The following is a 67,145-nucleotide window of genomic DNA, read 5'->3' on the forward strand; positions in this document are numbered from 1 at the left end:
CCGAGGCTGACGGCCGCCGCAAAGCCTGCAGCCCCACGGGATGTGGGGCCACGCGAGCGGCTGCCAAAGAGCTTTCCAACGAGGCACGGCTTTCCCTCCTGGCTCTTCGGGCGTGGGAGCTGTGGCCAGAGACGCGGCCCTACCGGAAAATGCTTCGGGGGCTGGCGCGGCGGCGCCAGGTGGGCGCCGGTGGCGCCGAGGCTGACGGCCGCCGCAAAGCCCGCAGCCCCACGGGCTGAGGGCCACGCGAGCGGCTGCCAAAGAGCTTTCCAACGAGGCACGGCTTTCCCTCCTGGCTCTTCAGGCGTGGGAGCTGTGGCCAGAGACGCGGCCCTACCGGAAAATGCTTCGGGGGCTGGCGCAGCGGCACCAGGTGGGCGCCGGTGGCGCCGAGGCTGACAGCCACCGGAAAGCCTGCAGCCCCACGGGCTGTGGGGCCACGCGAGCGGCTGCCAAAGAGCTTTCCAACGAGGCACGGCTTTCCCTCCTGGCTCTTCGGGCGTGGGAGCTGTGGCCAGAGACGCGGCCCTACCGGAAAATGCTTCGCAGGCTGGCGCAGCGGCGCCACATAGGCGCCGGTGGCGCCGAGGCTGACGGCCGCCGCAAAGCCCGCAGCCCCACGGGCTGTGGGGCCACGCGAGCGGCTGCCAAAGAGCTTTCCAACGAGGCACGGCTTTCCCTCCTGGCTCTTCGGGCGTGGGAGCTGTGGCCAGAGCCGTGGCCCTACCGGAAAATGCTTCGGGGGCTGGCGCAGCGGCGCCAGGTGGGCGCCGGTGGCGCCGAGGCTGACGGCCGCCGCAAAGCCCGCAGCCCCACGGGCTGTGGGGCCACGCGAGCGGCTGCCAAAGAGCTTTCCAACGAGGCACGGCTTTCCCTCCTGGCTCTTCGGGCGTGGGAGCTGTGGCCAGAGACGCGGCCCTACCGGAAAATGCTTCGGGGGCTGGTGCAGCGGTGCCAGGTGGGCGCCGGTGGCGCCGAGGCTGACGGCCGCCGCAAAGCCCGCAGCCCCACGGGCTGTGGGGCCACGCGAGCGGCTGCCAAAGAGCTTTCCAACGAGGCACGGCTTTCCCTCCTGGCTCTTCTGGTGTGGGAGCTGTGGCCAGAGCCGCGGCCCTACCGGAAAATGCTTCGGGGGCTGGCTCGGCGGCGCCACGTGGGCGCCGGTGGCGCCGAGGCTGACGGCCGCCGCAAAGCCCGCAGCCCCACGGGCTGTGGGGCCACACGAGCGGCTGCCAAAGAGCTTTCCAACGAGGCACGGCTTTCCCTCCTGGCTCTTCGGGCGTGGGAGCTGTGGCCAGAGACGCGGCCCTACCGGAAAATGCTTCGGGGGCTGGCGCGGCGGCGCCAGGTGGGCGCCGGTGGCGCCGTGGCTGACGGCCGCCGCAAAGCCCGCAGCCCCACGGGCTGTGGGGCCACGCGAGCGGCTGCCAAAGAGCTTTCCAACGAGGCACGGCTTTCCCTCCTGGCTCTTCGGGCGTGGAAGCTGTGGCCAGAGACGCGGCCCTACCGGAAAATGCTTCGGGGGCTGGCACGGCGGCGCTACGTAGGCGTCGGTGGCGCCGAGGCTGACGGCCGCCGCAAAGCCCGCAGCCCCACGGGCTGTGGGGCCACGCGAGCGGCTGCCAAAGAGCTTTCCAACGAGGCACGGCTTTCCCTCCTGGCTCTTCGGGCGTGGGAGCTGTGGCCAGAGACGCGGCCCTACCGGAAAATGTTTCGGGGGCTGGCGCGGCGGCGCCAGGTGGGCGCTGGTGGCGCCGAGGCTGACGGCCGCCGGAAAGCCCGCAGCCCCACGGGCTGTGGGGCCACGCGAGCGGCTGCCAAAGAGCTTTCCAACGAGGCACGGCTTTCCCTCCTGGCTCTTCGGGCGTGGGAGCTGTGGCCAGAGCCGCGGCCCTACCGGAAAATGCTTCGGGGGCTGGCGCGGCGGCGCCAGGTGGGCGCCGGTGGCGCCGAGGCTGACGGCCGCCGCAAAGCCCGCAGCCCCACGGGCTGTGGGGCCACGCGAGCGGCTGCCAAAGAGCTTTCCAACGAGGCACGGCTTTCCCTCCTGGCTCTTCAGGCGTGGGAGCTGTGGCCAGAGACGCAGCCCTACCGGAAAATGCTTCGGGGGCTGGCGCGGCGGCGCCAGGTGGGCGCCGGTGGCGCCGAGGCTGACGGCCGCCGCAAAGCCCGCAGCCCCACGGGCTGTGGGGCCACGCGAGCGGCTGCCAAAGAGCTTTCAAACGAGGCACGGCTTTCCCTCCTGGCTCTTCGGGCGTGGGAGCTGTGGCCAGAGACGCGGCCCTACCGGAAAATGTTTCGGGGGCTGGCGCGGCGGCGCCAGGTGGGCGCTGGTGGCGCCGAGGCTGACGGCCGCCGCAAAGCCCGCAGCCCCACGGGCTGTGGGGCCACGCGAGCGGCTGCCAAAGAGCTTTCCAACGAGGCACGGCTTTCCCTCCTGGCTCTTCGGGCGTGGGAGCTGTGGCCAGAGACGCGGCCCTACCGGAAAATGCTTCGGGGGCTGGCGCGGCGGCGCCAGGTGGGCGCCGGTGGCGCCGAGGCTGACGGCCGCCGCAAAGCCCGCAGCCCCACGGGCTGTGGGGCCACGCGAGCGGCTGCCAAAGAGCTTTCCAACGAGGCACGGCTTTCCCTCCTGGCTCTTCAGGCGTGGGAGCTGTGGCCAGAGACGCGGCCCTACCGGAAAATGCTTCGGGGGCTGGCGCAGCGGCACCAGGTGGGCGCCGGTGGCGCCGAGGCTGACAGCCACCGGAAAGCCCGCAGCCCCACGGGCTGTGGGGCCACGCGAGCGGCTGCCAAAGAGCTTTCCAACGAGGCACGGCTTTCCCTCCTGGCTCTTCGGGCGTGGGAGCTGTGGCCAGAGACGCGGCCCTACCGGAAAATGCTTCGCAGGCTGGCGCAGCGGCGCCAGGTGGGCGCCGGTGGCGCCGAGGCTGACGGCCGCCGCAAAGCCCGCAGCCCCACGGGCTGTGGGGCCACGCGAGCGGCTGCCAAAGAGCTTTCCAACGAGGCACGGCTTTCCCTCCTGGCTCTTCGGGCGTGGGAGCTGTGGCCAGAGACGCGGCCCTACCGGAAAATGCTTCGGGGGCTGGCGCAGCGGCGCCAGGTGGGCGCCGGTGGCGCCGAGGCTGACGGCCACCGGAAAGCCCGCAGCCCCACGGGCTGTGGGGCCACGCGAGCGGCTGCCAAAGAGCTTTCCAACGAGGCACGGCTTTCCCTCCTGGCTCTTCGGGCGTGGGAGCTGTGGCCAGAGACGCGGCCCTACCGGAAAATGCTTCGGGGGCTGGCGCAGCGGCGCCAGGTGGGCGCCGGTGGCGCCGAGGCTGACGGCCGCCGCAAAGCCCGCAGCCCCACGGGCTGTGGGGCCACGCGAGCGGCTGCCAAAGAGCTTTCCAACGAGGCACGGCTTTCCCTCCTGGCTCTTCGGGCGTGGGAGCTGTGGCCAGAGACGCGGCCCTACCGGAAAATGATTCGGGGGCTGGCGCAGCGGCGCCAGGTGGGCGCCGGTGGCGCCGAGGCTGACGGCCGCCGCAAAGCCCGCAGCCCCACGGGCTGTGGGGCCACGCGAGCGGCTGCCAAAGAGCTTTCCAACGAGGCACGGCTTTCCCTCCTGGCTCTTCGGGCGTGGGAGCTGTGGCCAGAGACGCGGCCCTACCGGAAAATGCTTCGCAGGCTGGCGCAGCGGCGCCACATAGGCGCCGGTGGCGCCGAGGCTGACGGCCGCCGGAAAGCCCGCAGCCCCACGGGCTGTGGGGCCACGCGAGCGGCTGCCAAAGAGCTTTCCAACGAGGCACGGCTTTCCCTCCTGGCTCTTCGGGCGTGGGAGCTGTGGCCAGAGACGCGGCCCTACCGGAAAATGCTTCGGGGGCTGGCGCGGCGGCGCCACGTGGGCGCCGGTGGCGCCGTGGCTGACGGCCGCCGCAAAGCCCGCAGCCCCACGGGCTGTGGGGCCACGCGAGCGGCTGCCAAAGAGCTTTCCAACGAGGCACGGCTTTCCCTCCTGGCTCTTCGGGCGTGGAAGCTGTGGCCAGAGACGCGGCCCTACCGGAAAATGCTTCGGGGGCTGGCGCGGCGGCGCCACGTGGGCGCCGGTGGCGCCGAGGCTGACGGCCGCCGCAAAGCCCGCAGCCCCACGGGCTGTGGGGCCACGCGAGCGGCTGCCAAAGAGCTTTCCAACGAGGCACGGCTTTCCCTCCTGGCTCTTCGGGCATGGGAGCTGTGGCCAGAGACGCGGCCCTACCGCAAAATGATTCACAGGCTGGCGCGGCAGCGCTACGTAGGCGTCGGTGGCGCCGAGGCTGACGGCCGCCGCAAAGCCCGCAGCCCCACGGGCTGTGGGGCCACGCGAGCGGCTGCCAAAGAGCTTTCCAACGAGGTACGGCTTTCCCTCCTGGCTCTTCGGGCGTGGGAGCTGTGGCCAGAGCCGCGGCCCTACCGGAAAATGATTCACAGGCTGGCGCGGCAGCGCTACGTAGGCGTCGGTGGCGCCGAGGCTGATGGCCGCCGCAAAGCCCGCAGCCCCACGGGCTGTGGGGCCACGCGAGCAGCTGCCAAAGAGCTTTCCAACGAGGCACGGCTTTCCCTCCTGGCTCTTCGGGCGTGGGAGCTGTGGCCAGAGACGCGGCCCTACCGGAAAATGCTTCGGGGGCTGGCGCAGCGGCGCCACGTGGGCGCCGGTGGCGCCGAGGCTGACGGCCGCCGCAAAGCCCGCAGCCCCACGGGCTGTGGGGCCACACGAGCGGCTGCCAAAGAGCTTTCCAACGAGGCACGGCTTTCCCTCCTGGCTCTTCGGGCGTGGGAGCTGTGGCCAGAGACGCGGCCCTACCGGAAAATGCTTCGGGGGCTGGCGCGGCGGCGCCACGTGGGCGCCGGTGGCGCCGAGGCTGACGGCCGCCGCAAAGCCCGCAGCCCCACGGGCTGTGGGGCCACGCGAGCGGCTGCCAAAGAGCTTTCCAACGAGGCACGGCTTTCCCTCCTGGCTCTTCGGGCGTGGGAGCTGTGGCCAGAGACGCGGCCCTACCGGAAAATGCTTCGGGGGCTGGCGCGGCGGCGCCAGGTGGGCGCCGGTGGCGCCGAGGCTGACGGCCGCCGCAAAGCCCGCAGCCCCACGGGCTGTGGGGCCACGCGAGCGGCTGCCAAAGAGCTTTCCAACGAGGCACGGCTTTCCCTCCTGGCTCTTCGGGCGTGGGAGCTGTGGCCAGAGACGCGGCCCTACCGGAAAATGCTTCGCAGGCTGGCGCGGCTGCGCCACATAGGCGCCGGTGGCGCCGAGGCTGACGGCCGCCGGAAAGCCCGCAGCCCCACGGGCTGAGGGCCACGCGAGCGGCTGCCAAAGAGCTTTCCAACGAGGCACGGCTTTCCCTCCTGGCTCTTCAGGCGTGGGAGCTGTGGCCAGAGACGCGGCCCTACCGGAAAATGCTTCGGGGGCTGGCGCAGCGGCACCAGGTGGGCGCCGGTGGCGCCGAGGCTGACAGCCACCGGAAAGCCCGCAGCCCCACGGGCTGTGGGGCCACGCGAGCGGCTGCCAAAGAGCTTTCCAACGAGGCACGGCTTTCCCTCCTGGCTCTTCGGGCGTGGGAGCTGTGGCCAGAGACGCGGCCCTACCGGAAAATGCTTCGGGGGCTGGCGCGGCGGCGCCACGTGGGCGCCGGTGGCGCCGTGGCTGACGGCCGCCGCAAAGCCCGCAGCCCCACGGGCTGTGGGGCCACGCGAGCGGCTGCCAAAGAGCTTTCCAACGAGGCACGGCTTTCCCTCCTGGCTCTTCGGGCGTGGAAGCTGTGGCCAGAGACGCGGCCCTACCGGAAAATGCTTCGGGGGCTGGCGCGGCAGCGCTACGTAGGCGTCGGTGGCGCCGAGGCTGACGGCCGCCGCAAAGCCCGCAGCCCCACGGGCTGTGGGGCCACGCGAGCGGCTGCCAAAGAGCTTTCCAACGAGGCACGGCTTTCCCTCCTGGCTCTTCGGGCATGGGAGCTGTGGCCAGAGACGCGGCCCTACCGGAAAATGATTCACAGGCTGGCGCGGCAGCGCTACGTAGGCGTCGGTGGCGCCGAGGCTGACGGCCGCCGCAAAGCCCGCAGCCCCACGGGCTGTGGGGCCACGCGAGCGGCTGCCAAAGAGCTTTCCAACGAGGTACGGCTTTCCCTCCTGGCTCTTCGGGCGTGGGAGCTGTGGCCAGAGCCGCGGCCCTACCGGAAAATGCTTCGGGGGCTGGCGCAGCGGCGCCAGGTGGGCGCCGGTGGCGCCGAGGCTGACGGCCGCCGCAAAGCCCGCAGCCCCACGGGCTGTGGGGCCACGCGAGCGGCTGCCAAAGAGCTTTCCAACGAGGCACGGCTTTCCCTCCTGGCTCTTCGGGCGTGGGAGCTGTGGCCAGAGACGCGGCCCTACCGGAAAATGCTTCGGGAGCTGGCGCGGCGGCGCCAGGTGGGCGCCGGTGGCGCCGAGGCTGACGGCCTCCGCAAAGCCCGCAGCCCCACGGGCTGTGGGGCCACGCGAGCGGCTGCCAAAGAGCTTTCCAACGAGGCACGGCTTTCCCTCCTGGCTCTTCTGGTGTGGGAGCTGTGGCCAGAGCCGCGGCCCTACCGGAAAATGCTTCGGGGGCTGGCTCGGCGGCGCCACGTGGGCGCCGGTGGCGCCGAGGCTGACGGCCGCCGGAAAGCCCGCAGCCCCACGGGCTGTGGGGCCACACGAGCGGCTGCCAAAGAGCTTTCCAACGAGGCACGGCTTTCCCTCCTGGCTCTTCGGGCGTGGGAGCTGTGGCCAGAGACGCGGCCCTACCGGAAAATGCTTCGGGGGCTGGCGCGGCGGCGCCACGTGGGCGCCGGTGGCGCCGTGGCTGACGGCCGCCGCAAAGCCCGCAGCCCCACGGGCTGTGGGGCCACGCGAGCGGCTGCCAAAGAGCTTTCCAACGAGGCACGGCTTTCCCTCCTGGCTCTTCGGGCGTGGGAGCTGTGGCCAGAGCCGCGGCCCTACCGGAAAATGATTCACAGGCTGGCGCGGCAGCGCTACGTAGGCGTCGGTGGCGCCGAGGCTGATGGCCGCCGCAAAGCCCGCAGCCCCACGGGCTGTGGGGCCACGCGAGCGGCTGCCAAAGAGCTTTCCAACGAGGCACGGATTTCCCTCCTGGCTCTTCGGGCGTGGGAGCTGTGGCCAGAGACGCGGCCCTACCGGAAAATGCTTCGGGGGCTGGCGCGGCGGCGCCAGGTGGGCGCCGGTGGCGCCGAGGCTGACGGCCGCCGCAAAGCCCGCAGCCCCACGGGCTGTGGGGCCACGCGAGCGGCTGCCAAAGAGCTTTCCAACGAGGCACGGCTTTCCCTCCTGGCTCTTCGGGCGTGGGAGCTGTGGCCAGAGACGCGGCCCTACCGGAAAATGCTTCGCAGGCTGGCGCGGCTGCGCCACATAGGCGCCGGTGGCGCCGAGGCTGACGGCCGCCGGAAAGCCCGCAGCCCCACGGGCTGTGGGGCCACGCGAGCGGCTGCCAAAGAGCTTTCCAACGAGGCACGGCTTTCCCTCGTGGCTCTTCGGGCGTGGGAGCTGTGGCCAGAGCCGCGGCCCTACCGGAAAATGCTTCGGGGGCTGGCGCAGCGGCGCCAGGTGGGCGCCGGTGGCGCCGAGGCTGACGGCCGCTGCAAAGCCCGCAGCCCCACGGGCTGTGGGGCCACGCGAGCGGCTGCCAAAGAGCTTTCCAACGAGGCACGGCTTTCCCTCCTGGCTCTTCGGGCGTGGGAGCTGTGGCCAGAGACACGGCCCTACCGGAAAATGCTTCGGGGGCTGGCGCGGCAGAGCCAGGTGGGGGCCGGTGGCGCCGAGGCTGACGGCCGCCGCAAAGCCTGCAGCCCCACGGGATGTGGGGCCACGCGAGCGGCTGCCAAAGAGCTTTCCAACGAGGCACGGCTTTCCCTCCTGGCTCTTCGGGCGTGGGAGCTGTGGCCAGAGACGCGGCCCTACCGGAAAATGCTTCGGGGGCTGGCGCGGCGGCGCCAGGTGGGCGCCGGTGGCGCCGAGGCTGACGGCCGCCGCAAAGCCCGCAGCCCCACGGGCTGAGGGCCACGCGAGCGGCTGCCAAAGAGCTTTCCAACGAGGCACGGCTTTCCCTCCTGGCTCTTCAGGCGTGGGAGCTGTGGCCAGAGACGCGGCCCTACCGGAAAATGCTTCGGGGGCTGGCGCAGCGGCACCAGGTGGGCGCCGGTGGCGCCGAGGCTGACAGCCACCGGAAAGCCTGCAGCCCCACGGGCTGTGGGGCCACGCGAGCGGCTGCCAAAGAGCTTTCCAACGAGGCACGGCTTTCCCTCCTGGCTCTTCGGGCGTGGGAGCTGTGGCCAGAGACGCGGCCCTACCGGAAAATGCTTCGCAGGCTGGCGCAGCGGCGCCACATAGGCGCCGGTGGCGCCGAGGCTGATGGCCGCCGGAAATCCCGCAGCCCCACGGGCTGTGGGGCCACGCGAGCGGCTGCCAAAGAGCTTTCCAACGAGGCACGGCTTTCCCTCCTGGCTCTTCGGGCGTGGGAGCTGTGGCCAGAGCCGTGGCCCTACCGGAAAATGCTTCGGGGGCTGGCGCAGCGGCGCCAGGTGGGCGCCGGTGGCGCCGAGGCTGACGGCCGCCGCAAAGCCCGCAGCCTCACGGGCTGTGGGGCCACGCGAGCGGCTTCCTAAGAGCTTTCCAACGAGGCACGGCTTTCCCCCCTGGCTCTTCGGGCGTGGGAGCTGTGGCCAGAGACGCGGCCCTACCGGAAAATGCTTCGGGGGCTGGCGCGGCAGCGCTACGTAGGCGTCGGTGGCACCGAGGCTGACGGCCGCCGCAAAGCCCGCAGCCCCATGGGCTGTGGGGCCACGCGAGCGGCTGCCAAAGAGCTTTCCAACGAGGCACGGCTTTCCCTCCTGGCTCTTCGGGCGTGGGAGCTGTGGCCAGAGACGCGGCCCTACCGGAAAATGCTTCGGGGGCTGGTGCAGCGGTGCCAGGTGGGCGCCGGTGGCGCCGAGGCTGACGGCCGCCGCAAAGCCCGCAGCCCCACGGGCTGTGGGGCCACGCGAGCGGCTGCCAAAGAGCTTTCCAACGAGGCACGGCTTTCCCTCCTGGCTCTTCTGGTGTGGGAGCTGTGGCCAGAGCCGCGGCCCTACCGGAAAATGCTTCGGGGGCTGGCTCGGCGGCGCCACGTGGGCGCCGGTGGCGCCGAGGCTGACGGCCGCCGGAAAGCCCGCAGCCCCACGGGCTGTGGGGCCACGCGAGCGGCTGCCAAAGAGCTTTCCAACGAGGCACGGCTTTCCCTCCTGGCTCTTCGGGCGTGGGAGCTGTGGCCAGAGACGCGGCCCTACCGGAAAATGCATCGGGGGCTGGCGCGGCGGCGCCAGGTGGGCGCCGGTGGCGCCGTGGCTGACGGCCGCCGCAAAGCCCGCAGCCCCACGGGCTGTGGGGCCACGCGAGCGGCTGCCAAAGAGCTTTCCAACGAGGCACGGCTTTCCCTCCTGGCTCTTCGGGCGTGGAAGCTGTGGCCAGAGACGCGGCCCTACCGGAAAATGCTTCGGGGGCTGGCACGGCGGCGCTACGTAGGCGTCGGTGGCGCCGAGGCTGACGGCCGCCGCAAAGCCCGCAGCCCCACGGGCTGTGGGGCCACGCGAGCGGCTGCCAAAGAGCTTTCCAACGAGGTACGGCTTTCCCTCCTGGCTCTTCGGGCGTGGGAGCTGTGGCCAGAGCCGCGGCCCTACCGGAAAATGATTCACAGGCTGGCGCGGCAGCGCTACGTAGGCGTCGGTGGCGCCGAGGCTGATGGCCGCCGCAAAGCCCGCAGCCCCACGGGCTGTGGGGCCACGCGAGCGGCTGCCAAAGAGCTTTCCAACGAGGCACGGCTTTCCCTCCTGGCTCTTCGGGCGTGGGAGCTGTGGCCAGAGACGCGGCCCTACCGGAAAATGCTTCGGGGGCTGGCGCAGCGGCGCCAGGTGGGCGCCGGTGGCGCCGAGGCTGACGGCCGCCGCAAAGCCCGCAGCCCCACGGGCTGTGGGGCCACGCGAGCGGCTGCCAAAGAGCTTTCCAACGAGGCACGGCTTTCCCTCCTGGCTCTTCGGGCGTGGGAGCTGTGGCCAGAGACGCGGCCCTACCGGAAAATGCTTCGGGGGCTGGCGCGGCGGCGCCACGTGGGCGCCGGTGGCGCCGAGGCTGACGGCCGCCGCAAAGCCCGCAGCCCCACGGGCTGTGGGGCCACGCGAGCGGCTGCCAAAGAGCTTTCCAACGAGGCACGGCTTTCCCTCCTGGCTCTTCGGGCGTGGGAGCTGTGGCCAGAGACGCGGCCCTACCGGAAAATGATTCGGGGGCTGGCGCGGCGGCGCCAGGTGGGCGCCGGTGGCGCCGAGGCTGACGGCCGCCGCAAAGCCCGCAGCCCCACGGGCTGTGGGGCCACGCGAGCGGCTGCCAAAGAGCTTTCCAACGAGGCACGGCTTTCCCTCCTGGCTCTTCGGGCGTGGGAGCTGTGGCCAGAGACGCGGCCCTACCGGAAAATGCTTCGGGGGCTGGCGCGGCGGCGCCAGGTGGGCGCCGGTGGCGCCGAGGCTGACGGCCGCCGCAAAGCCCGCAGCCCCACGGGCTGTGGGGCCACGCGAGCGGCTGCCAAAGAGCTTTCCAACGAGGCACGGCTTTCCCTCCTGGCTCTTCGGGCGTGGGAGCTGTGGCCAGAGACGCGGCCCTACCGGAAAATGTTTCGGGGGCTGGCGCGGCGGCGCCAGGTGGGCGCTGGTGGCGCCGAGGCTGACGGCCGCCGCAAAGCCCGCAGCCCCACGGGCTGTGGGGCCACGCGAGCGGCTGCCAAAGAGCTTTCCAACGAGGCACGGCTTTCCCTCCTGGCTCTTCGGGCGTGGGAGCTGTGGCCAGAGACGCGGCCCTACCGGAAAATGCTTCGGGGGCTGGCGCAGCGGCGCCAGGTGGGCGCCGGTGGCGACGAGGCTAACGGCCGCCGCAAAGCCCGCAGCCCCACGGGCTGTGGGGCCACGCGAGCGGCTGCCAAAGAGCTTTCCAACGAGGCACGGCTTTCCCTCCTGGCTCTTCGGGCGTGGGAGCTGTGGCCAGAGACGCGGCCCTACCGGAAAATGCTTCGGGGGCTGGCGCGGCGGCGCCAGGTGGGCGCCGGTGGCGCCGAGGCTGACGGCCGCCGCAAAGCCCGCAGCCCCACGGGCTGTGGGGCCACGCGAGCGGCTGCCAAAGAGCTTTCCAACGAGGCACGGCTTTCCCTCCTGGCTCTTCGGGCGTGGGAGCTGTGGCCAGAGACGCGGCCCTACCGGAAAATGTTTCGGGGGCTGGCGCGGCGGCGCCAGGTGGGCGCCGGTGGCGCCGAGGCTGACGGCCGCCGCAAAGCCCGCAGCCCCACGGGCTGTGGGGCCACGCGAGCGGCTGCCAAAGAGCTTTCCAACGAGGCACGGCTTTCCCTCCTGGCTCTTCGGGCGTGGGAGCTGTGGCCAGAGACGCGGCCCTACCGGAAAATGTTTCGGGTGCTGGCGCGGCGGCGCCAGGTGGGCGCTGGTGGCACCGAGGCTGACGGCCGCCGGAAAGCCCGCAGCCCCACGGGCTGTGGGGCCACGCGAGCGGCTGCCAAAGAGCTTTCCAACGAGGCACGGCTTTCCCTCCTGGCTCTTCGGGCGTGGGAGCTGTGGCCAGAGACGCGGCCCTACCGGAAAATGCTTCGGGGGCTGGCGCAGCGGCGCCAGGTGGGCGCCGGTGGTGCCGAGGCTGACGGCCGCCGCAAAGCCCGCAGCCCCACGGGCTGTGGGGCCACGCGAGCGGCTGCCAAAGAGCTTTCCAACGAGGCACGGCTTTCCCTCCTGGCTCTTCGGGCGTGGGAGCTGTGGCCAGAGACGCGGCCCTACCGGAAAATGCTTCGGGGGCTGGCGCGGCGGCGCCAGGTGGGCGCCGGTGGCGCCGAGGCTGACGGCCGCCGCAAAGCCCGCAGCCCCACGGGCTGAGGGCCACGCGAGCGGCTGCCAAAGAGCTTTCCAACGAGGCACGGCTTTCCCTCCTGGCTGTTCAGGCGTGGGAGCTGTGGCCAGAGACGCGGCCCTACCGGAAAATGCTTCGGGGGCTGGCGCAGCGGCACCAGGTGGGCGCCGGTGGCGCCGAGGCTGACAGCCACCGGAAAGCCCGCAGCCCCACGGGCTGTGGGGCCACGCGAGCGGCTGCCAAAGAGCTTTCCAACGAGGCACGGCTTTCCCTCCTGGCTCTTCGGGCGTGGGAGCTGTGGCCAGAGCCGCGGCACTACCGGAAAATGATTCACAGGCTGGCGCGGCAGCGCTACGTAGGCGTCGGTGGCGCCGAGGCTGATGGCCGCCGCAAAGCCCGCAGCCCCACGGGCTGTGGGGCCACGCGAGCGGCTGCCAAAGAGCTTTCCAACGAGGCACGGCTTTCCCTCCTGGCTCTTCGGGCGTGGGAGCTGTGGCCAGAGACGCGGCCCTACCGGAAAATGCTTTGGGGGCTGGCGCGGCGGCGCCACGTGGGCGCCGGTGGCGCCGAGGCTGACGGCCGCCGCAAAGCCCGCAGCCCCACGGGCTGTGGGGCCACGCGAGCGGCTGCCAAAGAGCTTTCCAACGAGGCACGGCTTTCCCTCCTGGCTCTTCGGGCGTGGGAGCTGTGGCCAGAGACGCGGCCCTACCGGAAAATGCTTCGGGGGCTGGCGCGGCGGCGCCAGGTGGGCGCCGGTGGCGCCGAGGCTGACGGCCGCCGCAAAGTCCGCAGCCCCACGGGCTGTGGGGCCACGCGAGCGGCTGCCAAAGAGCTTTCCAACGAGGCACGGCTTTCCCTCCTGGCTCTTCGGGCGTGGGAGCTGTGGCCAGAGACGCGGCCCTACCGGAAAATGCTTCGGGGGCTGGCGCAGCGGCGCCAGGTGGGCGCCGGTGGCGCCGAGGCTGACGGCCGCCGCAAAGCCCGCAGCCCCACGGGCTGTGGGGCCACGCGAGCGGCTGCCAAAGAGCTTTCCAACGAGGCACGGCTTTCCCTCCTGGCTCTTCGGGCGTGGGAGCTGTGGCCAGAGACGCGGCCCTACCGGAAAATGTTTCGGGGGCTGGCGCGGCGGCGCAAGGTGGGCGCTGGTGGCGCCGAGGCTGACGGCTGCCGCAAAGCCCGCAGCCCCACGGGCTGTGGGGCCACGCGAGCGGCTGCCAAAGAGCTTTCCAACGAGGCACGGCTTTCCCTCCTGGCTCTTCGGGCGTGGGAGCTGTGGCCAGAGACGCGGCCCTACCGGAAAATGCTTCGGGGGCTGGCGCAGCGGCGCCAGGTGGGCTCCGGTGGTGCCGAGGCTGACGGCCACCGGAAAGCCCGCAGCCCCACGGGCTGTGGAGCCACGCGAGCGGCTGCCAAAGAGCTTTCCAACGAGGCACGGCTTTCCCTCCTGGCTCTTCGGGCGTGGGAGCTGTGGCCAGAGACGCGGCCCTACCGGAAAATGCTTCGGGGGCTGGCGCGGCGGCGCCAGGTGGGCGCCGGTGGCGCCGAGGCTGACGGCCGCCGCAAAGCCCGCAGCCCCACGGGCTGAGGGCCACGCGAGCGGCTGCCAAAGAGCTTTCCAACGAGGCACGGCTTTCCCTCCTGGCTCTTCAGGCGTGGGAGATGTGGCCAGAGACGCGGCCCTACCGGAAAATGCTTCGCAGGCTGGCGCAGCGGCACCAGGTGGGTGCCGGTGGCGCCGAGGCTGACAGCCACCGGAAAGCCCGCAGCCCCACGGGCTGTGGGGCCACGCGAGCGGCTGCCAAAGAGCTTTCCAACGAGGCACGGCTTTCCCTCCTGGCTCTTCGGGCGTGGGAGCTGTGGCCAGAGACGCAGCCCTACCGGAAAATGCTTCGGGGGCTGGCGCAGCGGCGCCAGGTGGGCGCCGGTGGCGCCGAGGCTGACGGCCGCCGCAAAGCCCGCAGCCCCACGGGCTGTGGGGCCACGCGAGCAGCTGCCAAAGAGCTTTCCAACGAGGCACGGCTTTCCCTCCTGGCTCTTCGGGCGTGGGAGCTGTGGCCAGAGACGCGGCCCTACCGGAAAATGCTTCGGGGGCTGGCGCGGCAGTGCTACGTAGGCGTCGGTGGCGCCGAGGCTGACGGCCGCCGCAAAGCCCGCAGCCCCATGGGCTGTGGGGCCACGCGAGCGGCTGCCAAAGAGCTTTCCAACGAGGCACGGCTTTCCCTCCTGGCTCTTCGGGCGTGGGAGCTGTGGCCAGAGACGCGGCCCTACCGGAAAATGCTTCGGGGGCTGGTGCAGCGGCGCCAGGTGGGCGCCGGTGGCGCCGAGGCTGACGGCCGCCGCAAAGCCCGCAGCCCCACGGGCTGTGGGGCCACACGAGCGGCTGCCAAAGAGATTTCCAACGAGGCACGGCTTTCCCTCCTGGCTCTTCTGGTGTGGGAGCTGTGGCCAGAGCCGCGGCCCTACCGGAAAATGCTTCGGGGGCTGGCTCGGCGGCGCCACGTGGGCGCCGGTGGCGCCGAGGCTGACGGCCGCCGCAAAGCCCGCAGCCCCACGGGCTGTGGGGCCACGCGAGCGGCTGCCAAAGAGCTTTCCAACGAGGCACGGCTTTCCCTCCTGGCTCTTCGGGCGTGGGAGCTGTGGCCAGAGACGCGGCCCTACCGGAAAATGCTTCGGGGGCTGGCGCAGCGGCGCCAGGTGGGCGCCGGTGGCGCCGTGGCTGACGGCCGCCGCAAAGCCCGCAGCCCCACGGGCTGTGGGGCCACGCGAGCGGCTGCCAAAGAGCTTTCCAACGAGGCACGGCTTTCCCTCCTGGCTCTTCGGGCGTGGAGCTGTGGCCAGAGACGCGGCCCTACCGGAAAATGCTTCGGGGGCTGGCGCGGCGGCGCCAGGTGGGCGCCGGTGGCGCCGAGGCTGACGGCCGCCGCAAAGCCCGCAGCCCCACGGGGTGTGGGGCCACGCGAGCGGCTGCCAAAGAGCTTTCCAACGAGGCACGGCTTTCCCTCCTGGCTCTTCGGGCGTGGGAGCTGTGGCCAGAGACGCGGCCCTACCGGAAAATGCTTCGGGGGCTGGCGCAGCGGCGCCAGGTGGGCGCCGGTGGCGCCGAGGCTGACGGCCGCCGCAAAGCCCGCAGCCCCACGGGCTGTGGGGCCACGCGAGCGGCTGCCAAAGAGCTTTCCAACGAGGCACGGCTTTCCCTCCTGGCTCTTCGGGCGTGGGAGCTGTGGCCAGAGACGCGGCCCTACCGGAAAATGATTCACAGGCTGGCGCGGCAGCGCTACGTAGGCGTCGGTGGCGCCGAGGCTGACGGCCGCCGCAAAGCCCGCAGCCCCACGGGCTGTGGGGCCACGCGAGCGGCTGCCAAAGAGCTTTCCAACGAGGTACGGCTTTCCCTCCTGGCTCTTCGGGCGTGGGAGCTGTGGCCAGAGACGCGGCCCTACCGGAAAATGATTCACAGGCTGGCGCGGCAGCGCTACGTAGGCGTCGGTGGCGCCGAGGCTGATGGCCGCCGCAAAGCCCGCAGCCCCACGGGCTGTGGGGCCACGCGAGCGGCTGCCAAAGAGCTTTCCAACGAGGCACGGCTTTCCCTCCTGGCTCTTCGGGCGTGGGAGCTGTGGCCAGAGACGCGGCCCTACCGGAAAATGCTTTGGGGGCTGGCGCGGCGGCGCCACGTGGGCGCCGGTGGCGCCGAGGCTGACGGCCGCCGCAAAGCCCGCAGCCCCACGGGCTCTGGGGCCACGCGAGCGGCTGCCAAAGAGCTTTCCAACGAGGCACGGCTTTCCCTCCTGGCTCTTCGGGCGTGGGAGCTGTGGCCAGAGACGCGGCCCTACCGGAAAATGCTTCGGGGGCTGGCGCGGCGGCGCCACGTGGGCGCCGGTGGCGCCGAGGCTGACGGCCGCCGCAAAGCCCGCAGCCCCACGGGCTGTGGGGCCACGCGAGCGGCTGCCAAAGAGCTTTCCAACGAGGCACGGCTTTCCCTCCTGGCTCTTCGGGCGTGGGAGCTGTGGCCAGAGACGCGGCCCTACCGGAAAATGCTTCGGGGGCTGGCGCGGCGGCGCCAGGTGGGCGCCGGTGGCGCCGAGGCTGACGGCCGCCGCAAAGTCCGCAGCCCCACGGGCTGTGGGGCCACGCGAGCGGCTGCCAAAGAGCTTTCCAACGAGGCACGGCTTTCCCTCCTGGCTCTTCGGGCGTGGGAGCTGTGGCCAGAGACGCGGCCCTACCGGAAAATGCTTCGGGGGCTGGCGCAGCGGCGCCAGGTGGGCGCCGGTGGCGCCGAGGCTGACGGCCGCCGCAAAGCCCGCAGCCCCACGGGCTGTGGGGCCACGCGAGCGGCTGCCAAAGAGCTTTCCAACGAGGCACGGCTTTCCCTCCTGGCTCTTCGGGCGTGGGAGCTGTGGCCAGAGACGCGGCCCTACCGGAAAATGTTTCGGGGGCTGGCGCGGCGGCGCAAGGTGGGCGCTGGTGGCGCCGAGGCTGACGGCCGCCGCAAAGCCCGCAGCCCCACGGGCTGTGGGGCCACGCGAGCGGCTGCCAAAGAGCTTTCCAACGAGGCACGGCTTTCCCTCCTGGCTCTTCGGGCGTGGGAGCTGTGGCCAGAGACGCGGCCCTACCGGAAAATGCTTCGGGGGCTGGCGCAGCGGCGCCAGGTGGGCTCCGGTGGCGCCGAGGCTGACGGCCACCGGAAAGCCCGCAGCCCCACGGGCTGTGGAGCCACGCGAGCGGCTGCCAAAGAGCTTTCCAACGAGGCACGGCTTTCCCTCCTGGCTCTTCGGGCGTGGGAGCTGTGGCCAGAGACGCGGCCCTACCGGAAAATGCTTCGGGGGCTGGCGCAGCGGCGCCAGGTGGGCGCCGGTGGCGACGAGGCTGACGGCCGCCGCAAAGCCCGCAGCCCCACGGGCTGTGGGGCCACGCGAGCGGCTGCCAAAGAGCTTTCCAACGAGGCACGGCTTTCCCTCCTGGCTCTTCGGGCGTGGGAGCTGTGGCCAGAGACGCGGCCCTACCGGAAAATGCTTCGGGGGCTGGCGCGGCGGCGCCAGGTGGGCGCCGGTGGCGCCGAGGCTGACGGCCGCCGCAAAGCCCGCAGCCCCACGGGCTGAGGGCCACGCGAGCGGCTGCCAAAGAGCTTTCCAACGAGGCACGGCTTTCCCTCCTGGCTCTTCAGGCGTGGGAGCTGTGGCCAGAGACGCGGCCCTACCGGAATATGCTTCGCAGGCTGGCGCAGCGGCACCAGGTGGGTGCCGGTGGCGCCGAGGCTGACAGCCACCGGAAAGCCCGCAGCCCCACGGGCTGTGGGGCCACGCGAGCGGCTGCCAAAGAGCTTTCCAACGAGGCACGGCTTTCCCTCCTGGCTCTTCGGGCGTGGGAGCTGTGGCCAGAGACGCGGCCCTACCGGAAAATGCTTCGGGGGCTGGCGCAGCGGCGCCAGGTGGGCGTCGGTGGCGCCGAGGCTGACGGCCGCCGCAAAGCCCGCAGCCCCACGGGCTGTGGGGCCACGCGAGCAGCTGCCAAAGAGCTTTCCAACGAGGCACGGCTTTCCCTCCTGGCTCTTCGGGCGTGGGAGCTGTGGCCAGAGCCGCGGCCCTACCGGAAAATGCTTCGGGGGCTGGCGCAGCGGCGCCACGTGGGCGCCGGTGGCGCCGAGGCTGACGGCCGCCGCAAAGCCCGCAGCCCCACGGGCTGTGGGGCCACGCGAGCGGCTGCCAAAGAGCTTTCCAACGAGGCACGGCTTTCCCTCCTGGCTCTTCGGGCGTGGGAGCTGTGGCCAGAGACGCGGCCCTACCGGAAAATGCTTCGGGGGCTGGCGCAGCGGCGCCAGGTGGGCGCCGGTGGCGCCGAGGCTGACGGCCGCCGCAAAGCCCGCAGCCCCACGGGCTGTGGGGCCACGCGAGCGGCTTCCAAAGAGCTTTGCAACGAGGCACGGCTTTCCCTCCTGGCTCTTCGGGCATGGGAGCTGTGGCCAGAGACGCGGCCCTACTGGAAAATGCTTCTCAGGCTGGCGCGGCGGCGCCACATAGGCGCCGGTGGGGCCGAGGCTGATGGCCGCCGGAAAGCCCGCAGCCCCACGGGCTGTGGGGCCACGCGAGCGGCTGCCAAGGAGCTTTCCAACGAGGCACGGCTTTCCCTCCTTGCTCTTCGGGCGTGGGAGCTGTGGCCAGAGCCGCGGCCCTACCGGAAAATGCTTCAGGGGCTGGCGCGGCGGCGCCACGTGGGCGCCCGTGGCGCCGAGGCTGACGGCCGCCGCAAAGCCCGCAGCCCCACGGGCTGTCGGGCCACGCGAGCGGCTGCCAAAGAGCTTTCCAACGAGGCACGGCTTTCCCTCCTGGCTCCTCGGGTGTGGGAGCTGTGGCCAGAGAGGCGGCCCTACCGGAAAATGATTCACAGGCTGGCGCGGCAGCGCTACGTAGGCATCGGTGGCGCCGAGGCTGACGGCCGCCGCAAAGCCCGCAGCCCCACGGGCTGTGGGGCCACGCGAGCGGCTGCCAAAGAGCTTTCCAACGAGGCACGGCTTTCCCTCCTGGCTCTTCGGGTGTGGGAGCTGTGGCCACAGACGCGGCCCTACCGGAAAATGATTCACAGGCTGGCGCGGCAGCGCTACGTAGGCATCAGTGGCGCCGAGGCTGACGGCCGCCGCAAAGCCCGCAGCCCCACGGGGTGTGCGGCCACGCGAGCGGCTGCCAAAGACCTTTCCAACGAGGCACGGCTTTCCCTCCTGGCTCTTCGGGCGTGGGAGCTGTGGCCAGAGCCGCGGCCCTACCGGAAAATGCTTCGGGGGCTGGCGCAGCGGCGCCAGGTGGGCGCCGGTGGCGCCGAGGCTGACGGCCGCCGCAAAGCCCGCAGCCCCACGGGCTGTGGGGCCACGCGAGCGGCTGCCAAAGAGCTTTCCAACGAGGCACGGCTTTCCCTCCTGGCTCTTCGGGCATGGGAGCTGTGGCCAGAGACGCGGCCCTACCGGAAAATGCTTCGCAGGCTGGCGCGGCGGCGCCACGTAGGCGCCGGTGGCGCCGAGGCTGACGGCCGCCGGAAAGCCCGCAGCCCCACGGGCTGTGGGGCCACGCGAGCGGCTGCCAAAGAGCTTTCCAACGAGGCACGGCTTTCCCTCCTGGCTCTTCGGGCGTGGGAGCTGTGGCCAGAGACGCGGCCCTACCGGAAAATGCTTCGGGGGCTGGCGCAGCGGCGCCAGGTGGGCGCCGGTGGCGACGAGGCTGACGGCCGCCGCAAAGCCCGCAGCCCCACGGGCTGTGGGGCCACGCGAGCGGCTGCCAAAGAGCTTTCCAACGAGGCACGGCTTTCCCTCCTGGCTCTTCGGGCGTGGGAGCTGTGGCCAGAGACGCGGCCCTACTGGAAAATGCTTCGGGGGCTGGCGCGGCGGCGCCAGGTGGGCGCCGGTGGCACCGAGGCTGACGGTCGCCGCAAAGCCCGCAGCCCCACGGGCTGTGGGGCCACGCGAGCGGCTGCCAAAGAGCTTTCCAACGAGGCACGGCTTTCCCTCCTGGCTCTTCGGGCGTGGGAGCTGTCGCCAGAGACGCGGCCCTACCGGAAAATGCTTCGGGGGCTGGCGCGGCGGCGCCACGTGGGCGCCGGTGGCGCCGAGGCTGACGGCCGCCGCAAAGCCCGCAGCCCCACGGGCTGTGGGGCCACGTGAGCGGCTGCCAAAGAGCTTTCCAACGAGGCACGGCTTTCCCTCCTGGCTCTTCGGGCGTGGGAGCTGTGGCCAGAGACGCGGCCCTACCGGAAAATGCTTTGGGGGCTGGCGCGGCGGCGCCACGTGGGCGCCGGTGGCGCCGAGGCTGACGGCCGCCGCAAAGTCCGCAGCCCCACGGGCTGTGGGGCCACGTGAGCGGCTGCCAAAGAGCTTTCCAACGAGGCACGGCTTTCCCTCCTGGCTCTTCGGGCGTGGGAGCTGTGGCCAGAGACGCGGCCCTATCGGAAAATGCTTCGGGGGCTGGCGCGGCGGCGCCAGGTGGGCGCCGGTGGCGCCGAGGCTGACGGCCGCCGCAAAGCCCGCAGCCCCACGGGCTGTGGGTCCACGTGAGCGGCTGCGAAAGAGCTTTCCAACGAGGCACGGATTTCCCTCCTGGCTCTTCGGGCGTGGGAGCTGTGGCCAGAGCCGCGGCCCTACCGGAAAATGCTTCGGGGGCTTGCGCAGCGGCGCCAGGTGGGCGCCGGTGGCGCCGAGGCTGACGGCCGCCGCAAAGCCCGCAGCCCCACGGGCTGTGGGGCCACGCGAGCGGCTGCCAAAGAGCTTTCCAACGAGGCATGGCTTTCCCTCCTGGCTCTTCGGGCATGGGAGCTGTGGCCAGAGACGCGGCCCTACCGGAAAATGCTTCGCAGGGTGGCGCGGCGGCGCCACATAGGCGCCAGTGGGGCCGAGGCTGACGGCCGCCGCAAAGCCCGCAGCCCCACGGGCTGTGGGGCCACGCGAGTGGCTGCCAAAGAGCTTTCCAACGAGGCACGGCTTTCCCTCCTGGCTCTTCGGGCGTGGGAGCTGTGGCCAGAGCCGCGGCCCTACCGGAAAATGCTTCGGGGGCTGGCGCAGCGGCGCCAGGTGGGCGCCGGTGGCGCCGAGGCTGACGGCCGCCGCAAAGCCCGCAGCCCCACGGGCTGTGGGGCCACGCGAGCGGCTGCCAAAGAGCTTTCCAACGAGGCACGGCTTTCCCTCCTGGCTCTTCGGGCGTGGGACCTGTGGCCAGAGCCGCGGCCCTACCGGAAAATGCTTCGGGGGCTGGCGCGGCGGCGCCAGGTGGGCGCCGGTGGCGCCGAGGCTGACGGCCGCCGGAAAGCCCTCAGCCCCACGGGCTGTGGGGCCACGTGAGCGGCTGCCAAAGAGCTTTCCAACAAGGCACGGCTTTCCCTCCTGGCTCTTCGGGCGTGGGAGCTGTGGCCAGAGACGCGGCCCTACCGGAAAATGCTTCGGGGGCTGGCGCGGCGGCGCCAGGTGGGCGCCGGTGGCGCCGAGGCTGACGGCCGCCGGAAAGCCCGCAGCCCCACGGGCTGTGGGGCCACGCGAGCGGCTGCCAAAGAGCTTTGCAACGAGGCACGGCTTTCCCTACTGGCTCTTCGGGCGTGGGAGCGGTTTCCAGAGCCGCGGCCCTACCGGAAAATGCTTTGCAGGCTGGCGCGGCAGTGCTACGTAGGCGCCGGTGGCGCCGAGGCTGACGGCCGCCGCAAAGCCCGCAGCCCCACGGGCTGTGGGGCCACGCGAGCGGCTGCCAAAGAGCTTTCCAACGAGGCACGGCTTTCCCTCCTGGCTCTTCGGGCATGGGAGCTGTGGCCAGAGCCGCGGCCCTACCGGAAAATGCTTCGGGGGCTGGTGCGGCGGCGCCAGGTGGGCGCCGGTGGCGCCGAGGCTGACGGGCGCCGCAAAGACCGCAGCCCCACGGGCTGTGGGGCCACGCGAGCGGCTGCCAAAGAGCTTTCCAACGAGGCACGGCTTTCCCTCCTGGCTCTTCGGGCGTGGGAGCTGTGGCCAGAGACGCGGCCCTACCGCAAAATGCTTCGCAGGTTGGCGCGGCGGCGCCAGGTGGGCGCCGGTGGCGCCGAGGCTGATGGCCGCCGCAAAGCCCGCAGCCCCACGGGCTGTGGGGCCACGCGAGCGGCTGCCAAAGAGCTTTCCAACGAGGCACGGCTTTCCCTCCTGGCTCTTCGGGCGTGGGAGCTGTGGCCAGAGACGCGGCCCTACCGGAAAATGCTTCGGGGGCTGGCGCGGCGGCGCCAGGTGGGCGCCGGTGGCGCCGAGGCTGACGGCCGCCGCAAAGCCCGCAGCCCCACGGGCTGTGGGGCCACGCGAGCGGCTGCCAAAGAGCTTTCCAACGAGGCACGGCTTTCCCTCCTGGCTCTTCGGGCGTGGGAGCTGTGGCCAGAGCCGCGGCCCTACCGGAAAATGCTTCGCAGGCTGGCGCGGCGGCGCCAGGTGGGCGCCGGTGGCGCCGAGGCTGACGGTCGCCGCAAAGCCCGCAGCCCCACGGGCTGTGGGGCCACGCGAGCGGCTGCCAAAGAGCTTTCCAACGAGGCACGGCTTTCCCTCCTGGCTCTTCGGGCGTGGGAGCTGTGGCCAGAGACGCGGCCCTACCGGAAAATGCTTCGGGGGCTGGCGCGGCGGTGCCAGGTGGGCGCCGGTGGCGCCGAGGCTGACAGCTGCCGCAAAGCCCGCAGCCCCACGGGCTGTGGGGCCACGCGAGCGGCTGCCAAAGAGCTTTCCAACGAGGCACGGCTTTCCCTCCTGGCTCTTCGGGCGTGGGAGCTGTGGCCAGAGACGCGGCCCTACCGGAAAATGCTTCGGGGGCTGGCGCGGCGGCGCCAGGTGGGCGCCGGTGGCGCCGAGGCTGACGGCCGCCGCAAAGCCCGCAGCCCCACGGGCTGTGGGGCCACGCGAGCGGCTGCCAAAGAGCTTTCCAACGAGGCACGGCTTTCCCTCCTGGCTCTTCGGGCGTGGGAGCTGTGGCCAGAGCCGCGGCCCTACCGGAAAATGCTTCGGGGGCTGGCGCGGCGGCGCCAGGTGGGCGCCGGTGGCGCCGAGGCTGACGGTCGCCGCAAAGCCCGCAGCCCCACGGGCTGTGGGGCCACGCGAGCGGCTGCCAAAGAGCTTTCCAACGAGGCACGGCTTTCCCTCCTGGCTCTTCGGGCGTGGGAGCTGTGGCCAGAGACGCGGCCCTACCAGAAAATGCTTCGCAGGTTGGCGCGCCGGCGCCAGGTGGGCGCCGGTGGCGCCGAGGCTGACAGCCGCCGCAAAGCCCGCAGCCCCACGGGCTGTGGGGCCACGCGAGCGGCTGCCAAAGAGCTTTCCAACGAGGCACGGCTTTCCCTCCTGGCTCTTCGGGCGTGGGAGCTGTGGCCAGAGACGCGGCCCTACCGGAAAATGCTTCGGGGGCTGGCGCGGCGGCGCCAGGTGGGCGCCGGTGGCGCCGAGGCTGACGGCCGCCGCAAAACCCGCAGCCCCACGGAGTGTGGGGCCACGCGAGCGGCTGCCAAAGAGCTTTCCAACGAGGCATGGCTTTCCCTCCTGGCTCTTCGGGCATGGGAGCTGTGGCCAGAGACGCGGCCCTACCGGAAAATGCTTCGCAGGGTGGCGCGGCGGCGCCACATAGGCGCCAGTGGGGCCGAGGCTGACGGCCGCCGCAAAGCCCGCAGCCCCACGGGCTGTGGGGCCACGCGAGTGGCTGCCAAAGAGCTTTCCAACGAGGCACGGCTTTCCCTCCTGGCTCTTCGGGCGTGGGAGCTGTGGCCAGAGCCGCGGCCCTACCGGAAAATGCTTCGGGGGCTGGCGCAGCGGCGCCAGGTGGGCGCCGGTGGCGCCGAGGCTGACGGCCGCCGCAAAGCCCGCAGCCCCACGGGCTGTGGGGCCACGCGAGCGGCTGCCAAAGAGCTTTCCAACGAGGCACGGCTTTCCCTCCTGGCTCTTCGGGCGTGGGACCTGTGGCCAGAGCCGCGGCCCTACCGGAAAATGCTTCGGGGGCTGGCGCGGCGGCGCCAGGTGGGCGCCGGTGGCGCCGAGGCTGACGGCCGCCGGAAAGCCCGCAGCCCCACGGGCTGTGGGGCCACGTGAGCGGCTTCCAAAGAGCTTTCCAACAAGGCACGGCTTTCCCTCCTGGCTCTTCGGGCGTGGGAGCTGTGGCCAGAGACGCGGCCCTACCGGAAAATGCTTCGGGGGCTGGCGCGGCGGCGCCAGGTGGGCGCCGGTGGCGCCGAGGCTGACGGCCGCCGGAAAGCCCGCAGCCCCACGGGCTGTGGGGCCACGCGAGCGGCTGCCAAAGAGCTTTGCAACGAGGCACGGCTTTCCCTACTGGCTCTTCGGGCGTGGGAGCGGTTTCCAGAGCCGCGGCCCTACCGGAAAATGCTTTGCAGGCTGGCGCGGCAGTGCTACGTAGGCGCCGGTGGCGCCGAGGCTGACGGCCGCCGCAAAGCCCGCAGCCCCACGGGCTGTGGGGCCACGCGAGCGGCTGCCAAAGAGCTTTCCAACGAGGCACGGCTTTCCCTCCTGGCTCTTCGGGCATGGGAGCTGTGGCCAGAGCCGCGGCCCTACCGGAAAATGCTTCGGGGGCTGGCGCGGCGGCGCCAGGTGGGCGCCGGTGGCGCCGAGGCTGATGGGCGCCGCAAAGACCGCAGCCCCACGGGCTGTGGGGCCACGCGAGCGGCTGCCAAAGAGCTTTCCAACGAGGCACGGCTTTCCCTCCTGGCTCTTCGGGCGTGGGAGCTGTGGCCAGAGACGCGGCCCTACCGCAAAATGCTTCGCAGGTTGGCGCGGCGGCGCCAGGTGGGCGCCGGTGGCGCCGAGGCTGATGGCCGCCGCAAAGCCCGCAGCCCCACGGGCTGTGGGGCCACGCGAGCGGCTGCCAAAGAGCTTTCCAACGAGGCACGGCTTTCCCTCCTGGCTCTTCGGGCGTGGGAGCTGTGGCCAGAGACGCGGCCCTACCGGAAAATGCTTCGGGGGCTGGCGCGGCGGCGCCAGGTGGGCGCCGGTGGCGCCGAGGCTGACGGCCGCCGCAAAGCCCGCAGCCCCACGGAGTGTGGGGCCACGCGAGCGGCTGCCAAAGAGCTTTCCAACGAGGCACGGCTTTCCCTCCTGGCTCTTCGGGCGTGGGAGCTGTGGCCAGAGCCGCGGCCCTACCGGAAAATGCTTCGCAGGCTGGCGCGGCGGCGCCAGGTGGGCGCCGGTGGCGCCGAGGCTGACGGCCGCCGCAAAGCCCACAGCCCCACAGGCTGTGGGGCCACGCGAGCGGCTGCCAAAGAGCTTTCCAACGAGGCACGGCTTTCCCTCCTGGCTCTTCGGGAGTGGGAGCTGTGGCCAGAGACGCGGCCCTACCGGAAAATGCTTCGGGGGCTGGCGCGGCGGCGCCACGTGGGCGCCGGTGGCGCCGAGGCTGACAGCTGCCGCAAAGCCCGCAGCCCCACGGGCTGTGGGGCCACGCGAGCGGCTGCCAAAGAGCTTTCCAACGAGGCACGGCTTTCCCTCCTGGCTCTTCGGGCGTGGGAGCTGTGGCCAGAGACGCGGCCCTACCGGAAAATGCTTCGGGGGCTGGCGCGGCGGCGCCAGGTGGGCGCCGGTGGCGCCGAGGCTGACGGCCGCCGCAAAGCCCGCAGCCCCACGGGCTGTGGGGCCACGCGAGCGGCTGCCAAAGAGCTTTCCAACGAGGCACGGCTTTCCCTCCTGGCTCTTCGGGCGTGGGAGCTGTGGCCAGAGCCGCGGCCCTACCGGAAAATGCTTCGGGGGCTGGCGTGGCGGCGCCAGGTGGGCGCCGGTGGCGCCGAGGCTGACGGTCGCCGCAAAGCCCGCAGCCCCACGGGCTGTGGGGCCACGCGAGCGGCTGCCAAAGAGCTTTCCAACGAGGCACGGCTTTCCCTCCTGGCTCTTTGGGCGTGGGAGCTGTGGCCAGAGACGCGGCCCTACCGGAAAATGCTTCGCAGGTTGGCGCGGCGGCGCCAGGTGGGCGCCGGTGGCGCCGAGGCTGACGGCCGCCGCAAAGCCCGCAGCCCCACGGGCTGTGGGGCCACGCGAGCGGCTGCCAAAGAGCTTTCCAACGAGGCACGGCTTTCCCTCCTGGCTCTTCGGGCGTGGGAGCTGTGGCCAGAGACGCGGCCCTACCGGAAAATGCTTCGGGGGCTGGCGCGGCGGCGCCAGGTGGGCGCCGGTGGCGCCGAGGCTGACGGCCGCCGGAAAGCCCGCAGCCCCACGGGCTGTGGGGCCACGCGAGCGGCTGCCAAAGAGCTTTCCAACGAGGCACGGCTTTCCCTCCTGGCTCTTCGGGCGTGGGAGCTGTGGCCAGAGCCGCGGCCCTACCGGAAAATGCTTCGCAGGCTGGCGCGGCGGCGCCAGGTGGGCGCCGGTGGCGCCGAGGCTGACGGCCGCCGCAAAGCCCGCAGCCCCACGGGCTGTGGGGCCACGCGAGCGGCTGCCAAAGAGCTTTCCAACGAGGCACGGCTTTCCCTCCTGGCTCTTCGGGAGTGGGAGCTGTGGCCAGAGACGCGGCCCTACCGGAAAATGCTTCGGGGGCTGGCGCGGCGGCGCCACGTGGGCGCCGGTGGCGCCGAGGCTGACAGCTGCCGCAAAGCCTGCAGCCCCACGGGCTGTGGGGCCACGCGAGCGGCTGCCAAAGAGCTTTCCAACGAGGCACGGCTTTCCCTCCTGGCTCTTCGGGCGTGGGAGCTGTGGCCAGAGACGCGGCCCTACCGGAAAATGCTTCGGGGGCTGGCGCGGCGGCGCCAGGTGGGCGCCGGTGGCGCCGAGGCTGACGGCCGCCGCAAAGCCCGCAGCCCCACGGGCTGTGGGGCCACGCGAGCGGCTGCCAAAGAGCTTTCCAACGAGGCACGGCTTTCCCTCCTGGCTCTTCGGGCGTGGGAGCTGTGGCCAGAGCCGCGGCCCTACCGGAAAATGCTTCGGGGGCTGGCGCGGCGGCGCCAGGTGGGCGCCGGTGGCGCCGAGGCTGACGGTCGCCGCAAAGCCCGCAGCCCCACGGGCTGTGGGGCCACGCGAGCGGCTGCCAAAGAGCTTTCCAACGAGGCACGGCTTTCCCTCCTGGCTCTTCGGGCGTGGGAGCTGTGGCCAGAGACGCGGCCCTACCGGAAAATGCTTCGGGGGCTGGCGCGGCGGTGCCAGGTGGGCGCCGGTGGCGCCGAGGCTGACGGCCGCCAGAAAGCCCGCAGCCCCACGGGCTGTGGGGCCACGCGAGCGGCTGCCAAAGAGCTTTCCAACGAGGCACGGCTTTCCCTCCTGGCTCTTCGGGCGTGGGAGCTGTGGCCAGAGCCGCGGCCCTACCAGAAAATCCTTCGGGGGCTGGCGCGGCGGCGCCAGGTGGGCGCCGGTGGCGCCGAGGCTGACGGCCGCCGCAAAGCCCGCAGCCCCACGGGCTGTGGGGCCACGCGAGCGGCTGCCAAAGAGCTTTCCAACGAGGCACGGCTTTCCCTCCTGGCTCTTCGGGCGTGGGAGCTGTGGCCAGAGACGCGGCCCTACCGGAAAATGCTTCGCAGGCTGGCGCGGCGGCGCCAGGTGGGCGCCGGTGGCGCCGAGGCTGACGGCCGCCGCAAAGCCCGCAGCCCCATGGGCTGTGGGGCCACGCGAGCGGCTGCCAAAGAGCTTTCCAACGAGGCACGGCTTTCCCTCCTGGCTCTTCGGGCGTGGGAGCTGTGGCCAGAGCCGCGGCCCTACCGGAAAATGCTTCGCAGGCTGGCGCGGCGGCGCCAGGTGGGCGCCGGTGGCGCCGAGGCTGACGGCCGCCGGAAAGCCCGCAGCCCCACGGGCTGTGGGGCCACGCGAGCGGCTGCCAAAGAGCTTTCCAACGAGGCACGGCTTTCCCTCCTGGCTCTTCGGGCGTGGGAGCTGTGGCCAGAGACGCGGCCCTACCGGAAAATGCTTCGGGGGCTGGCGCGGCGGCGCCAGGTGGGCGCCGGTGGCGCCGAGGCTGACGGCTGCCGCAAAGCCCGCAGCCCCACGGGATCTGGGGCCACGCGAGCGGCTGCCAAAGAGCTTTCCAACGAGGCACGGCTTTCCCTCCTGGCTCTTCGGGCGTGGGAGCTGTGGCCAGAGACGCGGCCCTACCGGAAAATGCTTCGGGGGCTGGCGCGGCGGCGCCAGGTGGGCGCCGGTGGCGCCGAGGCTGACGGCCGCCGGAAAGCCCGCAGCCCCACGGGCTGTGGGGCCACGCGAGCGGCTGCCAAAGAGCTTTCCAACGAGGCACGGCTTTCCCTCCTGGCTCTTCGGGCGTGGGAGCTGTGGCCAGAGCCGCGGCCCTACCGGAAAATGCTTCGGGGGCTGGCGTGGCGGCGCCAGGTGGGCGCCGGTGGCGCCAAGGCTGACGGCCGCCGCAAAGCCCGCAGCCCCACGGGCTGTGGGGCCACGCGAGCGGCTGCCAAAGAGCTTTCCAACGAGGCACGGCTTTCCCTCCTGGCTCTTCGGGCGTGGGAGCTGTGGCCAGAGACGCGGCCCTACCGGAAAATGCTTCGCAGGCTGGCGCGGCGGCGCCAGGTGGGCGCCGGTGGCGCCGAGGCTGACGGCCGCCGGAAAGCCCGCAGCCCCACGGGCTGTGGGGCCACGCGAGCGGCTGCCAAAGAGCTTTCCAACGAGGCACGGCTTTCCCTCCTGGCTCTTCGGGCGTGGGAGCTGTGGCCAGAGCCGCGGCCCTACCGGAACATGGTTCGCACGCTGGCGCAGCGGCGCCAGGTGGGCGCCGGTGGCGCCGAGGCTGACGGCCGCCGCAAAGCCCGCAGCCCCACGGGCTGTGGGGCCACGCGAGTGGCTGCCAAAGAGCTTTCCAACGAGGCACGGCTTTCCCTCCTGGCTCTTCGGGCGTGGGAGCTGTGGCCAGAGCCGCGGCCCTACCGGAAAATGCTTCGGGGGCTGGCGCAGCGGCGCCAGGTGGGCGCCGGTGGCGCCGAGGCTGACGGCCGCCGCAAAGCCCGCAGCCCCACGGGCTGTGGGGCCACGCGAGCGGCTGCCAAAGAGCTTTCCAACGAGGCACGGCTTTCCCTCCTGGCTCTTCGGGCGTGGGACCTGTGGCCAGAGCCGCGGCCCTACCGGAAAATGCTTCGGGGGCTGGCGCGGCGGCGCCAGGTGGGCGCCGGTGGCGCCGAGGCTGACGGCCGCCGGAAAGCCCGCAGCCCCACGGGCTGTGGGGCCACGTGAGCGGCTTCCAAAGAGCTTTCCAACAAGGCACGGCTTTCCCTCCTGGCTCTTCGGGCGTGGGAGCTGTGGCCAGAGACGCGGCCCTACCGGAAAATGCTTCGGGGGCTGGCGCGGCGGCGCCAGGTGGGCGCCGGTGGCGCCGAGGCTGACGGCCGCCGGAAAGCCCGCAGCCCCACGGGCTGTGGGGCCACGCGAGCGGCTGCCAAAGAGCTTTGCAACGAGGCACGGCTTTCCCTACTGGCTCTTCGGGCGTGGGAGCGGTTTCCAGAGCCGCGGCCCTACCGGAAAATGCTTTGCAGGCTGGCGCGGCAGTGCTACGTAGGCGCCGGTGGCGCCGAGGCTGACGGCCGCCGCAAAGCCCGCAGCCCCACGGGCTGTGGGGCCACGCGAGCGGCTGCCAAAGAGCTTTCCAACGAGGCACGGCTTTCCCTCCTGGCTCTTCGGGCATGGGAGCTGTGGCCAGAGCCGCGGCCCTACCGGAAAATGCTTCGGGGGCTGGCGCGGCGGCGCCAGGTGGGCGCCGGTGGCGCCGAGGCTGACGGGCGCCGCAAAGACCGCAGCCCCACGGGCTGTGGGGCCACGCGAGCGGCTGCCAAAGAGCTTTCCAACGAGGCACGGCTTTCCCTCCTGGCTCTTCGGGCGTGGGAGCTGTGGCCAGAGACGCGGCCCTACCGCAAAATGCTTCGCAGGTTGGCGCGGCGGCGCCAGGTGGGCGCCGGTGGCGCCGAGGCTGATGGCCGCCGCAAAGCCCGCAGCCCCACGGGCTGTGGGGCCACGCGAGCGGCTGCCAAAGAGCTTTCCAACGAGGCACGGCTTTCCCTCCTGGCTCTTCGGGCGTGGGAGCTGTGGCCAGAGACGCGGCCCTACCGGAAAATGCTTCGGGGGCTGGCGCGGCGGCGCCAGGTGGGCGCCGGTGGCGCCGAGGCTGACGGCTGCCGCAAAGCCCGCAGCCCCACGGAGTGTGGGGCCACGCGAGCGGCTGCCAAAGAGCTTTCCAACGAGGCACGGCTTTCCCTCCTGGCTCTTCGGGCGTGGGAGCTGTGGCCAGAGCCGCGGCCCTACCGGAAAATGCTTCGCAGGCTGGCGCGGCGGCGCCAGGTGGGCGCCGGTGGCGCCGAGGCTGACGGCCGCCGCAAAGCCCACAGCCCCACAGGCTGTGGGGCCACGCGAGCGGCTGCCAAAGAGCTTTCCAACGAGGCACGGCTTTCCCTCCTGGCTCTTCGGGAGTGGGAGCTGTGGCCAGAGACGCGGCCCTACCGGAAAATGCTTCGGGGGCTGGCGCGGCGGCGCCACGTGGGCGCCGGTGGCGCCGAGGCTGACAGCTGCCGCAAAGCCCGCAGCCCCACGGGCTGTGGGGCCACGCGAGCGGCTGCCAAAGAGCTTTCCAACGAGGCACGGCTTTCCCTCCTGGCTCTTCGGGCGTGGGAGCTGTGGCCAGAGACGCGGCCCTACCGGAAAATGCTTCGGGGGCTGGCGCGGCGGCGCCAGGTGGGCGCCGGTGGCGCCGAGGCTGACGGCCGCCGCAAAGCCCGCAGCCCCACGGGCTGTGGGGCCACGCGAGCGGCTGCCAAAGAGCTTTCCAACGAGGCACGGCTTTCCCTCCTGGCTCTTCGGGCGTGGGAGCTGTGGCCAGAGCCGCGGCCCTACCGGAAAATGCTTCGGGGGCTGGCGTGGCGGCGCCAGGTGGGCGCCGGTGGCGCCGAGGCTGACGGTCGCCGCAAAGCCCGCAGCCCCACGGGCTGTGGGGCCACGCGAGCGGCTGCCAAAGAGCTTTCCAACGAGGCACGGCTTTCCCTCCTGGCTCTTCGGGCGTGGGAGCTGTGGCCAGAGACGCGGCCCTACCGGAAAATGCTTCGCAGGTTGGCGCGGCGGCGCCAGGTGGGCGCCGGTGGCGCCGAGGCTGACGGCCGCCGCAAAGCCCGCAGCCCCACGGGCTGTGGGGCCACGCGAGCGGCTGCCAAAGAGCTTTCCAACGAGGCACGGCTTTCCCTCCTGGCTCTTCGGGCGTGGGAGCTGTGGCCAGAGACGCGGCCCTACCGGAAAATGCTTCGGGGGCTGGCGCGGCGGCGCCAGGTGGGCGCCGGTGGCGCCGAGGCTGACGGCCGCCGCAAAGCCCGCAGCCCCACGGAGTGTGGGGCCACGCGAGCGGCTGCCAAAGAGCTTTCCAACGAGGCACGGCTTTCCCTCCTGGCTCTTCGGGCGTGGGAGCTGTGGCCAGAGCCGCGGCCCTACCGGAAAATGCTTCGCAGGCTGGCGCGGCGGCGCCAGGTGGGCGCCGGTGGCGCCGAGGCTGACGGCCGCCGCAAAGCCCGCAGCCCCACGGGCTGTGGGGCCACGCGAGCGGCTGCCAAAGAGCTTTCCAACGAGGCACGGCTTTCCCTCCTGGCTCTTCGGGAGTGGGAGCTGTGGCCAGAGACGCGGCCCTACCGGAAAATGCTTCGGGGGCTGGCGCGGCGGCGCCACGTGGGCGCCGGTGGCGCCGAGGCTGACAGCTGCCGCAAAGCCTGCAGCCCCACGGGCTGTGGGGCCACGCGAGCGGCTGCCAAAGAGCTTTCCAACGAGGCACGGCTTTCCCTCCTGGCTCTTCGGGCGTGGGAGCTGTGGCCAGAGACGCGGCCCTACCGGAAAATGCTTCGGGGGCTGGCGCGGCGGCGCCAGGTGGGCGCCGGTGGCGCCGAGGCTGACGGCCGCCGCAAAGCCCGCAGCCCCACGGGCTGTGGGGCCACGCGAGCGGCTGCCAAAGAGCTTTCCAACGAGGCACGGCTTTCCCTCCTGGCTCTTCGGGCGTGGGAGCTGTGGCCAGAGCCGCGGCCCTACCGGAAAATGCTTCGGGGGCTGGCGCGGCGGCGCCAGGTGGGCGCCGGTGGCGCCGAGGCTGACGGTCGCCGCAAAGCCCGCAGCCCCACGGGCTGTGGGGCCACGCGAGCGGCTGCCAAAGAGCTTTCCAACGAGGCACGGCTTTCCCTCCTGGCTCTTCGGGCGTGGGAGCTGTGGCCAGAGACGCGGCCCTACCGGAAAATGCTTCGGGGGCTGGCGCGGCGGTGCCAGGTGGGCGCCGGTGGCGCCGAGGCTGACGGCCGCCGCAAAGCCCGCAGCCCCACGGGCTGTGGGGCCACGCGAGCGGCTGCCAAAGAGCTTTCCAACGAGGCACGGCTTTCCCTCCTGGCTCTTCGGGCGTGGGAGCTGTGGCCAGAGCCGCGGCCCTACCAGAAAATCCTTCGGGGGCTGGCGCGGCGGCGCCAGGTGGGCACCGGTGGCGCCGAGGCTGACGGCCGCCGCAAAGCCCGCAGCCCCACGGGCTGTGGGGCCACGCGAGCGGCTGCCAAAGAGCTTTCCAACGAGGCACGGCTTTCCCTCCTGGCTCTTCGGGCGTGGGAGCTGTGGCCAGAGACGCGGCCCTACCGGAAAATGCTTCGCAGGCTGGCGCGGCGGCGCCAGGTGGGCGCCGGTGGCGCCGAGGCTGACGGCCGCCGCAAAGCCCGCAGCCCCACGGGCTGTGGGGCCACGCGAGCGGCTGCCAAAGAGCTTTCCAACGAGGCACGGCTTTCCCTCCTGGCTCTTCAGGCGTGGGAGCTGTGGCCAGAGCCGCGGCCCTACCGGAAAATGCTTCGGGGGCTGGCGCGGCGGCGCCAGGTGGGCGCCGGTGGCGCCGAGGCTGACGGCTGCCGCAAAGCCCGCAGCCCCACGGGCTGTGGGGCCACGCGAGCGGCTGCCAAAGAGCTTTCCAACGAGGCACGGCTTTCCCTCCTGGCTCTTCGGGCGTGGGAGCTGTGGCCAGAGACGCGGCCCTACCGGAAAATGCTTCGGGGGCTGGCGCGGCGGCGCCAGGTGGGCGCCGGTGGCGCCGAGGCTGACGGGCGCCGGAAAGCCCGCAGCCCCACGGGCTGTGGGGCCACGCGAGCGGCTGCCAAAGAGCTTTCCAACGAGGCACGGCTTTCCCTCCTGGCTCTTCGGGCGTGGGAGCTGTGGCCAGAGCCGCGGCCCTACCGGAAAATGCTTCGGGGGCTGGCGTGGCGGCGCCAGGTGGGCGCCGGTGGCGCCAAGGCTGACGGCCGCCGCAAAGCCCGCAGCCCCACGGGCTGTGGGGCCACGCGAGCGGCTGTCAAAGAGCTTTCCAACGAGGCACGGCTTTCCCTCCTGGCTCTTCGGGCGTGGGAGCTGTGGCCAGAGACGCGGCCCTACCGGAAAATGCTTCGCAGGCTGGCGCGGCGGCGCCAGGTGGGCGCCGGTGGCGCCGAGGCTGACGGCCGCCGGAAAGCCCGCAGCCCCACGGGCTGTGGGGCCACGCGAGCGGCTGCCAAAGAGCTTTCCAACGAGGCACGGCTTTCCCTCCTGGCTCTTCGGGCGTGGGAGCTGTGGCCAGAGCCGCGGCCCTACCGGAACATGGTTCGCACGCTGGCGCAGCGGCGCCAGGTGGGCGCCGGTGGCGCCGAGGCTGACGGCCGCCGCAAAGCCCGCAGCCCCACGGGCTGTGGGGCCACGCGAGCGGCTGCCAAAGAGCTTTCCAACGAGGCACGGCTTTCCCTCCTGGCTCTTCGGTCGTGGGAGCGGTTTCCAGAGCCGCGGCCCTACCGGAAAATGATTCACAGGCTGGCGCGGCAGTGCTACGTAGGCGCCGGTGGCGCCGAGGCTGACGGCCGCCGCAAAGCCCGCAGCCCCACGGGCTGTGGGGCCACGCGAGCGGCTGCCAAAGAGCTTTCCAACGAGGCACGGCTTTCCCTCCTGGCTCTTCGGGCATGGGAGCTGTGGCCAGAGCCGCGGCCCTACCGGAAAATGCTTCGGGGGCTGGCGCGGCGGCGCCAGGTGGGCGCCGGTGGCGCCGAGGCTGACGGCCGCCGCAAAGCCCGCAGCCCCACGGGCTGTGGGGCCACGCGAGCGGCTGCCAAAGAGCTTTCCAACGAGGCACGGCTTTCCCTCCTGGCTCTTCGGGCGTGGGAGCTGTGGCCAGAGCCGCGGCCCTACCGGAAAATGCCTCGGGGGCTGGCGCGGCGGCGCCAGGTGGGCGCCGGTGGCGCCGAGGCTGACGGCCGCCGCAAAGCCCGCAGCCCCACGGGCTGTGGGGCCACGCGAGCGGCTGCCAAAGAGCTTTCCAACGAGGCACGGCTTTCCCTCCTGGCTCTTCGGGCGTGGGAGCTGTGGCCAGAGACGCGGCCCTACCGGAAAATGCTTCGCAGGCTGGCGCGGCGGCGCCAGGTGGGCGCCGGTGGCGCCGAGGCTGACGGCTGCCGCAAAGCCCGCAGCCCCACGGGATCTGGGGCCACGCGAGCGGCTGCCAAAGAGCTTTCCAACGAGGCACGGCTTTCCCTCCTGGCTCTTCGGGCGTGGGAGCTGTGGCCAGAGACGCGGCCCTACCGGAAAATGCTTCGGGGGCTGGCGCGGCGGCGCCAGGTGGGCGCCGGTGGCGCCGAGGCTGACGGCCGCCGCAAAGCCCGCAGCCCCACGGGCTGTGGGGCCATGCGAGTGGCTGCCAAAGAGCTTTCCAACGAGGCACGGCTTTCCCTCCTGGCTCTTCGGGCGTGGGAGCTGTGGCCAGAGATGCGGCCCTACCGGCAAATGCTTCGTAGGCTGGCGCGGCGGCGCCAGCTGGGCGCCGGTGGCGCCGAGGCTGACGGCCGCCGCAAAGCCCGCAGCCCCACGGGCTGTGGGGCCACGCGAGCGGCTGCCAAAGAGCTTTCCAACGAGGCACGGCTTTCCCTCCTGGCTCTTCGGGCGTGGGAGCTGTCGCCAGAGCCGCGGCCCTACCGGAAAATGCTTCGGGGGCTGGCGCGGCGGCGCCAGGTGGGCGCCGGTGGCGCCGAGGCTGACGGCCGCCGCAAAGCCCGCAGCCCCACGGGCTGTGGGGCCACGCGAGCGGCTGCCAAAGAGCTTTCCAACGAGGCACGGCTTTCCCTCCTGGCTCTTCGGGCGTGGGAGCTGTCGCCAGAGCCGCGGCCCTACCGGAAAATGCTTCGCAGGCTGGCGCGGTGGGGCCAGGTGGGCGCCGGTGGCGCCGAGGCTGACGGCTGCCGCAAAGCCCGCAGCCCCATGGCCTGTGGGGCCACGCGAGCGGCTGCCAAAGAGCTTTCCAACGAGGCACGGCTTTCCCTCCTGGCTCTTCGGGCGTGGGAGCTGTGGCCAGAGACGCGGCCCTACCGGAAAATGCTTCGGGGGCTGGCGCGGCGGCGCCAGGTGGGCGCCGGTAGCGCCGAGGCTGACGGCCGCCGGAAAGCCCGCAGCCCCATGGGCTGTGGGGCCACGCGAGCGGCTGCCAAAGAGCTTTCCAACGAGGCACGGCTTTCCCTCCTGGCTCTTCGGGCGTGGGAGCTGTGGCCAGAGACGCGGCCCTACCGGAAAATGCTTCGCAGGCTGGCGCGGCGGCGCCAGGTGGGCGCCGGTGGCGCCTAGGCTGACGGCCGCCGGAAAGCCCGCAGCCCCACGGGCTGTGGAGACACGCGAGCGGCTGCCAAAGAGCTTTCCAACGAGGCACGGCTTTCCCTCCTGGCTCTTCGGGCGTGGGAGCTGTGGCCAGAGACGCGGCCCTACCGGAAAATGCTTCGCAGGCTGGCGCGGCAGCGCCAGGTGGGCGCCGGTGGCTCCGAGGCTGACGGCCGCCGCAAAGCCCGCAGCCCCACGGGCTGTGGGGCCACGCGAGCGGCTTCCAAAGAGCTTTGCAACGAGGCACGGCTTTCCCTCCTGGCTCTTCGGGCGTGGGAGCTGTGGCCAGAGCCGCGGCCCTACCGGAACATGGTTCGCACGCTGGCGCAGCGGCGCCAGGTGGGCGCCGGTGGCGCCGAGGCTGACGGCCGCCGCAAAGCCCGCAGCCCCACGGGCTGTGGGGCCACGCGAGCGGCTGCCAAAGAGCTTTCCAACGAGGCACGGCTTTCCCTCCTGGCTCTTCGGGCGTGGGAGCTGTCGCCAGAGCCGCGGCCCTACCGGAAAATGCTTCGCAGGCTGGCGCGGTGGGGCCAGGTGGGCGCCGGTGGCGCCGAGGCTGACGGCTGCCGCAAAGCCCGCAGCCCCATGGCCTGTGGGGCCACGCGAGCGGCTGCCAAAGAGCTTTCCAACGAGGCACGGCTTTCCCTCCTGGCTCTTCGGGCGTGGGAGCTGTGGCCAGAGACGCGGCCCTACCGCAAAATGCTTCGGGGGCTGGCGCGGCGGCGCCAGGTGGGCGCCGGTGGCGCCGAGGCTGACGGCTGCCGCAAAGCCCGCAGCCCCATGGGCTGTGGGGCCACGCGAGCGGCTGCCAAAGAGCTTTCCAACGAGGCACGGCTTTCCCTCCTGGCTCTTCGGGCGTGGGAGCTGTGGCCAGAGACGCGGCCCTACCGCAAAATGCTTCCGGGGCTGTCGTGGCGGTGCCAGGTGGGCGCCGGTGGCGCCGAGGCTGACGGCCGCCCCAAAGCCCGCAGCCCCACGGGCTGTGGGGCCACGCGAGCGGCTGCCAAAGAGCTTTCCAACGAGGCACGGCTTTCCCTCCTGGCTCTTCGGGCGTGGGAGCTGTGGCCAGAGCCGCGGCCCTACCGGAAAATGCTTCGGGGGCTGGCGTGGCGGCGCCAGGTGGGCGCCGGTGGCGCCAAGGCTGACGGCCGCCGCAAAGCCCGCAGCCCCACGGGCTGTGGGGCCACGCGAGCGGCTGCCAAAGAGCTTTCCAACGAGGCACGGCTTTCCCTCCTGGCTCTTCGGGCGTGGGAGCTGTGGCCAGAGACGCGGCCCTACCGGAAAATGCTTCGCAGGCTGGCGCGGCGGCGCCAGGTGGGCGCCGGTGGCGCCGAGGCTGACGGCCGCCGGAAAGCCCGCAGCCCCACGGGCTGTGGGGCCACGCGAGCGGCTGCCAAAGAGCTTTCCAACGAGGCACGGCTTTCCCTCCTGGCTCTTCGGGCGTGGGAGCTGTGGCCAGAGCCGCGGCCCTACCGGAACATGGTTCGCACGCTGGCGCAGCGGCGCCAGGTGGGCGCCGGTGGCGCCGAGGCTGACGGCCGCCGCAAAGCCCGCAGCCCCACGGGCTGTGGGGCCACGCGAGCGGCTGCCAAAGAGCTTTCCAACGAGGCACGGCTTTCCCTCCTGGCTCTTCGGGCATGGGAGCTGTGGCCAGAGCCGCGGCCCTACCGGAAAATGCTTCGGGGGCTGGCGCGGCGGCGCCAGGTGGGCGCCGGTGGCGCCGAGGCTGACGGGCGCCGCAAAGCCCGCAGCCCCACGGGCTGTGGGGCCACGCGAGCGGCTGCCAAAGAGCTTTCCAACGAGGCACGGCTTTCCCTCCTGGCTCTTCGGGCGTGGGAGCTGTGGCCAGAGACGCGGCCCTACCGGAAAATGCTTCGCAGGCTGGCGCGGCGGCGCCAGGTGGGCGCCGGTGGCGCCGAGGCTGACGGCCGCCGCAAAGCCCGCAGCCCCACGGAGTGTGGGGCCACGCGAGCGGCTGCCAAAGAGCTTTCCAACGAGGCATGGCTTTCCCTCCTGGCTCTTCGGGCGTGGGAGCTGTGGCCAGAGCCGCGGCCCTACCGGAAAACGCTTCGCAGGCTGGCGCGGCGGCGCCAGGTGGGCGCCGGTGGCGCCGAGGCTGACGGCCGCCGCAAAGCCCGCAGCCCCACGGGCTGTGGGGCCACGCGAGCGGCTGCCAAAGAGCTTTCCAACGAGGCACGGCTTTCCCTCCTGGCTCTTCGGGCGTGGGAGCTGTGGCCAGAGACGCGGCCCTACCGGAAAATGCTTCGCAGGCTGGCGCGGCGGCGCCACGTGGGCGCCGGTGGCGCCGAGGCTGACGGCTGCCGCAAAGCCCGCAGCCCCACGGGCTGTGGGGCCACGCGAGCGGCTGCCAAAGAGCTTTCCAACGAGGCACGGCTTTCCCTCCTGGCTCTTCGGGCGTGGGAGCTGTGGCCAGAGACGCGGCCCTACCGGAAAATGCTTCGGGGGTTGGCGCAGCGGCGCCAGGTGGGCGCCGGTGGCGCCGAGGCTGACGGCCGCCGGAAAGCCCGCAGCCCCATGGGCTGTGGGGCCACGCGAGCGGCTGCCAAAGAGCTTTCCAACGAGGCACGGCTTTCCCTCCTGGCTCTTCGGGCGTGGGAGCTGTGGCCAGAGCCGTGGCCCTACCGGAAAATGCTTCGGGGGCTGGCGCGGCGGCGCCAGGTGGGCGCCGGTGGCGCCGAGGCTGACGGCCGCCGCAAAGCCCGCAGCCCCACGGGCTGTGGGGCCACGCGAGCGGCTGCCAAAGAGCTTTCCAACGAGGCACGGCTTTCCCTCCTGGCTCTTCGGGCGTGGGAGCTGTGGCCAGAGACGCGGCCCTACCGGAAAATGCTTCGCAGGCTGGCGCGGCGGCGCCAGGTGGGCGCCGGTGGCGCCGAGGCTGACGGCCGCCGCAAAGCCCGCAGCCCCACGGGCTGTGGGGCCATGCGAGTGGCTGCCAAAGAGCTTTCCAACGAGGCACGGCTTTCCCTCCTGGCTCTTCGGGCGTGGGAGCTGTGGCCAGAGATGCGGCCCTACCGGCAAATGCTTCGTAGGCTGGCGCGGCGGCGCCAGGTGGGCGCCGGTGGCGCCGAGGCTGACGGCCGCCGCAAAGCCCGCAGCCCCACGGGCTGTGGGGCCACGCGAGCGGCTGCCAAAGAGCTTTCCAACGAGGCACGGCTTTCCCTCCTGGCTCTTCGGGCGTGGGAGCTGTCGCCAGAGCCGCGGCCCTACCGGAAAATGCTTCGGGGGCTGGCGCGGCGGCGCCAGGTGGGCGCCGGTGGCGCCGAGGCTGACGGCCGCCGCAAAGCCCGCAGCCCCACGGGCTGTGGGGCCACGCGAGCGGCTGCCAAAGAGCTTTCCAACGAGGCACGGCTTTCCCTCCTGGCTCTTCGGGCGTGGGAGCTGTCGCCAGAGCCGCGGCCCTACCGGAAAATGCTTCGCAGGTTGGCGCGGTGGGGCCAGGTGGGCGCCGGTGGCGCCGAGGCTGACGGCTGCCGCAAAGCCCGCAGCCCCATGGCCTGTGGGGCCACGCGAGCGGCTGCCAAAGAGCTTTCCAACGAGGCACGGCTTTCCCTCCTGGCTCTTCGGGCGTGGGAGCTGTGGCCAGAGACGCGGCCCTACCGGAAAATGCTTCGGGGGCTGGCGAGGCGGCGCCAGGTGGGCGCCGGTGGCGCCGAGGCTGACGGCCGCCGCAAAGCCCGCAGCCCCACGGGCTGTGGGGCCACGCGAGCGGCTGCCAAAGAGCTTTCCAACGAGGCACGGCTTTCCCTCCTGGCTCTTCGGGCGTGGGAGCTGTGGCCAGAGACGCGGCCCTACCGGAAAATGCTTCGCAGGCTGGCGCGGCGGCGCCAGGTGGGCGCCGGTGGCGCCTAGGCTGACGGCCGCCGGAAAGCCCGCAGCCCCACGGGCTGTGGAGCCACGCGAGCGGCTGCCAAAGAGCTTTCCAACGAGGCACGGCTTTCCCTCCTGGCTCTTCGGGCGTGGGAGCTGTCGCCAGAGACGCGGCCCTAACGGAAAATGCTTCGCAGGCTGGCGCGGCGGCGCCAGGTGGGCGCCGGTGGCTCCGAGGCTGACGGCCGCCGCAAAGCCCGCAGCCCCACGGGCTGTGGGGCCACGCGAGCGGCTTCCAAAGAGCTTTCCAACGAGGCACGGCTTTCCCTCCTGGCTCTTCGGGCGTGGGAGCTGTCGCCAGAGACGCGGCCCTAACGGAAAATGCTTCGCAGGCTGGCGCGGCGGCGCCAGGTGGGCGCCGGTGGCTCCGAGGCTGACGGCCGCCGCAAAGCCCGCAGCCCCACGGGCTGTGGGGCCACGCGAGCGGCTTCCAAAGAGCTTTCCAACGAGGCACGGCTTTCCCTCCTGGCTCTTCGGGCGTGGGAGCTGTGGCCAGAGACGCGGCCCTACCGGAAAACGCTTCGCAGGCTGGCGCGGCGGCGCCAGGTGGGCGCCGGTGGCGCCGAGGCTGACGGCCGCCGGAAAGCCCGCAGCCCCACGGGCTGTGGGGCCACGCGAGCGGCTGCCAAAGAGCTTTCCAACGAGGCACGGCTTTCCCTCCTGGCTCTTCGGGCGTGGGAGCTGTGGCCAGAGCCGCGGCCCTACCGGAACATGGTTCGCACGCTGGCGCAGCGGCGCCAGGTGGGCGCCGGTGGCGCCGAGGCTGACGGCCGCCGCAAAGCCCGCAGCCCCACGGGCTGTGGGGCCACGCGAGCGGCTGCCAAAGAGCTTTCCAACGAGGCACGGCTTTCCCTCCTGGCTCTTCGGTCGTGGGAGCGGTTTCCAGAGCCGCGGCCCTACCGGAAAATGATTCACAGGCTGGCGCGGCAGTGCTACGTAGGCGCCGGTGGCGCCGAGGCTGACGGCCGCCGCAAAGCCCGCAGCCCCACGGGCTGTGGGGCCACGCGAGCGGCTGCCAAAGAGCTTTCCAACGAGGCACGGCTTTCCCTCCTGGCTCTTCGGGCATGGGAGCTGTGGCCAGAGCCGCGGCCCTACCGGAAAATGCTTCGGGGGCTGGCGCGGCGGCGCCAGGTGGGCGCCGGTGGCGCCGAGGCTGACGGCCGCCGCAAAGCCCGCAGCCCCACGGGCTGTGGGGCCACGCGAGCGGCTGCCAAAGAGCTTTCCAACGAGGCACGGCTTTCCCTCCTGGCTCTTCGGGCGTGGGAGCTGTGGCCAGAGCCGCGGCCCTACCGGAAAATGCCTCGGGGGCTGGCGCGGCGGCGCCAGGTGGGCGCCGGTGGCGCCGAGGCTGACGGCCGCCGCAAAGCCCGCAGCCCCACGGGCTGTGGGGCCACGCGAGCGGCTGCCAAAGAGCTTTCCAACGAGGCACGGCTTTCCCTCCTGGCTCTTCGGGCGTGGGAGCTGTGGCCAGAGACGCGGCCCTACCGGAAAATGCTTCGCAGGCTGGCGCAGCGGCGCCAGGTGGGCGCCGGTGGCGCCGAGGCTGACGGCTGCCGCAAAGCCCGCAGCCCCACGGGATCTGGGGCCACGCGAGCGGCTGCCAAAGAGCTTTCCAACGAGGCACGGCTTTCCCTCCTGGCTCTTCGGGCGTGGGAGCTGTGGCCAGAGACGCGGCCCTACCGGAAAATGCTTCGGGGGCTGGCGCGGCGGCGCCAGGTGGGCGCCGGTGGCGCCGAGGCTGACGGCCGCCGCAAAGCCCGCAGCCCCACGGGCTGTGGGGCCATGCGAGTGGCTGCCAAAGAGCTTTCCAACGAGGCACGGCTTTCCCTCCTGGCTCTTCGGGCGTGGGAGCTGTGGCCAGAGATGCGGCCCTACCGGCAAATGCTTCGTAGGCTGGCGCGGCGGCGCCAGGTGGGCGCCGGTGGCGCCGAGGCTGACGGCCGCCGCAAAGCCCGCAGCCCCACGGGCTGTGGGGCCACGCGAGCGGCTGCCAAAGAGCTTTCCAACGAGGCACGGCTTTCCCTCCTGGCTCTTCGGGCGTGGGAGCTGTCGCCAGAGCCGCGGCCCTACCGGAAAATGCTTCGGGGGCTGGCGCGGCGGCGCCAGGTGGGCGCCGGTGGCGCCGAGGCTGACGGCCGCCGCAAAGCCCGCAGCCCCACGGGCTGTGGGGCCACGCGAGCGGCTGCCAAAGAGCTTTCCAACGAGGCACGGCTTTCCCTCCTGGCTCTTCGGGCGTGGGAGCTGTCGCCAGAGCCGCGGCCCTACCGGAAAATGCTTCGCAGGCTGGCGCGGTGGGGCCAGGTGGGCGCCGGTGGCGCCGAGGCTGACGGCTGCCGCAAAGCCCGCAGCCCCATGGCCTGTGGGGCCACGCGAGCGGCTGCCAAAGAGCTTTCCAACGAGGCACGGCTTTCCCTCCTGGCTCTTCGGGCGTGGGAGCTGTGGCCAGAGACGCGGCCCTACCGGAAAATGCTTCGGGGGCTGGCGCGGCGGCGCCAGGTGGGCGCCGGTAGCGCCGAGGCTGACGGCCGCCGGAAAGCCCGCAGCCCCATGGGCTGTGGGGCCACGCGAGCGGCTGCCAAAGAGCTTTCCAACGAGGCACGGCTTTCCCTCCTGGCTCTTCGGGCGTGGGAGCTGTGGCCAGAGACGCGGCCCTACCGGAAAATGCTTCGCAGGCTGGCGCGGCGGCGCCAGGTGGGCGCCGGTGGCGCCTAGGCTGACGGCCGCCGGAAAGCCCGCAGCCCCACGGGCTGTGGAGACACGCGAGCGGCTGCCAAAGAGCTTTCCAACGAGGCACGGCTTTCCCTCCTGGCTCTTCGGGCGTGGGAGCTGTGGCCAGAGACGCGGCCCTACCGGAAAATGCTTCGCAGGCTGGCGCGGCGGTGCCAGGTGGGCGCCGGTGGCTCCGAGGCTGACGGCCGCCGCAAAGCCCGCAGCCCCACGGGCTGTGGGGCCACGCGAGCGGCTTCCAAAGAGCTTTGCAACGAGGCACGGCTTTCCCTCCTGGCTCTTCGGGCGTGGGAGCTGTGGCCAGAGCCGCGGCCCTACCGGAACATGGTTCGCACGCTGGCGCAGCGGCGCCAGGTGGGCGCCGGTGGCGCCGAGGCTGACGGCCGCCGCAAAGCCCGCAGCCCCACGGGCTGTGGGGCCACGCGAGCGGCTGCCAAAGAGCTTTCCAACGAGGCACGGCTTTCCCTCCTGGCTCTTCGGGCGTGGGAGCTGTCGCCAGAGCCGCGGCCCTACCGGAAAATGCTTCGCAGGCTGGCGCGGTGGGGCCAGGTGGGCGCCGGTGGCGCCGAGGCTGACGGCTGCCGCAAAGCCCGCAGCCCCATGGCCTGTGGGGCCACGCGAGCGGCTGCCAAAGAGCTTTCCAACGAGGCACGGCTTTCCCTCCTGGCTCTTCGGGCGTGGGAGCTGTGGCCAGAGACGCGGCCCTACCGCAAAATGCTTCGGGGGCTGGCGCGGCGGCGCCAGGTGGGCGCCGGTGGCGCCGAGGCTGACGGCTGCCGCAAAGCCCGCAGCCCCATGGGCTGTGGGGCCACGCGAGCGGCTGCCAAAGAGCTTTCCAACGAGGCACGGCTTTCCCTCCTGGCTCTTCGGGCGTGGGAGCTGTGGCCAGAGACGCGGCCCTACCGCAAAATGCTTCCGGGGCTGTCGTGGCGGTGCCAGGTGGGCGCCGGTGGCGCCGAGGCTGACGGCCGCCGCAAAGCCCGCAGCCCCACGGGCTGTGGGGCCACGCGAGCGGCTGCCAAAGAGCTTTCCAACGAGGCACGGCTTTCCCTCCTGGCTCTTCGGGCGTGGGAGCTGTGGCCAGAGACGCGGCCCTACCGGAACATGGTTCGCACGCTGGCGCAGCGGCGCCAGGTGGGCGCCGGTGGCGCCGAGGCTGACGGCCGCCGCAAAGCCCGCAGCCCCACGGGCTGTGGGGCCACGCGAGCGGCTGCCAAAGAGCTTTCCAACGAGGCACGGCTTTCCCTCCTGGCTCTTCGGGCATGGGAGCTGTGGCCAGAGCCGCGGCCCTACCGGAAAATGCTTCGGGGGCTGGCGCGGCGGCGCCAGGTGGGCGCCGGTGGCGCCGAGGCTGACGGGCGCCGCAAAGCCCGCAGCCCCACGGGCTGTGGGGCCACGCGAGCGGCTGCCAAAGAGCTTTCCAACGAGGCACGGCTTTCCCTCCTGGCTCTTCGGGCGTGGGAGCTGTGGCCAGAGACGCGGCCCTACCGGAAAATGCTTCGCAGGCTGGCGCGGCGGCGCCAGGTGGGCGCCGGTGGCGCCGAGGCTGACGGCCGCCGCAAAGCCCGCAGCCCCACGGAGTGTGGGGCCACGCGAGCGGCTGCCAAAGAGCTTTCCAACGAGGCATGGCTTTCCCTCCTGGCTCTTCGGGCGTGGGAGCTGTGGCCAGAGCCGCGGCCCTACCGGAAAACGCTTCGCAGGCTGGCGCGGCGGCGCCAGGTGGGCGCCGGTGGCGCCGAGGCTGACGGCCGCCGCAAAGCCCGCAGCCCCACGGGCTGTGGGGCCACGCGAGCGGCTGCCAAAGAGCTTTCCAACGAGGCACGGCTTTCCCTCCTGGCTCTTCGGGCGTGGGAGCTGTGGCCAGAGACGCGGCCCTACCGGAAAATGCTTCGCAGGCTGGCGCGGCGGCGCCACGTGGGCGCCGGTGGCGCCGAGGCTGACGGCTGCCGCAAAGCCCGCAGCCCCACGGGCTGTGGGGCCACGCGAGCGGCTGCCAAAGAGCTTTCCAACGAGGCACGGCTTTCCCTCCTGGCTCTTCGGGCGTGGGAGCTGTGGCCAGAGACGCGGCCCTACCGGAAAATGCTTCGGGGGTTGGCGCAGCGGCGCCAGGTGGGCTCCGGTGGCGCCGAGGCTGACGGCCGCCGGAAAGCCCGCAGCCCCATGGGCTGTGGGGCCACGCGAGCGGCTGCCAAAGAGCTTTCCAACGAGGCACGGCTTTCCCTCCTGGCTCTTCGGGCGTGGGAGCTGTGGCCAGAGCCGTGGCCCTACCGGAAAATGCTTCGGGGGCTGGCGCGGCGGCGCCAGGTGGGCGCCGGTGGCGCCGAGGCTGACGGCCGCCGCAAAGCCCGCAGCCCCACGGGCTGTGGGGCCACGCGAGTGGCTGCCAAAGAGCTTTCCAACGAGGCACGGCTTTCCCTCCTGGCTCTTCGGGCGTGGGAGCTGTGGCCAGAGACGCGGCCCTACCGGAAAATGCTTCGCAGGCTGGCGCGGCGGCGCCAGGTGGGCGCCGGTGGCGCCGAGGCTGACGGCCGCCGCAAAGCCCGCAGCCCCACGGGCTGTGGGGCCATGCGAGTGGCTGCCAAAGAGCTTTCCAACGAGGCACGGCTTTCCCTCCTGGCTCTTCGGGCGTGGGAGCTGTGGCCAGAGATGCGGCCCTACCGGCAAATGCTTCGTAGGCTGGCGCGGCGGCGCCAGGTGGGCGCCGGTGGCGCCGAGGCTGACGGCCGCCGCAAAGCCCGCAGCCCCACGGGCTGTGGGGCCACGCGAGCGGCTGCCAAAGAGCTTTCCAACGAGGCACGGCTTTCCCTCCTGGCTCTTCGGGCGTGGGAGCTGTCGCCAGAGCCGCGGCCCTACCGGAAAATGCTTCGGGGGCTGGCGCGGCGGCGCCAGGTGGGCGCCGGTGGCGCCGAGGCTGACGGCCGCCGCAAAGCCCGCAGCCCCACGGGCTGTGGGGCCACGCGAGCGGCTGCCAAAGAGCTTTCCAACGAGGCACGGCTTTCCCTCCTGGCTCTTCGGGCGTGGGAGCTGTCGCCAGAGCCGCGGCCCTACCGGAAAATGCTTCGCAGGTTGGCGCGGTGGGGCCAGGTGGGCGCCGGTGGCGCCGAGGCTGACGGCTGCCGCAAAGCCCGCAGCCCCATGGCCTGTGGGGCCACGCGAGCGGCTGCCAAAGAGCTTTCCAACGAGGCATGGCTTTCCCTCCTGGCTCTTCGGGCGTGGGAGCTGTGGCCAGAGCTGCGGCCCTACCGGAAAATGCTTCGGGGGCTGGAGCGGCGGCGCCAGGTGGGCGCCGGTGGCGCCGAGGCTGACGGCCGCTGCAAAGCCCGCAGCCCCACGGGCTGTGGGGCCACGCGAGCGGCTGCCAAAGAGCTTTCCAACGAGGCACGGCTTTCCCTCCTGGCTCTTCGGGCGTGGGAGCTGTGGCCAGAGACGCGGCCCTACCGGAAAATGCTTCGGGGGCTGGCGCAGCGGCGCCAGGTGGGCGCCGGTGGCGCCGAGGCTGACGGAAGCCGGAAAGCCCGCAGCCCCACGGGCTGTGGGGCCACGCGAGCGGCTGCCAAAGAGCTTTCCAAGGAGGCACGGCTTTCCCTCCTGGCTCTTCAGGCGTGGGAGCTGTGGCCAGAGACGCGGCCCTACCGGAAAATGCTTCGGGGGCTGGCGCAGCGGCGCCAGGTGGGCGCCGGTGGCGCCGAGGCTGACGGCCGCCGCAAAGCCCGCAGCCCCACGGGCTGTGGGGCCACGCGAGCGGCTGCCAAAGAGCTTTCCAACGAGGCACGGCTTTCCCTCCTGGCTCTTCGGGCGTGGGAGCTGTGGCCAGAGACGTGGCCCTACCGGCAAATGCTTCGCAGGCTGGCGCGGCGGCGCCAGGTGGGCGCCGGTGGCGCCGAGGCTGACGGCCGCCGCAAAGCCCGCAGCCCCACGGGCTGTGGGGCCACGCGAGCGGCTGCCAAAGAGCTTTCCAACGAGGCACGGCTTTCCCTCCTGGCTCTTCGGGTGTGGGAGCTGTCGCCAGAGCCGCGGCCCTACCGGAAAATGCTTCGGGGGCTGGCGCGGCGGCACCAGGTGGGCGCCGGTGGCGCCGAGGCTGACGGCCGCCGCAAAGCCCGCAGCCCCACGGGCTGTGGGGCCACGCGAGCGGCTGCCAAAGAGCTTTCCAACGAGGCACGGCTTTCCCTCCTGGCTCTTCGGGCGTGGGAGCTGTGGCCAGAGCCGCGGCCCTACCGGAAAATGCTTCGGGGGCTGGCGTGGCGGCGCCAGGTGGGCGCCGGTGGCGCCGAGGCTGACGGACGCCGCAAAGCCCGCAGCCCCACGGGCTGTGGGGCCACGCGAGCGGCTGCCAAAGAGCTTTCCAACGAGGCACGGCTTTCCCTCCTGGCTCTTCGGGCGTGGGAGCTGTGGCCAGAGACGCGGCCCTACCGGAAAATGCTTCGCAGGCTGGCGCGGCGGCGCCAGGTGGGCGCCGGTGGCGCCTAGGCTGACGGCCGCCGGAAAGCCCGCAGCCCCACGGGCTGTGGAGCCACGCGAGCGGCTGCCAAAGAGCTTTCCAACGAGGCACGGCTTTCCCTCCTGGCTCTTCGGGCGTGGGAGCTGTGGCCAGAGACGCGGCCCTACCGGAAAATGCTTCGCAGGCTGGCGCGGCGGCGCCAGGTGGGCGCCGGTGGCGCCGAGGCTGACGGCCGCCGCAAAGCCCGCAGCCCCACGGGCTGTGGGGCCACGCGAGCGGCTTCCAAAGAGCTTTGCAACGAGGCACGGCTTTCCCTCCTGGCTCTTCGGGCGTGGGAGCTGTGGCCAGAGCCGCGGCCCTACCGGAAAATGCTTCGCAGGCTGGCGCGGCGGCGCCAGGTGGGCGCCGGTGGCGCCGAGGCTGACGGCTGCCGCAAAGCCCGCAGCCCCACGGGCTGTGGGGCCACGCGAGCGGCTGCCAAAGAGCTTTCCAACGAGGCATGGCTTTCCCTCCTGGCTCTTCGGGCGTGGGAGCTGAGGCCAGAGCTGCGACCCTACCGGAAAATGCTTCGGGGGCTGGCGCGGCGGCGCCAGGTGGGCGCCGGTGGCGCCGAGGCTGACGGCCGCTGCAAAGCCCGCAGCCCCACGGGCTGTGGGGCCACGCGAGCGGCTGCCAAAGAGCTTTCCAACGAGGCACGGCTTTCCCTCCTGGCTCTTCGGGCGTGGGAGCTGTGGCCAGAGACGCGGCCCTACCGGAAAATGCTTCGGGGGCTGGCGCAGCGGCGCCAGGTGGGCGCCGGTGGCGCCGAGGCTGACGGAAGCCGGAAAGCCCGCAGCCCCACGGGGTGTGGGGCCACGCGAGCGGCTGCCAAAGAGCTTTCCAAGGAGGCACGGCTTTCCCTCCTGGCTCTTCGGGCGTGGCAGCTGTGGCCAGAGCCGCGGCCCTACCGGAAAATGCTTCGGGGGCTGGCGCGGCGGCGCCAGGTGGGCGCCGGTGGCGCCGAGGCTGACGGCCGCCGCAAAGCCCGCAGCCCCACGGGCTGTGGGGCCACGCGAGCGGCTGCCAAAGAGCTTTCCAACGAGGCACGGCTTTCCCTCCTGGCTCTTCGGGCGTGGGAGCTGTGGCCAGAGACGTGGCCCTACCGGAAAATGCTTCGGGGGCTGGCGCGGCGGCGCCACGTGGGCGCCGGTGGCGCCGAGGCTGACGGCCGCCGCAAAGCCCGCAGCCCCACGGGCTGTGGGGCCACGCGAGCGGCTGCCAAAGAGCTTTCCAACGAGGCACGGCTTTCCCTCCTGGCTCTTCGGGCGTGGGAGCTGTCGCCAGAGCCGCGGCCCTACCGGAAAATGCTTCGGGGGCTGGCGCGGCGGCGCCAGGTGGGCGCCGGTGGCGCCGAGGCTGACGGCCGCCGCAAAGCCCGCAGCCCCACGGGCTGTGGGGCCACGCGAGCGGCTGCCAAAGAGCTTTCCAACGAGGCACGGCTTTCCCTCCTGGCTCTTCGGGCGTGGGAGCTGTCGCCAGAGCTGCGGCCCTACCGGAAAATGCTTCGCAGGCTGGCGCGGCGGGGCCAGGTGGGCGCCGGTGGCACCGAGGCTGACGGCTGCCGCAAAGCCCGCAGCCCCATGGGCTGTGGGGCCACGCGAGTGGCTGCCAAAGAGCTTTCCAACGAGGCACGGCTTTCCCTCCTGGCTCTTCGGGCGTGGGAGCTGTGGCCAGAGCCGCGGCCCTACCGGAAAATGCTTCGGGGGCTGGCGTGGCGGCGCCAGGTGGGCGCCGGTGGCGCCGAGGCTGACGGCCGCCGCAAAGCCCGCAGCCCCACGGGCTGTGGGGCCACGCGAGCGGCTGCCAAAGAGCTTTCCAACGAGGCACGGCTTTCCCTCCTGGCTCTTCGGGCGTGGGAGCTGTGGCCAGAGCCGCGGCCCTACCGGAAAATGCTTCGCAGGCTGGCGCGGCGGCGCCAGGTGGGCGCCGGTGGCGCCGAGGCTGACGGCCGCCGCAAAGCCCGCAGCCCCACGGGCTGTGGGGCCACGCGAGCGGCTTCCAAAGAGCTTTGCAACGAGGCACGGCTTTCCCTCCTGGCTCTTCGGGCGTGGGAGCTGTGGCCAGAGCCGCGGCCCTACCGGAAAATGCTTCGCAGGCTGGCGCGGCGGCGCCAGGTGGGCGCCGGTGGCGCCGAGGCTGACGGCTGCCGCAAAGCCCGCAGCCCCACGGGCTGTGGGGCCACGCGAGCGGCTGCCAAAGAGCTTTCCAACGAGGCATGGCTTTCCCTCCTGGCTCTTCGGGCGTGGGAGCTGTGGCCAGAGCTGCGGCCCTACCGGAAAATGCTTCGGGGGCTGGAGCGGCGGCGCCAGGTGGGCGCCGGTGGCGCCGAGGCTGACGGCCGCTGCAAAGCCCGCAGCCCCACGGGCTGTGGGGCCACGCGAGCGGCTGCCAAAGAGCTTTCCAACGAGGCACGGCTTTCCCTCCTGGCTCTTCGGGCGTGGGAGCTGTGGCCAGAGACGCGGCCCTACCGGAAAATGCTTCGGGGGCTGGCGCAGCGGCGCCAGGTGGGCGCCGGTGGCGCCGAGGCTGACGGAAGCCGGAAAGCCCGCAGCCCCACGGGGTGTGGGGCCACGCGAGCGGCTGCCAAAGAGCTTTCCAAGGAGGCACGGCTTTCCCTCCTGGCTCTTTAGGCGTGGGAGCTGTGGCCAGAGACGCGGCCCTACCGGAAAATGCTTCGGGGGCTGGCGCGGCGGAGCCAGGTGGGCGCCGGTGGCGCCGAGGCTGACGGCCGCCGGAAAGCCCGCAGCCCCACGGGCTGTGGGGCCACGCGAGCGGCTGCCAAAGAGCTTTCCAACGAGGCACGGCTTTCCCTCCTGGCTCTTCGGGCGTGGGAGCTGTGGCCAGAGACGTGGCCCTACCGGAAAATGCTTCGGGGGCTGGCGCGGCGGCGCCACGTGGGCGCCGGTGGCGCCGAGGCTGACGGCCGACGCAAAGCCAGCAGCCCCACGGGCTGCGGGTCCACGCGAGCGGCTGCCAAAGAGCTTTCCAACGAGGCACGGCTTTCCCTCCTGGCTCTTCAGGCGTGGGAGCTGTGGCCAGAGACGCGGCCCTACCGGAAAATGCTTCGGGGGCTGGCGCGGCGGCACCAGGTGGGCGCCGGTGGCGCCGAGGCGGACGGCCGCCGCAAAGCCCGCAGCCCCACGGGCTGTGGGGCCACGCGAGCGGCTGCCAAAGAGCTTTCCAACGAGGCACGGCTTTCCCTCCTGGCTCTTCGGCCATGGGACCTGTCGCCAGAGACGCGGCCCTACCGGAAAATGCTTCGGGGGCTGGCGCGGCAGAGCTACGTAGGCATCAGTGGCGCTGAGGCTGACGGCCGCCGCAAAGCCCGCAGCCCCACGGGCTGTGGGGCCACGCGAGCGGCTTCCAAAGAGCTTTGCAACGAGGCACGGCTTTCCCTCCTGGCTCTTCGGGCGTGGGAGCTGTGGCCAGAGCCGCGGCCCTACCGGAAAATGCTTTGGGGGCTGGCGCGGCGGCGCCAGGTGGGCGCCGGTGGCGCCGAGGCTGACGGCTGCCGCAAAGCCCGCAGCCCCACGGGATCTGGGGCCACGCGAGCGGCTGCCAAAGAGCTTTCCAACGAGGCACGGCTTTCCCTCCTGGCTCTTCGGGCGTGGGAGCTGTGGCCAGAGACGCGGCCCTACCGGAAAATGCTTCGGGGGCTGGCGCGGCGGCGCCAGGTGGGCGCCGGTGGCGCCGAGGCTGACGGCCGCCGGAAAGCCCGCAGCCCCACGGGCTGTGGGGCCACGCGAGCGGCTGCCAAAGAGCTTTCCAACGAGGCACGGCTTTCCCTCCTGGCTCTTCGGGCGTGGGAGCTGTGGCCAGAGATGCGGCCCTACCGGCAAATGCTTCGCAGGCTGGCGCGGCGGCGCCAGGTGGGCGCCGGTGGCGCCGAGGCTGACGGCCGCCGCAAAGCCCGCCGCCCCACGGGCTGTGGGGCCTCGCGAGCGGCTGCCAAAGAGCTTTGCAACGAGGCACGGCTTTCCCTCCTGGCTCTTCGGGCGTGGGAGCTGTCGCCAGAGCCGCGGCCCTACCGGAAAATGCTTCGCAGGCTGGCGCGGCGGGGCCAGGTGGGCGCCGGTGGCGCCGAGGCTGACGGCTGCCGCAAAGCCCGCAGCCCCATGGGCTGTGGGGCCACGCGAGCGGCTGCCAAAGAGCTTTCCAACGAGGCACGGCTTTCCCTCCTGGCTCTTCGGGCGTGGGAGCTGTGGCCAGAGACGCGGCCCTACCGGAAAATGCTTCGGGGGCTGGAGCGGCGGCGCCAGGTGGGCGCCGGTGGCGCCGAGGCTGACGGCCGACGCAAAGCCAGCAGCCCCACGGGCTGTGGGGCCACGCGAGCGGCTGCCAAAGAGCTTTCCAACGAGGCACGGCTTTCCCTCCTGGCTCTTCGGGCGTGGGAGCTGTGGCCAGAGACGCGGCCCTACCGGAAAATGCTTCGCAGGCTGGCGCAGCGGCGCCAGGTGGGCGCCGGTGGCGCCGAGGCTGACGGCCGCCGCAAAGCCCGCAGCCCCACGGGCTGTGGGGCCACGCGAGCGGCTGCCAAAGAGCTTTCCAACGAGGCACGGCTTTCCCTCCTGGCTCTTCGGGCGTGGGAGCTGTGACCAGAGCCGCGGCCCTACCTGAAAATGCTTCGGGGGCTGGCGCGGCGGCGCCACGTGGGCGCCGGTGGCGCCGAGGCTGACGGCCTCCGGAAAGCCCGCAGCCCCACGGGCTGTGGGGCCACGCGAGCGGCTGCCAAAGAGCTTTCCAACGAGGCACGGCTTTCCCTCCTGGCTCTTCGGGCGTGGGAGCTGTGGCCAGAGCCGCGGCCCTACCGGAAAATGCTTCGCAGGCTGGCGCGGCGGCGCCAGGTGGGCGCCGGTGGCGCCGAGGCTGACGGCCGCCGCAAAGCCCGCAGCCCCACGGGCTGTGGGGCCACGCGAGCGGCTTCCAAAGAGCTTTGCAACGAGGCACGGCTTTCCCTCCTGGCTCTTCGGGCGTGGGAGCTGTGGCCAGAGCCGCGGCCCTACCGGAAAATGCTTCGCAGGCTGGCGCGGCGGCGCCAGGTGGGCGCCGGTGGCGCCGAGGCTGACGGCTGCCGCAAAGCCCGCAGCCCCACGGGCTGTGGGGCCACGCGAGCGGCTGCCAAAGAGCTTTCCAACGAGGCATGGCTTTCCCTCCTGGCTCTTCGGGCGTGGGAGCTGTGGCCAGAGCTGCGGCCCTACCGGAAAATGCTTCGGGGGCTGGAGCGGCGGCGCCAGGTGGGCGCCGGTGGCGCCGAGGCTGACGGCCGCTGCAAAGCCCGCAGCCCCACGGGCTGTGGGGCCACGCGAGCGGCTGCCAAAGAGCTTTCCAACGAGGCACGGCTTTCCCTCCTGGCTCTTCGGGCGTGGGAGCTGTGGCCAGAGACGCGGCCCTACCGGAAAATGCTTCGGGGGCTGGCGCAGCGGCGCCAGGTGGGCGCCGGTGGCGCCGAGGCTGACGGAAGCCGGAAAGCCCGCAGCCCCACGGGGTGTGGGGCCACGCGAGCGGCTGCCAAAGAGCTTTCCAAGGAGGCACGGCTTTCCCTCCTGGCTCTTTAGGCGTGGGAGCTGTGGCCAGAGACGCGGCCCTACCGGAAAATGCTTCGGGGGCTGGCGCGGCGGAGCCAGGTGGGCGCCGGTGGCGCCGAGGCTGACGGCCGCCGGAAAGCCCGCAGCCCCACGGGCTGTGGGGCCACGCGAGCGGCTGCCAAAGAGCTTTCCAACGAGGCACGGCTTTCCCTCCTGGCTCTTCGGGCGTGGGAGCTGTGGCCAGAGACGTGGCCCTACCGGAAAATGCTTCGGGGGCTGGCGCGGCGGCGCCACGTGGGCGCCGGTGGCGCCGAGGCTGACGGCCGACGCAAAGCCAGCAGCCCCACGGGCTGCGGGTCCACGCGAGCGGCTGCCAAAGAGCTTTCCAACGAGGCACGGCTTTCCCTCCTGGCTCTTCAGGCGTGGGAGCTGTGGCCAGAGACGCGGCCCTACCGGAAAATGCTTCGGGGGCTGGCGCGGCGGCACCAGGTGGGCGCCGGTGGCGCCGAGGCGGACGGCCGCCGCAAAGCCCGCAGCCCCACGGGCTGTGGGGCCACGCGAGCGGCTGCCAAAGAGCTTTCCAACGAGGCACGGCTTTCCCTCCTGGCTCTTCGGCCATGGGACCTGTCGCCAGAGACGCGGCCCTACCGGAAAATGCTTCGGGGGCTGGCGCGGCAGAGCTACGTAGGCATCAGTGGCGCTGAGGCTGACGGCCGCCGCAAAGCCCGCAGCCCCACGGGCTGTGGGGCCACGCGAGCGGCTTCCAAAGAGCTTTGCAACGAGGCACGGCTTTCCCTCCTGGCTCTTCGGGCGTGGGAGCTGTGGCCAGAGCCGCGGCCCTACCGGAAAATGCTTTGGGGGCTGGCGCGGCGGCGCCAGGTGGGCGCCGGTGGCGCCGAGGCTGACGGCTGCCGCAAAGCCCGCAGCCCCACGGGATCTGGGGCCACGCGAGCGGCTGCCAAAGAGCTTTCCAACGAGGCACGGCTTTCCCTCCTGGCTCTTCGGGCGTGGGAGCTGTGGCCAGAGACGCGGCCCTACCGGAAAATGCTTCGGGGGCTGGCGCGGCGGCGCCAGGTGGGCGCCGGTGGCGCCGAGGCTGACGGCCGCCGGAAAGCCCGCAGCCCCACGGGCTGTGGGGCCACGCGAGCGGCTGCCAAAGAGCTTTCCAACGAGGCACGGCTTTCCCTCCTGGCTCTTCGGGCGTGGGAGCTGTGGCCAGAGATGCGGCCCTACCGGCAAATGCTTCGCAGGCTGGCGCGGCGGCGCCAGGTGGGCGCCGGTGGCGCCGAGGCTGACGGCCGCCGCAAAGCCCGCCGCCCCACGGGCTGTGGGGCCACGCGAGCGGCTGCCAAAGAGCTTTGCAACGAGGCACGGCTTTCCCTCCTGGCTCTTCGGGCGTGGGAGCTGTCGCCAGAGCCGCGGCCCTACCGGAAAATGCTTCGCAGGCTGGCGCGGCGGGGCCAGGTGGGCGCCGGTGGCGCCGAGGCTGACGGCTGCCGCAAAGCCCGCAGCCCCATGGGCTGTGGGGCCACGCGAGCGGCTGCCAAAGAGCTTTCCAACGAGGCACGGCTTTCCCTCCTGGCTCTTCGGGCGTGGGAGCTGTGGCCAGAGACGCGGCCCTACCGGAAAATGCTTCGGGGGCTGGAGCGGCGGCGCCAGGTGGGCGCCGGTGGCGCCGAGGCTGACGGCCGACGCAAAGCCAGCAGCCCCACGGGCTGTGGGGCCACGCGAGCGGCTGCCAAAGAGCTTTCCAACGAGGCACGGCTTTCCCTCCTGGCTCTTCGGGCGTGGGAGCTGTGGCCAGAGACGCGGCCCTACCGGAAAATGCTTCGCAGGCTGGCGCAGCGGCGCCAGGTGGGCGCCGGTGGCGCCGAGGCTGACGGCCGCCGCAAAGCCCGCAGCCCCACGGGCTGTGGGGCCACGCGAGCGGCTGCCAAAGAGCTTTCCAACGAGGCACGGCTTTCCCTCCTGGCTCTTCGGGCGTGGGAGCTGTGACCAGAGCCGCGGCCCTACCTGAAAATGCTTCGGGGGCTGGCGCGGCGGCGCCAGGTGGGCGCCGGTGGCGCCGAGGCTGACGGCCGCCGCAAAGCCCGCAGCCCCACGGGCTGTGGGGCCACGCGAGCGGCTGCCAAAGAGCTTTCCAACGAGGCACGGCTTTCCCTCCTGGCTCTTCGGGCGTGGGAGCTGTGGCCAGAGACGCGGCCCTACCGGAAAATGCTTCGCAGGCTGGCGCGGCGGCGCCAGGTGGGCGCCGGTGGCGCCTAGGCTGACGGTCGCCGCAAAGCCCGCAGCCCCACGGGCTGTGGAGCCACGCGAGCGGCTGCCAAAGAGCTTTCCAACGAGGCACGGCTTTCCCTCCTGGCTCTTCGGGCGTGGGAGCTGTGGCCAGAGACGCGGCCCTACCGGAAAATGCTTCGCAGGCTGGCGCGGCGGCGCCAGGTGGGCGCCGGTGGCGCCGAGGCTGACGGCCGCCGCAAAGCCCGCAGCCCCACGGGCTGTGGGGCCACGCGAGCGGCTTCCAAAGAGCTTTGCAACGAGGCACGGCTTTCCCTCCTGGCTCTTCGGGCGTGGGAGCTGTGTCCAGAGCCGCGGCCCTACCGGAAAATGCTTCGGGGGCTGGCGCGGTGGCGCCAGGTGGGCGCCGGTGGCGCCGAGGCTGACGGTCGCCGCAAAGCCCGCAGCCCCACGGGCTGTGGGGCCACGCGAGCGGCTGCCAAAGAGCTTTCCAACGAGGCATGGCTTTCCCTCCTGGCTCTTCGGGCGTGGGAGCTGTGGCCAGAGCTGCGGCCCTACCGGAAAATGCTTCGGGGGTTGGAGCGGCGGCGCCAGGTGGGCGCCGGTGGCGCCGAGGCTGACGGCCGCTGCAAAGCCCGCAGCCCCACGGGCTGTGGGGCCACGCGAGCGGCTGCCAAAGAGCTTTCCAACGAGGCACGGCTTTCCCTCCTGGCTCTTCGGGCGTGGGAGCTGTGGCCAGAGACGCGGCCCTACCGCAAAATGCTTCCGGGGCTGTCGTGGCGGCGCCAGGTGGGCGCCGGTGGCGCCGAGGCTGACGGCCGCCGCAAAGCCCGCAGCCCCACGGGCTGTGGGGCCACGCGAGCGGCTGCCAAAGAGCTTTCCAACGAGGCACGGCTTTCCCTCCTGGCTCTTCGGGCGTGGGAGCTGTGGCCAGAGCCGCGGCCCTACCGCAAAATGCTTCGGGGGCTGGCGTGGCGGCGCCAGGTGGGCGCCGGTGGTGCCGAGGCTGACGGCCGCCGCAAAGCCCGCAGCCCCACGGGCTGTGGGGCCACGCGAGCGGCTGCCAAAGAGCTTTCCAACGAGGCACGGCTTTCCCTCCTGGCTCTTCGGGCGTGGGAGCTGTGGCCAGAGACGCGGCCCTACCGGAAAATGCTTCGCAGGCTGGCGCGGCGGCGCCAGGTGGGCGCCGGTGGCGCCGAGGCTGACGGCCGCCGCAAAGCCCGCAGCCCCACGGGCTGCGGGTCCACGCGAGCGGCTGCCAAAGAGCTTTCCAACGAGGCACGGCTTTCCCTCCTGGCTCTTCAGGCGTGGGAGCTGTGGCCAGAGACGCGGCCCTACCGGAAAATGCTTCGGGGGCTGGCGCGGCGGCACCAGGTGGGCGCCGGTGGCGCCGAGGCGGACGGCCGCCGCAAAGCCCGCAGCCCCACGGGCTGTGGGGCCACGCGAGCGGCTGCCAAAGAGCTTTCCAACGAGGCACGGCTTTCCCTCCTGGCTCTTCGGCCATGGGAGCTGTCGCCAGAGCCGCGGCCCTACCGGAAAATGCTTTGGGGGCTGGCGCGGCGGCGCCAGGTGGGCGCCGGTGGCGCCGAGGCTGACGGCCGACGCAAAGCCAGCAGCCCCACGGGCTGCGGGTCCACGCGAGCGGCTGCCAAAGAGCTTTCCAACGAGGCACGGCTTTCCCTCCTGGCTCTTCGGGCGTGGGAGCTGTGGCCAGAGACGCGGCCCTACCGGAAAATGCTTCGCAGGCTGGCGCGGCGGCGCCAGGTGGGCGCCGGTGGCGCCGAGGCTGACGGCCGACGCAAAGCCAGCAGCCCCACGGGCTGCGGGTCCACGCGAGCGGCTGCCAAAGAGCTTTCCAACGAGGCACGGCTTTCCCTCCTGGCTCTTCAGGCGTGGGAGCTGTGGCCAGAGACGCGGCCCTACCGGAAAATGCTTCGGGGGCTGGCGCGGCGGCACCAGGTGGGCGCCGGTGGCGCCGAGGCGGACGGCCGCCGCAAAGCCCGCAGCCCCACGGGCTGTGGGGCCACGCGAGCGGCTGCCAAAGAGCTTTCCAACGAGGCACGGCTTTCCCTCCTGGCTCTTCGGCCATGGGAGCTGTCGCCAGAGACGCGGCCCTACCGGAAAATGCTTCGGGGGCTGGCGCGGCAGAGCTACGTAGGCATCAGTGGCGCTGAGGCTGACGGCCGCCGCAAAGCCCGCAGCCCCACGGGCTGTGGGGCCACGCGAGCGGCTTCCAAAGAGCTTTGCAACGAGGCACGGCTTTCCCTCCTGGCTCTTCAGGCGTGGGAGCTGTGGCCAGAGCCGCGGCCCTACCGGAAAATGCTTTGGGGGCTGGCGCGGCGGCGCCAGGTGGGCGCCGGTGGCGCCGAGGCTGACGGCTGCCGCAAAGCCCGCAGCCCCACGGGATCTGGGGCCACGCGAGCGGCTGCCAAAGAGCTTTCCAACGAGGCACGGCTTTCCCTCCTGGCTCTTCGGGCGTGGGAGCTGTGGCCAGAGACGCGGCCCTACCGGAAAATGCTTCGGGGGCTGGCGCGGCGGCGCCAGGTGGGCGCCGGTGGCGCCAAGGCTGACGGCCGCCGGAAAGCCCGCAGCCCCACGGGCTGTGGGGCCACGCGAGCGGCTGCCAAAGAGCTTTCCAACGAGGCACGGCTTTCCCTCCTGGCTCTTCGGGCGTGGGAGCTGTGGCCAGAGATGCGGCCCTACCGGCAAATGCTTCGCAGGCTGGCGCGGCGGCGCCAGGTGGGCGCCGGTGGCGCCGAGGCTGACGGCCGCCGCAAAGCCCGCAGCCCCACGGGCTGTGGGGCCACGCGAGCGGCTGCCAAAGAGCTTTGCAACGAGGCACGGCTTTCCCTCCTGGCTCTTCGGGCGTGGGAGCTGTCGCCAGAGCCGCGGCCCTACCGGAAAATGCTTCGGGGGCTGGCGCGGCGGCGCCAGGTGGGCGCCGGTGGCGCCGAGGCTGACGGCCGACGCAAAGCCCGCAGCCCCACGGGCTGTGGGGCCACGCGAGCGGCTGCCAAAGAGCTTTCCAACGAGGCATGGCTTTCCCTCCTGGCTCTTCGGGCGTGGGAGCTGTGGCCAGAGCCGCGGCCCTACCGGAAAATGCTTCGCAGGCTGGCGCAGCGGCGCCAGGTGGGCGCCGGTGGCGCCGAGGCGGACGGCCGCCGCAAAGCCCGCAGCCCCACGGGCTGTGGGGCCACGCGAGCGGCTGCCAAAGAGCTTTCCAACGAGGCACGGCTTTCCCTCCTGGCTCTTCGGGCATGGGAGCTGTGGCCAGAGCCGCGGCCCTACCTGAAAATGCTTCGGGGGCTGGCGCGGCGGCGCCAGGTGGGCGCCGGTGGCGCCGAGGCTGACGGCCGCCGCAAAGCCCGCAGCCCCACGGGCTGTGGGGCCACGCGAGCGGCTGCCAAAGAGCTTTCCAACGAGGCACGGCTTTCCCTCCTGGCTCTTCGGGCGTGGGAGCTGTGGCCAGAGACGCGGCCCTACCGGAAAATGCTTCGCAGGCTGGCGCGGCGGCGCCAGGTGGGCGCCGGTGGCGCCTAGGCTGACGGTCGCCGCAAAGCCCGCAGCCCCACGGGCTGTGGAGCCACGCGAGCGGCTGCCAAAGAGCTTTCCAACGAGGCACGGCTTTCCCTCCTGGCTCTTCGGGCGTGGGAGCTGTGGCCAGAGACGCGGCCCTACCGGAAAATGCTTCGCAGGCTGGCGCGGCGGCGCCAGGTGGGCGCCGGTGGCGCCGAGGCTGACGGCCGCCGCAAAGCCCGCAGCCCCACGGGCTGTGGGGCCACGCGAGCGGCTTCCAAAGAGCTTTGCAACGAGGCACTGCTTTCCCTCCTGGCTCTTCGGGCGTGGGAGCTGTGTCCAGAGCCGCGGCCCTACCGGAAAATGCTTCGGGGGCTGGCGCGGCGGCGCCAGGTGGGCGCCGGTGGCGCCGAGGCTGACGGCTGCCGCAAAGCCCGCAGCCCCACGGGCTGTGGGGCCACGCGAGCGGCTGCCAAAGAGCTTTCCAACGAGGCATGGCTTTCCCTCCTGGCTCTTCGGGCGTGGGAGCTGTGGCCAGAGCTGCGGCCCTACCGGAAAATGCTTCGGGGGTTGGAGCGGCGGCGCCAGGTGGGCGCCGGTGGCGCCGAGGCTGACGGCCGCTGCAAAGCCCGCAGCCCCACGGGCTGTGGGGCCACGCGAGCGGCTGCCAAAGAGCTTTCCAACGAGGCACGGCTTTCCCTCCTGGCTCTTCGGGCGTGGGAGCTGTGGCCAGAGCCGCGGCCCTACCGGAAAATGCTTCGGGGGCTGGCGCGGCGGCACCAGGTGGGCGCCGGTGGCGCCGAGGCTGACGGCCGCCGCAAAGCCCGCAGCCCCACGGGCTGTGGGGCCACGCGAGCGGCTGCCAAAGAGCTTTCCAACGAGGCACGGCTTTCCCTCCTGGCTCTTCGGGCGTGGGAGCTGTGGCCAGAGCCGCGGCCCTACCGCAAAATGCTTCGGGGGCTGGCGCGGCGGCGCCAGGTGGGCGCCGGTGGTGCCGAGGCTGACGGCCGCCGCAAAGCCCGCAGCCCCACGGGCTGTGGGGCCACGCGAGCGGCTGCCAAAGAGCTTTCCAACGAGGCACGGCTTTCCCTCCTGGCTCTTCGGGCGTGGGAGCTGTGGCCAGAGACGCGGCCCTACCGGAAAATGCTTCGCAGGCTGGCGCGGCGGCGCCAGGTGGGCGCCGGTGGCGCCTAGGCTGACGGCCGCCGGAAAGCCCGCAGCCCCACGGGCTGTGGAGCCACGCGAGCGGCTGCCAAAGAGCTTTCCAACGAGGCACGGCTTTCCCTCCTGGCTCTTCGGGCGTGGGAGCTGTGGCCAGAGACGCGGCCCTACCGGAAAATGCTTCGCAGGCTGGCGCGGCGGCGCCAGGTGGGCGCCGGTGGCGCCGAGGCTGACGGCCGCCGCAAAGCCCGCAGCCCCACGGGCTGTGGGGCCACGCGAGCGGCTTCCAAAGAGCTTTCCAACGAGGCACGGCTTTCCCTCCTGGCTCTTCGGGCGTGGGAGCTGTGGCCAGAGACGCGGCCCTACCGGAAAATGTTTCGCAGGCTGGCGCGGCGGCGCCAGGTGGGCGCCGGTGGTGCCGAGGCTGACGGCTGCCGCAAAGCCCGCAGCCCCACGGGCTGTGGGGCCACGCGAGCGGCTGCCAAAGAGCTTTCCAACGAGGCATGGCTTTCCCTCCTGGCTCTTCGGGCGTGGGAGCTGTGGCCAGAGACGCGGCCCTACCGGAAAATGCTTCGCAGGCTGGCGCGGCGGCACCAGGTGGGCGCCGGTGGCGCCGAGGCGGACGGCCGCCGCAAAGCCCGCAGCCCCACGGGCTGTGGGGCCACGCGAGCGGCAGCCAAAGAGCTTTCCAACGAGGCACGGCTTTCCCTCCTGGCTCTTCGGGCGTGGCAGCTGTCGCCAGAGCCGCGGCCCTACCGGAAAATGCTTCGCAGGCTGGCGCGGCAGAGCTACGTAGGCATCAGTGGCGCTGAGGCTGACGGCCGCCGCAAAGCCCGCAGCCCCACGGGCTGTGGGGCCACGCGAGCGGCTGCCAAAGAGCTTTGCAACGAGGCACGGCTTTCCCTCCTGGCTCTTCGGGCGTGGGAGCTGTGGCCAGAGATGCGGTCCTACCGGCAAATGCTTCGCAGGCTGGCGCGGCGACGCCAGGTGGGCGCCGGTGGCGCCGAGGCTGACGGCCGCCGCAAAGCCCGCAGCCCCACGGGCTGTGGGGCCACGCGAGCGGCTGCCAAAGAGCTTTCCAACGAGGCACGGCTTTCCCTCCTGGCTCTTCGGGCGTGGGAGCTGTCGCCAGAGCCGCGGCCCTACCGGAAAATGCTTCGCAGGCTGGCGCGGCGGGGCCAGGTGGGCGCCGGTGGCGCCGAGGCTGACGGCTGCCGCAAAGCCCGCAGCCCCATGGGCTGTGGGGCCACGCGAGTGGCTGCCAAAGAGCTTTCCAACGAGGCACGGCTTTCCCTCCTGGCTCTTCGGGCGTGGGAGCTGTGGCCAGAGACGCGGCCCTACCGGAAAATGCTTCGGGGGCTGGCGCGGCGGCGCCAGGTGGGCGCCGGTGGCGCCGAGGCTGACGGCCGCCGCAAAGCCCGCAGCCCCACGGGCTGTGGGGCCACGCGAGCGGCTGCCAAAGAGCTTTCCAACGAGGCACGGCTTTCCCTCCTGGCTCTTCGGGCGTGGGAGCTGTGGCCAGAGACGCGGCCCTACCGGAAAATGCTTCGCAGGCTGGCGCGGCGGCGCCAGGTGGGCGCCGGTGCCGCCTAGGCTGACGGCCGCCGCAAAGCCCGCAGCCCCACGGGCTGTGGAGCCACGCGAGCGGCTGCCAAAGAGCTTTCCAACGAGGCACGGCTTTTCCTCCTGGCTCTTCGGGCGTGGGAGCTGTGGCCAGAGACGCGGCCCTACCGGAAAATGCTTCGCAGGCTGGCGCGGCGGCGCCAGGTGGGCGCCGGTGGCGCCGAGGCTGACGGCCGCCGCAAAGCCCGCAGCCCCACGGGCTGTGGGGCCACGCGAGCGGCTTCCAAAGAGCTTTGCAACGAGGCACGGCTTTCCCTCCTGGCTCTTCGGGCGTGGGAGCTGTGGCCAGAGCCGCGGCCCTACCGGAAAATGCTTCGGGGGCTGGCGCGGCGGCGCCAGGTGGGCGCCGGTGGCGCCGAGGCTGACGGCCGCTGCAAAGCCCGCAGCCCCACGGGCTGTGGGGCCACGCGAGCGGCTGCCAAAGAGCTTTCCAACGAGGCACGGCTTTCCCTCCTGGCTCTTCGGGCGTGGGAGCTGTGGCCAGAGACGCGGCCCTACCGGAAAATGCTTCGCAGGCTGGCGCGGCGGCGCCAGGTGGGCGCCGGTGGCGCCGAGGCTGACGGCCGCCGCAAAGCCCGCAGCCCCACGGGCTGTGGGGCCACGCGAGCGGCTGCCAAAGAGCTTTCCAACGAGGCACGGCTTTCCCTCCTGGCTCTTCGGGCGTGGGAGCTGTGGCCAGAGCCGCGGCCCTACCGGAAAATGTTTCGCAGGCTGGCGCGGCGGCGCCAGGTGGGCGCCGGTGGTGCCGAGGCTGACGGCTGCCGCAAAGCCCGCAGCCCCACGGGCTGTGGGGCCACGCGAGCGGCTGCCAAAGAGCTTTCCAACGAGGCATGGCTTTCCCTCCTGGCTCTTCGGGCGTGGGAGCTGTGGCCAGAGACGCGGCCCTACCGGAAAATGCTTCGCAGGCTGGCGCGGCGGCACCAGGTGGGCGCCGGTGGCGCCGAGGCGGACGGCCGCCGCAAAGCCCGCAGCCCCACGGGCTGTGGGGCCACGCGAGCGGCAGCCAAAGAGCTTTCCAACGAGGCACGGCTTTCCCTCCTGGCTCTTCGGCCGTGGCAGCTGTCGCCAGAGACGCGGCCCTACCGGAAAATGCTTCGGGGGCTGGCGCGGCAGAGCTACGTAGGCATCAGTGGCGCCGAGGCTGACGGCCGCCGCAAAGCCCGCAGCCCCACGGGCTGTGGGGCCACGCGAGCGGCTGCCAAAGAGCTTTGCAACGAGGCACGGCTTTCCCTCCTGGCTCTTCGGGCGTGGGAGCTGTGGCCAGAGATGCGGTCCTATCGGCAAATGCTTCGCAGGCTGGCGCGGCGACGCCAGGTGGGCGCCGGTGGCGCCGAGGCTGACGGCCGCCGCAAAGCCCGCAGCCCCACGGGCTGTGGGGCCACGCGAGCGGCTGCCAAAGAGCTTTCCAACGAGGCACGGCTTTCCCTCCTGGCTCTTCGGGCGTGGGAGCTGTCGCCAGAGCCGCGGCCCTACCGGAAAATGCTTCGCAGGCTGGCGCGGCGGGGCCACGTGGGCGCCGGTGGCGCCGAGGCTGACGGCTGCCGCAAAGCCCGCAGCCCCATGGGCTGTGGGGCCACGCGAGTGGCTGCCAAAGAGCTTTCCAACGAGGCACGGCTTTCCCTCCTGGCTCTTCGGGCGTGGGAGCTGTGGCCAGAGCCGCGGCCCTACCGGAAAATGCTTCGGGGGCTGGCGCGGCGGCGCCAGGTGGGCGCCGGTGGCGCCGAGGCTGACGGCCGCCGGAAAGCCCGCAGCCCCACGGGCTGTGGGGCCACGCGAGCGGCTGCCAAAGAGCTTTCCAACGAGGCACGGCTTTCCCTCCTGGCTCTTCGGGCGTGGGAGCTGTGGCCAGAGACGCGGCCCTACCGGAAAATGCTTCGCAGGCTGGCGCGGCGGCGCCAGGTGGGCGCCGGTGCCGCCTAGGCTGACGGCCGCCGCAAAGCCCGCAGCCCCACGGGCTGTGGAGCCACGCGAGCGGCTGCCAAAGAGCTTTCCAACGAGGCACGGCTTTTCCTCCTGGCTCTTCGGGCGTGGGAGCTGTGGCCAGAGACGCGGCCCTACCGGAAAATGCTTCGCAGGCTGGCGCGGCGGCGCCAGGTGGGCGCCGGTGGCGCCGAGGCTGACGGCCGCCGCAAAGCCCGCAGCCCCACGGGCTGTGGGGCCACGCGAGCGGCTTCCAAAGAGCTTTGCAACGAGGCACGGCTTTCCCTCCTGGCTCTTCGGGCGTGGGAGCTGTGGCCAGAGCCGCGGCCCTACCGGAAAATGCTTCGGGGGCTGGCGCGGCGGCGCCAGGTGGGCGCCGGTGGCGCCGAGGCTGACGGCCGCTGCAAAGCCCGCAGCCCCACGGGCTGTGGGGCCACGCGAGCGGCTGCCAAAGAGCTTTCCAACGAGGCACAGCTTTCCCTCCTGGCTCTTCGGGCGTGGGAGCTGTGGCCAGAGACGCGGCCCTACCGGAAAATGCTTCGCAGGCTGGCGCGGCGGCACCAGGTGGGCGCCGGTGGCGCCGAGGCGGACGGCCGCCGCAAAGCCCGCAGCCCCACGGGCTGTGGGGCCACGCGAGCGGCAGCCAAAGAGCTTTCCAACGAGGCACGGCTTTCCCTCCTGGCTCTTCGGCCGTGGCAGCTGTCGCCAGAGACGCGGCCCTACCGGAAAATGCTTCGGGGGCTGGCGCGGCAGAGCTACGTAGGCATCAGTGGCGCTGAGGCTGACGGCCGCCGCAAAGCCCGCAGCCCCACGGGCTGTGGGGCCACGCGAGCGGCTGCCAAAGAGCTTTGCAACGAGGCACGGCTTTCCCTCCTGGCTCTTCGGGCGTGGGAGCTGTGGCCAGAGATGCGGTCCTACCGGCAAATGCTTCGCAGGCTGGCGCGGCGACGCCAGGTGGGCGCCGGTGGCGCCGAGGCTGACGGCCGCCGCAAAGCCCGCAGCCCCACGGGCTGTGGGGCCACGCGAGCGGCTGCCAAAGAGCTTTCCAACGAGGCACGGCTTTCCCTCCTGGCTCTTCGGGCGTGGGAGCTGTCGCCAGAGCCGCGGCCCTACCGGAAAATGCTTCGCAGGCTGGCGCGGCGGGGCCAGGTGGGCGCCGGTGGCGCCGAGGCTGACGGCCGCCGCAAAGCCCGCAGCCCCACGGGCTGTGGGGCCACGCGAGCGGCTGCCAAAGAGCTTTCCAACGAGGCACGGCTTTCCCTCCTGGCTCTTCGGGCGTGGGAGCTGTGGCCAGAGACGCGGCCCTACCGGAAAATGCTTCGCAGGCTGGCGCGGCGGCGCCAGGTGGGCGCCGGTGGCGCCTAGGCTGACGGCCGCCGCAAAGCCCGCAGCCCCACGGGCTGTGGAGCCACGCGAGCGGCTGCCAAAGAGCTTTCCAACGAGGCACGGCTTTTCCTCCTGGCTCTTCGGGCGTGGGAGCTGTGGCCAGAGACGCGGCCCTACCGGAAAATGCTTCGCAGGCTGGCGCGGCGGCGCCAGGTGGGCGCCGGTGGCGCCGAGGCTGACGGCCGCCGCAAAGCCCGCAGCCCCACGGGCTGTGGGGCCACGCGAGCGGCTTCCAAAGAGCTTTGCAACGAGGCACGGCTTTCCCTCCTGGCTCTTCGGGCGTGGGAGCTGTGGCCAGAGCCGCGGCCCTACCGGAAAATGCTTCGGGGGCTGGCGCGGCGGCGCCAGGTGGGCGCCGGTGGCGCCGAGGCTGACGGCCGCTGCAAAGCCCGCAGCCCCACGGGCTGTGGGGCCACGCGAGCGGCTGCCAAAGAGCTTTCCAACGAGGCACGGCTTTCCCTCCTGGCTCTTCGGGCGTGGGAGCTGTGGCCAGAGACGCGGCCCTACCGGAAAATGCTACGCAGGCTGGCGCGGCGGCGCCAGGTGGGCGCCGGTGGCGCCGAGGCTGACGGCCGCCGCAAAGCCCACAGCCCCACGGGCTGTGGGGCCACGCGAGCGGCTGCCAAAGAGCTTTCCAAGGAGGCACGGCTTTCCCTCCTGGCTCTTCGGGCGTGGGAGCTGTGGCCAGAGACGTGGCCCTACCGGAAAATGCTTCGGGGGTTGGCGCGGCGGCGCCACGTGGGCGCCGGTGGCGCCGAGGCTGACGGCCGACGCAAAGCCAGCAGCCCCACGGGCTGCGGGTCCACGCGAGCGGCTGCCAAAGAGCTTTCCAACGAGGCACGGCTTTCCCTCCTGGCTCTTCGGGCGTGGGAGCTGTGGCCAGAGACGCGGCCCTACCGGAAAATGCTTCGCAGGCTGGCGCGGCGGCACCAGGTGGGCGCCGGTGGCGCCGAGGCGGACGGCCGCCGCAAAGCCCGCAGCCCCACGGGCTGTGGGGCCACGCGAGCGGCTGCCAAAGAGCTTTCCAACGAGGCACAGCTTTCCCTCCTGGCTCTTCGGGCGTGGGAGCTGTGGCCAGAGACGCGGCCCTACCGGAAAATGCTTCGGGGGCTGGCGCGGCAGAGCTACGTAGGCATCAGTGGCGCTGAGGCTGACGGCCGCCGCAAAGCCCGCAGCCCCACGGGCTGTGGGGCCACGCGAGCGGCTGCCAAAGAGCTTTCCAACGAGGCACGGCTTTCCCTCCTGGCTCTTCGGGCGTGGGAGCTGTGGCCAGAGACGCGGCCCTACCGGAAAATGCTTCGGGGGTTGGAGCGGCGGCGCCAGGTGGGCGCCGGTGGCACCGAGGCTGACGGCCGCTGCAAAGCCCGCAGCCCCACGGGCTGTGGGGCCACGCGAGCGGCTGCCAAAGAGCTTTCCAACGAGGCACGGCTTTCCGTCCTGGCTCTTCGTGCGTGGGAGCTGTGGCCAGAGACGCGGCCCTACCGGAAAATGCTTCGGGGGCTGGCGCAGCGGCGCCAGGTGGGCGCCGGTGGCGCCGAGGCTGACGGAAGCCGGAAAGCCCGGAGCCCCACGGGGTGTGGGGCCACGCGAGCGGCTGCCAAAGAGCTTTCCAACGAGGCACGGCTTTCCCTCCTGGCTCTTCAGGCGTGGGAGCTGTGGCCAGAGACGCGGCCCTACCGGAAAATGCTTCGCAGGCTGGCGCGGCGGCGCCAGGTGGGCGCCGGTGGCGCCGAGGCTGACGGCCGCCGCAAAGCCCGCAGCCCCACGGGCTGTGGGGCCACGCGAGCGGCTGCCAAAGAGCTTTCCAACGAGGCACGGCTTTCCCTCCTGGCTCTTCGGGCGTGGCAGCTGTGGCCAGAGACGCGGCCCTACCGGAAAATGCTTTTGGGTCTGTCGTGGCGGCGCCAGGTGGGCGCCGGTGGCGCCGAGGCGGACGGCCGCCGCAAAGCCCGCAGCCCCACGGGCTGTGGGGCCACGCGAGCGGCTGCCAAAGAGCTTTCCAACGAGGCACGGCTTTCCCTCCTGGCTCTTCGGGCGTGGGAGCTGTGGCCAGAGACGCGGCCCTACCGGAAAATGCTTCGCAGGCTGGCGCGGCGGCGCCAGGTGGGCGCCGGTGGCGCCTAGGCTGACGGCCGCCGATAAGCCCGCAGCCCCACGGGCTGTGGAGCCACGCGAGCGGCTGCCAAAGAGCTTTCCAACGAGGCACGGATTTCCCTCCTGGCTCTTCGGGCGTGGGAGCTGTCGCCAGAGACGTGGCCCTACCGGAAAATGCTTCGGGGGCTGGCGCAGCGGCGCCACGTGGGCGCCGGTGGCGCCGAGGCTGACGGCCGACGCAAAGCCCGCAGCCCCACGGGCTGTGGGGCCACGCGAGCGGCTGCCAAAGAGCTTTCCAACGAGGCACGGCTTTCCCTCCTGGCTCTTCGGGCGTGGGAGCTGTGGCCAGAGCCGCGGCCCTACCGGAAAATGCTTCGGGGGCTGGCGCGGCGGCGCCAGGTGGGCGCCGGTGGCGCCGAGGCTGACGGCCGCCGCAAAGCCCGCAGCCACACGGGCTGTGGGGCCACGCGAGCGGCTGCCAAAGAGCTTTCCAACGAGGCACGGCTTTCCCTCCTGGCTCTTCGGGCGTGGGAGCTGTGGCCAGAGACGCGGCCCTACCGGAAAATGCTTCGGGGGCTGGCGCGGCGGCGCCAGGTGGGCACCGGTGGCACCGAGGCTGACGGCCGACGCAAAGCCAGCAGCCCCACGGGCTGCGGGTCCACGCGAGCGGCTGCCAAAGAGCTTTGCAACGAGGCACGGCTTTCCCTCCTGGCTCTTCGGGCGTGGGAGCTGTGGCCAGAGCCGCGGCCCTACCGGAAAATGCTTCGGGGGCTGGCGCGGCGGTGCCAGGTGGGCGCCGGTGGCGCCGAGGCTGACGGCCGCCGCAAAGCCCGCAGCCCCACGGGCTGTGGGGCCACGCGAGCGGCTGCCAAAGTGCTTTCCAACGAGGCACGGCTTTCCCTCCTGGCTCTTCGGGCGTGGGAGCTGTGGCCAGAGCCGCGGCCCTACCGGAAAATGCTTCGCAGGCTGGCGCAGCGGCGCCAGGTGGGCGCCGGTGGCGCCGAGGCTGACGGCTGCCGCAAAGCCCGCAGCCCCACGGGCTGTGGGGCCACGCGAGCGGCTGCCAAAGAGCTTTCCAACGAGGCACGGCTTTCCCTCCTGGCTCTTCGGGCGTGGGAGCTGTGGCCAGAGACGTAGCCCTACCGGAAAATGCTTCGGGGGCTGGCGCGGCGGCGCCACGTGGGCGCCGGTGGCGCCGAGGCTGACGGCCGCCAGAAAGCCCGCAGCCCCACGGGCTGCGGGGCCACGCGAGCGGCTGCCAAAGAGCTTTCCAACGAGGCACGTCTTTCCCTCCTGGCTCTTCGGGCGTGGGAGCTGTGGCCAGAGACGCGGCCCTACCGGAAAATGCTTCGGGGGCTGGCGCGGCGGCGCCAGGTGGGCGCCGGTGGCGCCGAGGCTGACGGCCGCCGCAAAGCCCGCAGCCCCACGGGCTGTGGGGCCACGCGAGCGGCTGCCAAAGAGCTTTCCAACGAGGCACGGCTTTCCCTCCTGGCTCTTCGGGCGTGGGAGCTGTGGCCAGAGACGCGGCCCTACCGGAAAATGCTTCGGGGGCTGGCGCGGCGGCGCCAGGTGGGCGCCGGTGGCGCCGAGGCTGATGGCCGCCGCAAAGCCCGCAGCCCCACGGGCTGTGGGGCCACGCGAGCGGCTGCCAAAGAGC

Source organism: Larus michahellis, unplaced genomic scaffold (genome assembly GCF_964199755.1).
Source record: "Larus michahellis unplaced genomic scaffold, bLarMic1.1 SCAFFOLD_26, whole genome shotgun sequence".
Taxonomy (NCBI): Eukaryota; Metazoa; Chordata; class Aves; order Charadriiformes; family Laridae; genus Larus; species Larus michahellis.